Source organism: Triticum aestivum, chromosome 3D (genome assembly GCF_018294505.1).
Source record: "Triticum aestivum cultivar Chinese Spring chromosome 3D, IWGSC CS RefSeq v2.1, whole genome shotgun sequence".
Lineage (NCBI taxonomy): Eukaryota > Viridiplantae > Streptophyta > Magnoliopsida > Poales > Poaceae > Triticum > Triticum aestivum.
This window is the reverse complement of record NC_057802.1, coordinates 387,642,942-387,715,030: the sequence shown is the minus strand read 5'-3', so window position 1 is coordinate 387,715,030 and position 72,089 is coordinate 387,642,942. Positions and strand designations below refer to the sequence as shown.

Genomic DNA, 72,089 nt, shown 5'->3' with positions numbered 1-72,089 from the left:
TTGGAATCAGTTACATGAAATTTGGGTACCAGGCTAGAGTTCAGTACAGCCTTTCACCCACAGACAGACGGACAGGCCGAGAGAGTCAATCAGATTTTGGAAGATATGCTGAGAGCTTGTGCGCTAGATTATGGATCTAGTTGGGACGACAATTTGCCGTATGCAGAGTTTTCTTACAACAACAGTTATCAATCCAGTTTGAAGATGGTCCCTTTCGAAGCTTTGTACGGAAGGAGGTGTAGAACACCATTGTTATGGGACGAAGTTGGAGACCGCCAGTTGTTTGGACCAGATTTGATTAAAGAGTCTGAACGGAAGGTGAAGTTGATTCGCGATAGACTCAAGGTAGCCCAATCCAGGCAGAAGAGCTATGCGGATTCTAAACGCAAGGAGACAGTTTACAAAGTCGGAGACAGAGTTTACCTACGAGTATCACCACTTCGAGGAATTAAGCGCTTTGGAGTTAAGGGAAAGTTAGCGCCACGTTTTGTAGGACCATACAAAGTTTTGGAGCGTATGGGAGAAGTTGCTTACAAGCTGGAATTGCCTGAAGGATTGTCAGGAGTTCATGATGTATTTCACGTTTCCCAGTTGAAGAAGTGCCACGCAGAGATGGCTGAGATACCACTGAGAGATACGGTGCCATTGGAAGCGATTCAGCTGGATAGTGACTTGACCTATGAGGAGAAACCAGTTAAGATTCTTGAGTATGCCAGCCGAGTCACCCGCAGCAAGGTTATCAAGTTTTGCAAAGTTCAGTGGAGTCACCATACCGAGGACGAAGCCACCTGGGAGCGAGAGGAAGATCTACGGAAGGACCACTCTCACCTATTTTCTAGCCAACCCGAATCTCGAGGGCGAGATTCCTCTTCAGGGGGTAGGTTTGTAACATCCCAAATTTTCAATTTGGAATGTTATACATTAGATCATCATTGCATAGCATATTTTATTGCATTTTGGCAAATCCTCGAAATCCTAAGCAACTCAAGGGCCCTCGGAGAGAGTTGGGGATTTTCCCGGTTTTCATATTTGATTTTTATCAAATAATGAAACGAGGATTTTTGGTTTTAATTATTTTTCACTCCGAAAAATATTTCATATTAAAATATATGAGAGGAGAAAATATGACTTCTCCAAAAAAATAATTGAAATATTGGAGGAAAAATATTAAAATCAAATATTTGATTTTATCGGATTTTTATTTGCAATTTTATTTGCATTAGAAAAATTTCACGTTTTCAAAACTGCATTTTTAGGGCCAAGAAAATGTTCATCTCGTTCTAATTATTTTAATTAGACAGTGAAAATTTATTCTGGAATTTTTAGATTTTTATTTATTTTTCTAGGATTTTTTTTAGTTTCGGCGGAATTATTAAAAAAAATATCCCGCGCCCCGACTGGGCCGAGGCCCAGCAGAGCCAGGCCGGCCCATGCCCGCGTCGTCGTCTCCCACCTGGAGACCGAAGCCGCGCCGCCGCCCGAGTCCGGGAGGACCACGCCGCCCCGCCGCCTTACCCCTCCCCCAAGCCGAAGCCCCCCACCTATATATACCGCCGCCGCCGCCCCGTTCCCCGCCACCCCGACCGGAGCCGCCGCCGCCCGAAGCCCCGACCGAGCCGCCGGAGAAGCTCGACGCCGCCGCTGCGGGAAGCCGCCGCCCCGACGCCGAACCCCGCCGCCCGACGCCCCGTCAACCCCGCAGCCCCGCCGCCCCTCGCCGCCCTCTCCCGAAGCCCGCCAGAGCCCCGCCCGACCCCGCCGGAATCCCGCCGGACCGAGGTAGCCGCCGCGCAGGTTTTCGCCAGAAAACCGATTCGGTTTATTTTGAAACCCTAGGTTTATTTTTTTTATAGATCGTTTTTTTTTCGGTTTAGTTAGTTAGTGAACGTTCGCCGGTCCGTTCGTTTTAACGAACGTGTTCACTGTTTAGTTGCTGTTAACGAACGTCCGTTCGATTAACTGTTCGTCAGTTTTCTTTTTCGTCGGATTTTCAACGATTTTTCCCGATCGCGATTTCCGATCTGTTTTTTGTTTTAGTTTAACTTTTCGCTCGTTTATCAGAATCAGGCGATTCAACTGCCTAGAGTTTCGTTTCGAAATTCTCTTTCCGTTTAACCAACTCAAACAAGTTTTTTCTACTGTAAAATTTGACCTAGATCCAGATTAGTAAACGAAGCTTGTTTCTTTCGCCGTTTGACTTTCGTTGCTTCGTTTGATTTGATTCTTTTGCAAACTGGAGTTCTTAAGTTGAACTTTCTGGTTAGATCTTTTATTTGAGTTTCACTTGTGCATTAGTTGAGTGCTTACTGTATGCTTGTTTGTTTGCGATAGAGTACCCGGAGTGCGCCGCTTGCTACTTCGAATCTCTAGGTTTCACGGATCATCAGCAAGGCAAGTAACACTTTGATCATACTTCTTTTACTACCCAGTTTTATTGCATTAGATCAACCCTCAAACATTGCATGATTAGGATCTAATTAAATTGTGGGTTCTGGGAAGTAGATGAGGTAGTACCTATTGCCCTGTTTATTATCAAACCCTTGGGAGTTACTTCTACGTTTGCTTATATCGTTATGCTATGCTAGTAGACGTGGATTGGGTTTGAGTGTTACCATGACAGATGTGAGATTGTTAATTAATGGTTAAACTTAAGGTGGCAACTAAAACACACATCTGGGTGGATTGAGGTACCTGGGTATTCCAGGATTGCCTGTTTTTCTTTGGACCGCCACCTAGGCTCAAAGGGATCATGAGATTATTCATGCTAGAAACTTCCGTGTGCAGCCACAAGCTATTATGGGCTCTAGCATAGTTGATTAGGTCGTGTGAACTCTTACAGTGGTAGACTAGCAGATGTAGGGGATGTAGGTGGTACTGTCTACCCATCGTAAGGTGCTAACGCTTCTGAAAGACTGTGTCTCGGTCATCCGTTTCTCAAACACCATGTAGTGCGAGAAATCTAACGAAGGAGATCGAGTCTTGTGGGGAAAGTGCACAAACCTCTGCAAAGTGTATAAACTAATCATGGTTAGCCGTGTCCCCGGTTATGGACACCTTGAGTATCTAGTATCCGGATTATCATGTGAATCTCATCATGTTACTTTAATTAATTTTGTTGGGTTTTGATGATGATACTTAATTGGGATTGAGAATGATGTCAACCATTCTCAATGTTTAACAACCACCATGATAGTTAAATAAAATTTATTCCTTCGCAGTAGGGAAAAATTGGCTTTTCGCAAAACTGTAACCATAGAGCCTTCTACCAGCCATATATGCATGTAGTATAGAATTATTATGTTCATTACTCTCTATGTGTTACATTGCCAGCATATTCCATGTGCTGACCCGTTTTCGGGCTGCAATGTTTCATGTTGCAGACTTTTCAGACAACGAGTAAGGTGCCTTAGGTCGTGGTCTTATACTCAGTGATGCCGTTGGAGTTGATGGACTCACTTATCTTCCAAGTCTTCCGTTGTTATCGTTTTAAATGGCCTTAAGCCATATTTGTCATACTTATTTCTCTCTTGAGATACTCGATGTAATAAGTGTGTGATTGCTACTCTGTTGTAAATCCTCCAAGTACTGTGCGTGTCAGCATTACTGATCCAGGGATGACACTTGTGCACGGTAGATCAGACTGTTTGAGGTCTGGTCGCTACACAACATCCATGGGTGAAAGGAGCTTTAGCCGTCACGGGTAAGCTCCGTAAGGAAATAATGGACCTCAAGCAGCAAGTCAATAAGCTCGAGGAGGAGAATCATATCCTGAGGGGCATCATCGCCAAGAATATCACATCACCACCTCCGAAGAAAGAGACATAATCACATGGGTATGGGCACTCTCCTTGGCAACTGCCTAGCTTGGGGGAGGTGCCCCGGTATCGTATCACCATCACACTCCTATCTTTACCATTTTTCTTAGTTCGATCCTTTTGGTAATATCTTGATCTAGTAGAATAAAGTTTTAGTATGATTTAGTTTTGACTTTTGCTTTATGATCCCTCTATGTAATCGAGTCTGTGAGCTATATATATAATAAAGATTAGTTTTGAGTAAAGGGCTTGATTATCTTGCTATGATCTTGAGGGAATAAAATAAAAAGAAAGAATAAAAAGAAATAAAGAGATCATATTGATCTTATGGAGAGTAATGACTTCACATATAAATATGAGAGTTGAGAGTTGACAAACATAGTTTTGGTCATCATTGCAATTAATAGGAAGTAATAAAGAAAGAGAGGTTTTCACATATAAATATACTATCTTGGACATCTTTTATGATTGTGAGCACTCATAAAAAATATGACATGCTAAAAAGTTGAGAGTTGACAAACATAGTTTTACTCTCCATGCTAAAAAGAGTATGATGAATAAAAGTTGTTGAGAGTTGACAAACATAGTTTTGGTCATCGTTTCAATTAATAGGAAGTAATAAAGAAAGAGAGGTTTTCACATATAAATATACTATCTTGGACATCTTTTATGATTGTGAGCACTCATAAAAATATGACATGCTAAAAAGTTGATGTTGGACAAGCAAGACAACATAATGGGTTATGTTTTCTTATATCCGAAATAAAGTATATTGTCATGGATCATCCACATATTGAGCTTGCCATTCCCCCTCATGCTAGCCAAATTCTTTGCACCAAGTAGAGATACTACTTGTGCTTCCGAATATCCTTAAACCCAGTTTTGTCATGAGAGTCCACCATACCTACCTATGGATTGAGTAAGATCCTTCAAGTAAGTTGTCCTTGTTGCATGCAATAAAAATTGCCCTCTAAATATGTATGATTTATTAGTGTGGGGAAAATAAGCTTTATACGATCTTGTGATGTGGAAGAAATAAAAGCGACGGACTACATAATAAAGGTCCATATCACAAGTGGCAATATAAAGTGACGTTCTTTCGCATTAAGATTTTGTGCATCCAACCATAAAAGCACATGACAACCTCTGCTTCCCTCTGCGAAGGGCCTATCTTTTATTCTTGTCTTATACCTTATACAAGAGTCATCGTGATCTTCACCTTTCCTTTTTACATTTTATCCTTTGGCAAGCACATTGTGTTGGAAAGATCCTGATATATATATATCCAATTGGATGTAAGTTATCATGAACTATTATTGTTGACATTACCCTTGAGGTAAAAGGTTGGGAGGCAACACTATAAGCCCCTATCTTTCTCTGTGTCCGATTAAAACTCCATACCCATAAGTATTGCGTGAGTGTTAGTAATTGTGAAAGACTAAATGATAGTTGAGTATGTGGACTTGCTGAAAAGCTCTTATATTGACTCTTTCCGATCTTATGATAAATTGCAATTGCTTCAATGACCGAGATCATAGTTTGTTAGTTTTCAATGAAGTTTCTGATTCATACTTGACATTGTGAATAGATTGTTACTTTAGCATAAGAAATTAGATGACAATATATATATATATATATATATATATATATATATATATGTTGCTGTTATAAGAATGATCATGATGCCCTCATGTCCATATTTTATTTTATCGACACCTCTATCTCTAAACATGTGAACATATTTTTCGTTATCGGCTTCCGCTTGAGGACAAGTGAGGTCTAAGCTTGGTGGAGTTGATACATCCATTTTGCATCATGCTTTTATATCAATATTTATTGCATTATGGGCTGTTATTACACATTATGTCACAATACTTATGCCTTTTCTCTCTTATTTTACAAGGTTTACACGAAGAGGGAGAATGCCGACAGCTGGAATTCTGGGCTGAAAAAGGAGCAAATATTAGAGACCTATTCTGCACAATTCCAAAAGTCCTGAAACTGCCGGAGGCACTTTTTGGAATTAATAAAAAATACTAGCGAAAGAATCAACCAGAGGGGGCCCACACCCTGGCCACGAGGGTGGGGGCGCGCCCTACCCCCTGGGCGCGCCCCCTGTCTTGTGGGGCCCCTGGCAGGCCTCCGGTGCCCATCTTTTGCTATATGAAGTATTTCACCCTGGAAAAAATCAGGAGGAAGCTTTCGGGACGAAGCACCGCCGTCTCGAGGCGAAACCTGGGCAGAACCAATCTAGGGCTCCGGCGGAGCTGTTCTGCCGGGAAAACATCCCTCCGGGAGGGGGAAATCATCACCATCGTCATCACCATCGATCCTCTCATCGGGAGGGGGTCAACCTCCATCAACATCTTCACCAGCACCATCTCCTCTCAAACCCTAGTTCATCTCTTGTATCCGATCTTTGTCTCAAAACCTCAGATTGGTACCTGTGGGTTGCTAGTAGTGTTGATTACTCCTTGTAGTTGATGCTAGTTGGTTTATTTGGTGGAAGATCATATCTTCAGATCCTTTATGCATATTAATACCCCTCTGATTATGAACATGAATATGATTTGTGAGAAGTTACGTTTGTTCTTGAGGACATGGGAGAAGTCTTGCTATAAGTAGTCATGTGAATTTGGTATTCGTTCGATATTTTGATAAGATGTATGTTGTCTTTCCTCTAGTGGTGTTATGTGAACGTCGACTACATGAGACTTCACCATTATTTAGGCCTAGGGGAAGGCATTGGGAAGTAATAAGTAGATGATGGGTTGCTAGAGTGACAGAAGCTTAAACCCTAGTTTATGCGTTGCTTCGTAAGGGGCTGATTTGGATCCATATGTTTCATGCTATGGTTAGGTTTACCTTAATACTTCTTTTGTAGTTGCGGATGCTTACAAGAGGGGTTAATCAGAAGTGGGATGCTTGTCCAAGGAAGGGCAGTACCCAAGCACTGGTCCACCCACATATCAAATTATCAAAGTAACGAACGCGAATCATATGAGCGTGATGAAAACTAGCTTGACGATAATTCCCATGTGTCCTCGGGAGCGTTTTCCTTTATATAAGAGTTTGTCCAGGCTTGTCCTTTGCTACAAAAAGGATTGGGCCACCTTGCTGCACCTTGTTTACTTTTGTTACTTGCTACTTGTTACGAATTACCTTATCACAAAACTATCTGTTACCGATAATTTCAGTGCTTGCAGAGAATACCTTACTGAAAACCGCTTGTCATTTCCTTTTGCTCCTCATTGGTTTCGACACTCTTACTTATCAAAAGGACTACGATAGATCCCCTATACTTGTGGGTCATCACACACCTCGGTCATATTGTCGTACTGCTTACGTGAAGCCCTACGCCGGTAACTTCATCATCACCGTCACCACGCTGTCATGCTGACGAAACTCTCCCTCGGCCTCAACTGGATCAAGAGTTCGAGGTACATCACCGAGATGAACATGTGTAGATCGCGGAGGTGCCGTGCGTTCGGTACTTGGATCGGTTGGATCGCGAAGACGTTCGACTACATCAACCGCGTTACTAAATGCTTCCGCTTTCGGTCTATGTGGGTAGGTGGACACACTCTCCCCGCTCGTTGCTATGCTTCTCCTAGATACATCTTGCATGATCATAGGAATTTTTTGAAATACTATGTTCCCCAACAGAAGGGTCCGATCAAATTCACTTAGCAGAAAAAACAACTTGAAGAAATAGCAATAAGTGAATGCTGTAGAGGACTTAAACTCAAATATATATATATATATATATATATATATATATATATATATAGTCAATGAAGAACAACGACTGAAAGAGTGAAGACATTGTAAAGTTGAAGAAATTGAACAACTGAGGAATTTCAAAAACTGAAAAAAAAACTCAAATTGAAGATTTTCTACTTTTGTTGGTGGCGTGACCCACCGTATAAGAATGATGATTTTAGACGCCACATACAATTGTTGTAGGGCTCTGAGAATCAAATTCTTCATTAATTTCTTCACACTTAGAGGGTTAGTCTTCATTGATTGAAGAAAAATGTTACTTCGTGTGTTGCACATCTAAGTCATCAATTTTGCATAAGGGTTAGGATGTGTGTCCTTTTCAAAGGACATTCGAAGATTCTAAGATATTTAGCTCACACCGCAACTTGCTAAATCTCTTCTCATCCAAGGGCTTTGTGAAGATATCGGCTAGCTATTCTTCAGTCTTCACGTGCTCGATAGAGATGTCGCCCTTCAACACATGATCACGAAGAAAATGATGACGAATCTGAATGTGCTTTGTCTTCGAGTGCTGAACTGGGTTATGAGCAATCTTGATGGCACTCTCATTGTCACAGTAGAGAGGCACATTCTTCACATTGACGCCATAGTCCTTGAGGGTTTGCTTCATCCATAGCAATTGAGCACAGCACGAACCAGCAGCAATGTACTCAGCTTCAGCAGTAGAGAGTGATACGCAGTTCTGTTTCTTCGAGGACCAACAGACCAAGGATCGTCCAAGGAAATGGCATGTGCCTGATGTTGACTTGCGGTCCACACGATCACCAGCATAGTCAGAGTCTGAATATCCAATGAGATCAAAAGCCGAGCCCTTGGGATACCATAATCCAAGTGTTGGAGTGTGAGATAGATATCGAAGAATATGCTTCACAGCCTTATGGTGTGATTCCATCGGTGTAGCTTGAAAACGGGCACACATGCAAACGCTAAGCATAATATCTGGCCTAGATGCACATAGATACAATAAAGAGCCAATCATGGAGCGGTATACCTTTTGATCAAAGTCAATACCATTTTCATCAGTGCATAGATGGCCATTTGTGGGCATAGGGATTTTGACGCCTTTGCAATCTTGCATGCCGAATTTCCTCAATACATCCTTGAGGTATTTCTCCTGAGATATGAAGATGCCATTGCACTGTTGACGAATTTGAAGACCTAAGAAGAATTTCAATTCTCCCATCATAGACATTTGATATTCTTCACTCATCATATAGGCAAATTCATCGCTGTAACGTTGGTCAGTACAGCCAAAGATGATATCATCAACATATATTTGGCACACGAATAATTCATCATCATAGGTTTTGGTAAAAAGAGTTGGGTCAAGTGAACCGGGTTTGAAGCCTTTCTTCATGAGGAATTCCTTCAAAGTATCATACCACGCCCGAGGGGCCTGCTTGAGGCCATAGAGGGCCTTGTTGAGTCTGAAGACTTTGTCAGGATGCTTTGGGTCTTCAAAACCTGGGGGTTGAGAAACATATACTTCTTCCTCAAGCTTACCATTGAGTAATGCACTTTACACATCCATTTGATATAAGATGATATTATGATGGTTAGCATAAGCAAGCAATATGCGAATAGCCTCAAGTCTAGCAACAGGTACAAAAGTTTCATCGAAATCAATTCCTTTAACCTATGTGTAGCCTTGAGCTACAAGACGTGCCTTATTCCTTACCAGAAGGCCATTTTCATCTTGCTTGTTGCGGTAGATCCACTTGGTGCTGATGATATTATTCTTGCGAGGGTCTGGTCGCTTGACAAGTTCCCAGACATTGTTGAGCTCGGACTGATGTAATTCCTCTTGCATAGCTTGAATCCACTCAGGCTCCAGAAATGCCTCATCTACCTTAGTGGGCTCTGTGATAGAGACGAAAACAAAGTGCCCACAAAAGTTAGACAAATGTGAAGCTTTTGAGCGTGTGAGAGGACCTGGTGCGTTGATGTGACTGATGATTTTCTCAATCTGCACTTCATTTGCGACGCGAGGATGAGCGGGTTGACGACGAGTAATTTGCTCAGCATTTTCTTCAGAGCCATTTTCTTCAGGTGCACCAGCATGATGTTCTTCACGATCTGGAATGACTTCTTCAGCAGATTCTTCGGTAGGAATGACATCCTCAATAGCCTTGAACTTGATAGTTACCTCAGGTGACTTTTCATCTAGCACAGGAGGTAGGTGCTCTCTTTGCGAGCCATTAGTTTCATCGAACCGCACATCTACAGTTTCAACAACCTTGTGGTGAATGGTGTTGAAGACTTTGTAGGTGTGCGAGTCCTTTCCGTAACTAAGCATAAAACCTTCATGTGCTTTTGGTGCAAATTTAGAATTGTGATGAGGATCTCTAATCCAACATTTAGCACTGAAGACTTTGAAATAACTCACATTGGGTTTCTTGTCAGTGAGGAGTTCATATGCGGCCTTTTTGAAGAATTTGTGAAGATATATCCTGTTGATGATGTGGCATGCAGTATCAATTGCCTCAATCCAGAAGTGACAAGGTGTCTTGTATTCATCAAGCATAGTGCGAGCCATCTCAACAAGAGTCTTGTTCTTGCGCTCCATGACGCCATTCTGCTGAGGAGTATAGGGAGCAGATAACTCATGAGTAATACCAAGTTCATCAAGATAGTCATCAAGACCAGTATTCTTGAACTCAGTTCCATTGTCACTTCTGATGTGCTTGATCTTCACACCAAAGTTGGTTGAAGCCCTTGAGGAAAATCATTTGAAGACTTCCTGCACTTGCTTTTGCCTTTGTCAGCGTAGGTGATATGCTTCAGATGTGATGGGGATAGTGGAGCATCCATCAGTAAGCTCTTGTCACCAGTCATGTGATTTGTACATCCACTGTCGAGGACCCACTCAGTGGCTTTGGGTTGATCATCCTGCAGATGAATTAGTGCAACTTACGAACTCATATACTTCATCAGTGAAGAATATGACATCAAATTCATTAGATCAATTTCATCCAGCAATAGAACGGATAAAGCTGCATGAGGACGTGAGAAATGAGAATTCATTTCTTCATGATTAGCTTGTGTCCTTTCAAGCATATTCAGGTCTCCAGCAAATTCTTCAGACGTTTAAGCTCGTCTGGAGACCTGACCCTGCAGAAGAGATTAGTTCTTTTCTTACCACCCACATCTGGAGGGGTGGCAAAGAGTTCATCATTCTGCGAGCTCCATAAGAGAAGGGTGGCATAGAAGTCAGTCCACTCCGTTTCACATAAGAGGAGTTAGGGTAAGCATATGAATAAGCAGAGAAATTCTTCGAGGACTTATGAACATAATGGTTTGAAGAATAGTGCACATATTCATAGCCCTTAGATCTTCCCTGCGAAACAGAAGTGTTATCATGATGATGTTCATATGAGGACTTTGATCCATTTGAGGAATTTGATCCACGTGAGGAATTTGGTCCATATGAGGACTTGGATCCATATGAAGAATTTGGTCCATATGAAGAATTTGATCTGGGGTTCCTATTCTTCACAGGTGGTGTCATGATGACATTCACCTGAAGACTTTCAAGGCACCTTTTGGGAACCCAGATTTTCTTCATAGGGGAACCGTTCATGCAGTTAGTGCCAACATATCTAGAAAATACTTCACCATTCTGATTTTTGAATAGCTTATAGTTGGAGTCAAATGACTCATCATAAGAATGAGGAGATTCACATGTAAAGCCAGATAAGGTAGATGGATCTACTGGAGGTCCCTTTGCAGCAACCCATGAGGTTTTGGGATACTGCTCAGGCTTCCAGTATGTCCCATCAGCATTGAGTTTCCTATCAAATGCAATACCCTCTTTCCTAGGGTTCCTGTTGAGGATCTGCTTTTTAAGCACATCACAAAGAGCCTGATGCCCTTTGAGGCTTTTGTACATGCCTGTCATATACAATTCCTTCAGCCCTGCATCGTCATTGATACTAGCAGAATCCTCAGATGAGGAATTAGTGATAGCAGAGACAGTTGAAGAATTTGCAGCAATAGAAGCATTTGAACTTTCAGGTGAAGAATTAGCAGATTCACGTTCAATGCACTTCATACATGGTGGAATGAATTCTTCCTGAGCAGCGTTGATCTGCCGAGCAAGCTATGAATCACGTTCCTTTTGAAGGTCTTCATAACTCTCCCTTAGCTTTTCAAGATCTTGCTTTCTTTGAAGGAATTCATAAGAAAGCTACTCATGATCAGATAAGAGAGTGTTATGATGACTCTGAAGGTTATCAAACTTCGACTGAAGTCTCTGAAGATTATCAGTCAAGGTTTGAGTGCGATCCATTTCTTCACCCAACAGGTCATCGCTTCTGTCTAGCATATTTTGAACCTTTTCAAAGGCCTTTTGTTGTTTCACAACAATCTTAGCAAGTTTAGAGTAGCTTGGCTTGAGGTTTTCATCAGATTCATCCTCACTTGATTTAGAGGAGGGATATTCGAGTACCTTGGCACCCTTTGCCATGAAGCAATAGGTGGGAGCATAGTCATCATCGCCGTCGTCAGCCTTGTTGGGGAAGCCATTCTCCTCAGAGTTGAAGATGGACTTGCTGACGAACGCAGTAGCGAGGGCTAGGCTCGCCACACCAAATTCCGACTCCTCAGATGCCTCCTCTTCCTCATTTTCCTCAGATTCAGCTTCAGAGTCCATTTCCTTGCCAATGAATGCCCGAGCCTTTTTGGAGATGTTCTTCTTGTGAGATGAAGACTTCGAGGATTCTGATGATGAGGACTTTGAAGATTTCTTCTTCTTCTTTGAGTCATCAGAACTGTAATCCTTGTATTTCTTCTTCTTAGATTCCTTTTCCCACAAAGGACAATCTTGAATGTAGTGACCAGGTTTCTTGCATTTGTGGCAAGTTCTCTTCTTGTAGTCATGGGATGAGGGATCTGATCTTACGTCATCACTTCTTGAGGATTTGCCAAAGCGACCACGCCTTGAGAACTTCTGGAATTTCCTCATGAGCATTGCAAGCTCCTGGCTTAGTTCTTCAGGATCACCAAGGCTGCTACCAGAATCCTCACCTTCAGATTCAGAAACTGCCTTGGCTTTCAGGGCGCGTGATCTGCCATAGCTTGGTCCATAGAGATCTCTCTTCTCAGCAAGCTGGAACTCATGAGTTTTCAGCCTCTCGAGGATATCAGCGGGATCAAGTGACTTGTAATCCCCATGTTCTTGTATCATCAATGCAAGGGTGTCGAATGAGGAATCAAGCGATCTCAGCAATTTCTTCACCACTTCATGGTAGGTGATGTCAGTGGCACCAAGTGCTTGAAGCTCATTTGAAATGTCAGTGAGGCGATCTAAGGTTTGCTGAACATTTTCATTGTCGAGTCTTTTGAAGCGGTTGAAGAGATTGCGAAGAACGTCAACTCAAGAGCCACACTGTGTTGAGACTCCTTCATTGACCTTGGACAGCCTATCCCAGATGAGCTTAGCTGTCTCCAAAGCACTCACTCTGCCATACTGCCCTTTGCTCAGATGGCCACATATGATGTTCTTCACTTGAGAGTCGAGTTGCTTGAATCTCTTCACATCAGCAGCATTCAAGGAAGGTGAGACAGTGGGAACGCCATTCTCCACAATGTACCAGAGATCGTTGTCAATTGCCTCAAGATGCATCCGCATCTTATTCTTCCAGTAGGGGTAGTCCGTCCCGTCGAAGGTAGGATGATACGTCTCCAACGTATCTATAATTTTTGATTGCTCCATGCTATATTATCTTCTGTTTTGGACATTATTGGGCTTTATTATTCACTTTTATATTATTTTTGGGACTAACCTATTAACCGGAGGCCCAGCCCAGAATTGCTATTTTTTTTGCCTATTCCAGAGTTTCGCAGAAAAAGAATATCAAACGGAGTCCAAACGGAATGAAACCTTCGGGAACGTGATTTTCGGAACGAACATGATCCAGGAGAGTTGGACCCTACGTAAGAGAAGCTTCCAGGAGGCCACGAGGTAGGGGGCGCGCCTACCCTCTCAGGGCGCGCCCTCCACCCTCGTGGGCCCCCTGTTGCTCCACCGACGTACTTCTTCCTCCTATATATACCTACGTACCCCCAAACGATCAGATACGGAGCCAAAAACCTAATTCCACCGCCGCAACCTTCTGTACCCACGAGATCCCATCTTGGGGCCTGTTCCGGAGCTCCGCTGGAGGGGGCATCCATCACGGAGGGCTTCTACATCAACACCATAGCCTCTCCGATGAAGTGTGAGTAGTTTACCTCAGACCTTCGGGTCCATAGTTATTAGCTAGATGGCTTCTTCTCTCTTTTTGGATCTCAATACAATGTTCTCCCCCTCTCTCGTGGCGATCTATTCGATGTAATCTTCTTTTTGTGGTGTGTTTGTTGAGACCGATGAATTGTGGGTTTATGATCAAGTTTATCTATGAACAATATTTGAGTCTTCTCTGAATTCTTTTATGTATGATTGGTTATCTTTGCAAGTCTCTTCGAATTATCAGTTTGGTTTGGCCTACTAGATTGATCTTTCTTGCAATGGGAGAAGTGCTTAGCTTTGGGTTCAATCTTGCGGTGTCCTTTCCCAGTGACAGTAGGGGCAACAAGGCACGTATTGTATTGTTGCCATCGAGGATAACAAGATGGGGTTTTTATCATATTGCATGAATTTATCCCTCTACATCATGTCATCTTGCTTAAGGCGTTACTCTGTTCTTATGAACTTAATACTCTAGATGCATGCTGGATAGCGGTCGATGTGTGGAGTAATAGTAGTAGATGCAGGCAGGAGTCGGTCTACTTGTCTCGGACGTGATGCCTATATACATGATCATACCTAGATATTCTCATAACTATGCTCAATTCTGTCAATTGCTCAACAGTAATTTGTTCACCCACCGTAGAATACTTATGCTCATGAGAGAAGCCACTAGTGAAACCTATGGCCCCCGGGTCTATCTTCATCATATCAATCTTCCAACACTTAGTTATTTCCTTTGCTTTTTATTTTGCTTTTATTTTACTTTGCATCTTTATCACAAAAATACCAAAAATATTATCCTATCATATCTCACTCTCGTAAGTGACCGTGTAGGGATTGACAACCCCTTATCGCGTTGTTGCGAGGATTTATTTGTTTTGTGTAGGTGCGAGGGACTCGCGCGTAGCCTCCTACTGCATTGATACCTTGGTTCTCAAAAACTGAGGGAAATACTTACGCTACTTTGCTGCATCACCCTTTCCTCTTCAAGGGAAAACCAACGCAGTGCTCAAGAGGTAGCATATGACACCCAGTAGAGACCTTGATCATACGTGCAGTCGACATAACTAAAACTCCAGGTGGTTAAACCAAAATCACATAGAACAAGGGAGTACCTCGCTCTGATACCAATTGAAAGTGCGTTAAGTTGACTAGAGGGGGGTGAATAGGTGATTTTTATGAATTCTTTACTAAGAAATTTCAGGGTGAGGAAATTCCTAGGCAAAGAACTACTAGTAGCGGAATAAGTACTCAGATGCATACATAACAGAACAGACGCATAGACATCATGATGAAATGGAAGCGAATACAGAGTACAGAAAGCATAACACAGGATAAGCAAGCTAAAGACAAACAGACTGAAGAAATTGAACTAAGGAAATTGAGAAAGTCTTCAGTCAAAGTCTTCAAACAGTAACAATCAGGTTGACAACACAATAATGAGGAAATGGAAGGGTTGAGGAAATAGAACCAGATAGCTCGGTGAAGACAGTGATTTGGTAGACCAGTTCCAACTGTTGTGACAGTTGTACGACTGGTTGGAGCGGCTAGGTATTTAAACCTGAGGACACACAGTCCTCACCGTAATCTCCTTGAGCTAAGGTCACACAGACCAAGCCCAATCACTGGTGGTAAGTCTTCAGGTGACTTCCAAACCTTCACAAACTCGGTCACTCGGCGATCCACAATTTCCTCTTGGATGCTCTAGACCATGACGCCTAACCGTCTGGAAGATGCACAGTCTTCAAAGGTAACAAGCGTCGGATCCACACAGGAACAATCTCTTCAGTGATGCTCAATCACTTTGGGTTTGTAGGTGTTTGGGTTTGGGTTTTCCTCACTTTGATTCTCGCTCAAAGTCCTCGGAGGATGGGATGCTCACAATTGACAAGTGTCAGTTTCTCTCAGAGCAGCCAACCAGCTAGTGGTTGTAGGGGGCGGCTATTTATAGCCTAGGGAGCAGCCCGACATGATAAGACATAGATGCCCTTCAATGATATGACCGTTAGGTGGGTAGATATTTTGGGACAGCTGGCGTATAGCACAGCAACGGTCGGAAAGTTGACTATCAAATTCCTCAGGGCTATCATGTTCCTCACTTGTAGGCAATCCGCACTGGTGAATTCCTAACTCCTCAGTCAGAACAAATTCCTCAGAGACCAGAAGATCTTCGTCTCTGTCACTGAAGAAATTGACTGAACTGTATGAGATTTCCAATGGCTTCACTCGAAAGGATTGGGTAGGTGTAGGATTTTGAGATGAGCATCACTTGGAAACTTTTCCTTAGTTTTTCCTCGACCCCCTTTAACAGTACGATGTTTCCTATGACTCAACAAAGAGGAAATGAAACTATGAAAACAAAAGTCTTCGCGCTTCATATTCCTCACATGAATATTAAGTCTTCACGGTCACACCAATTTCTTCACTTTCAAACTCTTTAGAAAGCCAAAGTCTTCAGTTGAAGACATTCATTTTTAGGGGTCGACTTTCTCTGTAAATACCAAACTCCTCATAGACTTATAGACCTGTTTACACTCACAAACACATTAGTCCCTTAACCTATAAGTCTTCAATACACCAAAATCACTAAGGGGCACTAGATGCACTTACAAATAAGGAGAAGGGCTTTCGGGACGGAGCACCGCCGTCCCGAGGCGGAACTTGGGCAGGAGCACTTTCGCCCTCCGGCGGAGCGATTCCGCCGGGGGAACTTCCCTCCCAAAGGGGGAAATCATCGTCATCACCAACAACTCTCCCATCTTGGGGAGGGCAATCTCCATCAACATCTTCAACAGCACCATCTCATCTCAAATCCTAGTTCATCTCTTGTATTCAATCTTGTTACCGGAACTATAGATTGGTGCTTGTGGGTAACTAGTAGTGTTGATTACATCTTGTAGTTGATTACTATATGGTTTATTTGGTGGAAGATTATATGTTCAGATCCATTATGCTATTTAATACTCCTCTGATCATGAACATGTTTATCATTTGTGAGTAGTTACTTTTGTTCTTGAGGTCACGGGACAAATCATGTTGCAAGTAATCATGTGAATTTGATATGTGTTCGATATTTTGATAGTATGTATGTTGTGATTCCCTTAGTGGTGTCATGTGAATGTCGACTACATGACACTTCACCATATTTTGGCCCTAAGGGAATGCATTGTGGAGTAGCAATTAGATGATGGGTTGCGAGAGTGACAGAAACTTAAACCCCAGTTTATGCACTATTCCGTAAGGGACCGATTGGATCCTAGAGTTTAATGCTATGGTTAGAATTTATTCTTAATACTTTTCTCGTAGTTGCGGATGCTTGCGGGAGGGTTAATCATAAGTAGGAGGTTTGTTCAAGTAAGAACAACACCTAAGCACCGGTCCACCCACATATCAAATTATCAAAGTAGCGAACACAAATCAAACCAACATGATGAAAGTGACTAGATGAAATTCCCGTGTACCCTCAAGAACGCTTTGCTTATCATAAGAGACCGTTTTGGCCTGTCCTTTGCCTCAAAAGAATTGGGCTACCTTGCTGCATACTTATTGCTCTATCGCTACTTGCTCGTTACAAATTATCTTGCTATCAAACTACCCGTTACTTAAAATTTCAGCACTTGCAGACATTACCTTACTAAAAACTACTTGTCATTTCCTTCTGCTCCTCGTTGGGTTCGACACTCTTACTTATCGAAAAGAGCTACAATTGATCCCCTATACTTGTGGGTCATCAAGGCTATTTTCTGGCGCCGTTGCTGGGGAGTGAAGCGCCTTTGGTAAGTGGAATTCGGTAAGGAAACATTTATATAGTGTGCTGAAATTTAGTGTCACTTGTTACTATGGAAAACAATACTTTGAGGGGTTTGTTCGGGGTATCTTCACCTCGTCCGGAACCACAATTAGCTACCCCTCAACCTACTGCACCTACTTAAAATATTGAATATGAAATTCCTTCGGGTATGATAGAACAACTGCTAGCTAATCCTTATGCAGGAGATGGAACAGAACATCCTGATATGCACTTGATTTATGTGGAACAAATTTGTGGATTGTTTAAGCTTGCAGGTCTACCCCGAGATGAGGTGATGAAAAAGGTTTTCCCTTTATCTTTGAAGGGAAAAGCATTGGCATGGTATATGCTATGCGATGATATTGGATCATGGAATTGGAATCGATTGAAATTGGAGTTCCACCAAAAAAATTATCCTATGCATCTAGTTCATCGTGATCGAAATTATATATATAATTTTTGGCCTCGTGAAGGAGAAAGTACCGCTCTAGCTTGGGGGAGGCTTAAGTCAATGTTATATTCCTGCCCGAATCATGAGCTCTCAAGAGAAATTATTATCCAGAACTTTTATGCTCAAACCATGCTTGATACTTCGTGTGCTAGTTCTTTTATGAAGAAGACTATTGAATTCCGGTGGGATCTTTTGGAAAGAATTAAACGCAACTCTGAAGATTGGGAACTCGACGAAGGTAAAGAGTCGGGTATTAAACTTAAGTATGATTCTGTTAAATCATTTATGGATACCGATGCTTTTCAAAAGTTTAGCACTAAATACGGGCTTGACTCTGAGATAGTAGCATCCTTTTGTGAATCATTTGCTACTCATGTTGAACTCCCTAAAGAGAAGTGGTTTAAATATCACCCACCTATGAAATAAGAAATTAAAAACCCAGTACCAATTAAGGAAGAAACCATACTTTATAATGTTGATCCAGTTGTCCCTTCTGCTTATATTGAGAAACCACCTTTCCCTGTTAGGAAAAGGAACATGCTAAAGTTTCAACTATGGTTAACAAAAGCTTTGTTAGAACACCTCAACCCGATGAACAAATTAAAGTAGAACCTAGCATAGCTATGGTTAAAGATCTCTTGGAAGAAGACATGGATGGGCATGTTATTTATTTCTATGAAGAAGCTGCTAGAATTGCTAAACCTGATAAAAGAGATAATCATAGACCTATTGTTGGCATGCCTGTCATCTCAGTTAAAATAGGAGATCACTGTTATCATGGTTTATGTGACATGGGTGCTAGTGTGAGTGCTATTCCTTACACTTTATATCGAGAAATTATGGAAGACATAGCACCTGCTGAGATAGAAGAAATAGATGTTACTATTAAACTTGCTAATAGTGACACCATATCACCAATTGGGATTGTTAGAGATGTTGAAGTCTTGTGTGGGAAAATAAAATACCCTACTGATTTCCTTATTCTTGGTTCCCCACAAGATGACTTATGTCCCATTATTTTTGGTAGACCTTTCTTGAACACAGTTAATGCTAAGATAGATTGTAAGAAACAAACTGTCGGTGTTAGTTTTGGTGATGAGTCTCACGAGTTTAATTTTTCCAAGTTTAGTAGAAAACTTCATGAAAAAGAATTGCCTAGTAAGGATGAATTAATTGGTCTTGCTTCTATTGCTGTGCCACCTACTGATCCTTTAGAACAATATTTGCTAGACCATGAAAATGATTTACATATGCATGAAAGAAATGAAATAGATAAGATTTTCTTTGAACAACATCCTCTACTTAAACACAATTTTCCTATTGAAACTCTAGGAGGTCCTCCTCCACCTAAAGGTGATCCTGTGTTTGAATTAAAACAATTGCCCGACATTTTGAAATATGCTTACCTTGATGAAAAGAAGATATATCCTGTTATTATCAGTGATAACCTTTCAGAACATGAAGAAGAAAGATTATTGAAAGTTCTAAGGAAGCACCGAGCTGCTATTAGATATACTCTTGATGATTTAAAGGGCATTAGTCCCACTCTATGTCAGCACAAAATTAATATGGAACCCGATGCTAAACCAGTTGTTGATCACCAACGTCGGTTAAATCCGAAGATGGAAGAGGTGGTAAGAACGGAAATATTAAAACTTCTGGAAGCAGGTATAATTTATCCTATAGCTGATAGTAGATGGGTAAGTCATGTTCATTGTGTCCCTAAGAAAGGAGGTATTACTATTGTTCCTAATGATAAGAATGAACTTATTCCACAAAGAATTGTTACAGGCTATAGAATGGTAATTGATTATAGATAATTAAACAAAGCAACTAGAAAAGATCATTACCCTTTGCCTTTTATTGATCACATGCTTGAAAGATTATCTAAGCACACACACTTTTGCTTCCTTGATGGATACTCTGGCTTTTCACAAATACCTGTTTCTCAACCTGATCAAGAAAAGACCACTTTTACTTGTCCCTTTGGAACCTATGCTTATAGACGTATGCCTTTTGGTTTATGTAATGCACCTGCTACCTTTCAAAGATGTATGACTGCTATATTCTCTGATTTTTGTGAAAAGATTGTTGAGGTTTTCATGGATGACATTTCTGTTTATGGGAAGTCTTTTGATGATTGTTTAAGAAATCTGGATCGAGTTTTGCAGAGCTGTGAACAAACAAATCTTGTCTTGAATTGGGAGAAGTGCCACTTTATGGTTAATGAATGCATTGTCTTGGGTCATAAAATTTCTGAAAGAGGTATTGAAGTGGACGAAGCTAAGGTTGATGCAATTGAGAAAATGCCATGTCCCAAGGACATCAAAGGTATTCGTAGTTTCCTAGGTCATGCTGGTTTCTATAGGAGATTTATCAAAGACTTCTCTAAAATTTCTAGGCCTCTTACTAGTCTTTTGCAAAAGGATATTCCCTTTGTGTTTGATGATGATTGTTTAGAAGCCTTTGAAACACTCAAGAAAGCCTTAATTTCTGCACCTATTGCTCAACCACCTGATTGGAACTTGCCTTTTGAAATTATGTGTGATGCTAGTGATTATGCTGTTGGTGTTGTTCTAGGACAAAGAGTTGATAAGAAATTGAATGTTATTCATTATGCTAGTAAAACTCTAGACAGTGCTCAAAGAAATTATGCTACTACTGAAAAAGAATTCTTAGCAGTGGTGTTTGCTTGTGATAAATTTAGATCCTATATTGTTGATTCCAAAGTAACTGTTCACACAGACCATGCTGCTATTAAATATCTTATGGAAAAGAAAGATGCTAAACCTAGACTTATTTGTTGGATTCTCTTGTTACAAGAATTTGATTTACATATCATTGATATAAAAGGAGTTGAGAACCCCGTAGCTGATAACTTGTCTAGGCTTGGAAATGTGCTTGATGACCCACTACCTATTGATGATAGTTTTCCTGATGAGTAGTTAGCTGCAATAAATGTTGCTAATAGTACTCCTTGGTATGCTGACTATGCTAATTACATTGTTGCTAAATATTTAGCACCTAGCTTTACATACCAACAAAAGAAAAAATTCTTCTATGATTTAAGACATTACTTTTGGGATGACCCACATCTTTATAAAGAAGGAGTAGATGGTATTATTAGATGTAGTGTACCTGAGCATGAACAGGGATAAATCCTACGGAAATGTCACTCTGAAGCTTATGGAGGGCATCATGCTGGAGATAGAACTGCTCATAAGGTATTGCAGTCTGATTTTATTGGCCTACTCTCATCAAGGATGCCTGTAAGTATGACTCTTCTTGTGATGAATGCCAAAGAATAGGTAATAACGGTAAGCGTCAAGAAATTCCTATGAATTATTCACTTGATGTTGAACCATTTGATGTATGGGGATTTTATGACATGGGACCTTTTCCTTCCTCTAATGGGTATACACATATTTTGGTTGTTGTTGATTATGTTACTAAATGGGTAGAAGCTATTCCAACCAGTAGTGCTGATCACAACACCTCTATTAAAATGCTTAAGGAAGTTATTTTCCCAAGGTTTGGAGTCCCTAGATATTTAAGGACTGATGGTGGTTCACACTTTATTCATGGTACTTTCCGTAAAATGCTTGCCAAGTATGATGTTGATCATAGAATTGCATCACCCTATCAACCTCAGTCTAGTGGTCAAGTTGAACTTAGCAATAGAGAAATAAAATTAATTTTGCGAAAGACTGTCAATAAGTCCAGGAAGAATTGGTCTAAGAAATTAGATCAGCACTTTGGGCTTATAGAACAACATATAAAAATCATATGGGCATGTATCCTTATAAAATGGTTTATGTAAAATCTTGTCATTTGCCTCTTGAGTTAGAACATAAAGCATATTGGGCAGTTAAAGAACTCAACTATGATTTCAAACTTGCTGGTGAAAAGAGGTTATTTGATATAAGCTCATTAGATGAATGGAGAACCCAAGCTTATGAAAATGCAAAATTATTCAAAGAAAAAGTTAAAAGATGGCATGAAAAGAGAATTCAAAAGCGTGAGTTTAAAGTCAGAGAATATGTTCTTTTGTACAACTCTCGTTTTAGATTCTTTGCAGGAAAGGTCCTCTCAAAATGGGAAGGCCCATATGTTATCGAGGAGGTTTACCGGTCTGGAGCCATCAAAATAAATAATTCCGAAGGTACTAACCCGAAGGTTGTCAATGGGCAATGAGTAAAGCATTATATCTTAGGTATGCCTATTAATGTTGAAAGTAATATTATCCAAACTTTGACACCGGAAGAACACATAAAAGAGTCCTTCCGGAACACTCCAGAATCGTGAAAATAAGGAGGTACGTGATACGGTAAGTAAACGGACTCCGAAAAATCCGCAAAAATAATTTTTATCAGTTTTGGAATATTTTAGAATTTTGGAAATAAAGAAACTTCCAGGAAGCGTCCCCTGGTGGGAACATGTGGGTTGTGCCCACCTGGGACACCTCCCGTACTCCGTTTTTCTTCTGTATGCTTGTCCTCCAAGATAAAAAAATCTATATATACTTCTCGAACCTGTTAACCACCATATCGCGAAGAAATCCTCTGTTCTCTTTTCTTGCTATTTCCGGTCAGATTTATCAAGCCAGGCATCATGTCTTCCTGCTCCTCCAACAACATGGAAGAAGATGCTTGGCTGATGAAGATCGAGGCGAAGAGGGAGGAGCCTACGGACGCCGTCAAGGGAAACAAGGGCAAGGAAGCTACCGTAGATCCATCCCCGGTGGCAGCGCAAGCACTGCTGGCCGAAAAGGAGGAAGAAGATATCCTTAAGCCCTACCTTACTCACCTTACTCACCTTACTCCTGCTGAGATTGAAGCTTTTCGCGTCATTGAAATAGTTCGCATACAAAATAAGTATCTCACTCGCGAAAATATTTTGCATCAAGAGCATATCACCTATCTCCGGAGCGTCATCCGTCGGTTGGAGAATCTCTTGATCCTTAAGGATGGGATCGCTTCTTCACCACCACCATCTTCTTCACCACCAAAGGAGAACTGAGTATCGGGTATGGGCACTCCCCTTGGCTTCCGCCAAGCTTGGGGGAGGTGCCCAGGTATCGTATCATCCCACTATCTTTTTGCTTTTACTTATCTTAATTCGATCTGTTTGCTTTAGATGAAATGAAGTTAGTTTGATCCATTCTTATTTGAGAGTTTTCTTAGTGATCTATCATTGTAATCGTGTGCAAGTTATATAATAAAGTTTACTTTGAGTTTTTGCTTTCTTTACTTTCATGTTGCAAATAAAGAAAAGAAAAGAAACAAAAGAAAAAGAGAAAAGAAATAAATAAAGAAAGGAAACAAATCAATAGATCATATACTAATCCTATGGTAGGTGATGGCACCACATAAGGTAAAGTATAAGTAGAAAATTTTATTAGAGATTGACAAACATAGCATTAGTCAATGATGCAACTCATGAAATAATTAATAAGGGAAGAGAAGATTCACATATAAATATACTATCCTAGAAATCTTTTGTGATTGTGAGCCCTCATCAAAATATTATATGCCAAAATTGTTGACCTTGGACAAGGAAGACAACTTAATGGTTTATGTTTGTTTATATTCACATAGAAGTCATATTGTCATAGATCCTTCAACATGTGGTGCTTGCCCCTATCTTTGCTAGCCAAAAATTCCACACCAAGTAGAGATACTACTTGTGCTTCCAAAAACCCTTAAACCCAAATCTTTTTCAAGTGTCCACCATACCTACCTAGGGATTGAGCAAGATCCCTCAAGTAAGTTTTCATCGGTGCAAAAATGCAATAAAAATTGCTTCTAAATATGTGATATCATTTAGGGTAAGAGAAAATTGAGCATTGTACGAACTTGGATGACAAAGAATAAAAGCGATAGACTGCATAATAAAGGTTGTCATCTTAAGGGGCAATACAACATGACGTTCTCTTGCACTAAGGGATTGAGCATGCAAACAAATAAGCGCATGGCAACCTCTGCTTCCCTCTGTGAAGGGCATATCTTTTACTTTCATGTATTTACTTTTATGCAAAGAGTCAAAGTTTACGTTCTATTCCCTTTTATTTTTCTCTTTTGGCAAGCATCATGTGGTGAGGAAAGATCTAGGCACATATGTCCAGTTGAATATAGAGAGCATGAGTTATTATTGTTGACATCACCCTTGAGGTGAGTATGTTGGGAGGCGAAACTATAAGCCCCTATCTTTCTATGTGTCCGGTTGAAACGTTTAGATCATGTGTACAAGGTGAGTGTTAGCAATCATAGAAGACTATATGATGGTTGAGTATGTGGACTTGCCTAAAGGCTCTGACACGTGGCTCTTCCTGAAAAGATGATGAATTGTAGTTGCAAAGTTGATTGAGAGAGTTTTTGCTTCATACTTCGATTATGTGATGAACTGTTACTTATTCATGAGAGGTGTATGATAAAAGTTCTATGATAAGAGTCTTATGTTTAAATTTGTTGCTGTTATAATAATCAACATGATGCCTCTATGTCCGTATTTTGTTTTTATCGACACCTCTCTCTCAAAGCACGTGGACATGTTTTTCGATCTCGGTTTTCGCTTGAGGACAAGCGAGGTCTAAGCTTGCGGGAGTTGATACGTCCATTTTGCATCATGTTTTCTTACTGTTATTTATAATTTTTTATCCATAATAATGCTTTTTGGGGTAATTCTAATGTCTTTCCTCTCATAATTTGTAAGGTACACACCAAGAGGGAGAATTCCGGCAGCTGGAAATCTGGACCTGAAAAAGCTACGTTAGGCTAATCCTGCACAACTCCAAACAAGCTGAAACTTCACGGAGATATTTTATGGAATATTTAAGAATTATTGGAGCAAATAACTACCAGAGGGGTGATACGTCTCCAACGTATCTATAATTTATGAAGTATTCATGCTATTATATTATCCATCTTGGATGTTTAATGGGCTTTACTATGCACTTTTATATTATTTTTGGGACTAACCTATTAACCCAGAGCCCAGTGCCAGTTTTTGTTTTTTCTCTCCTTGTTTTAGTGTTTCGCAAAAAAGGAATATCAAACGGAGTCCAAACGGAATGAAACCTTCGGGAGCGTGATTTTTGGAACGAACGTGATCCAGGAGACTTGGAGCTGAAGTCAGAGAAGCTTCGAGGTGGCCACGAGGCAGGGAGGCGCGCCTGCCCCCCTGGGCGCGCCCCCCACCCTCGTGGGCCCCTCGTGGCTCCCCTTACCGACTTCTTTCGCCTATATATATCCATATACCCTAAAAACATCGAGGAGCAGAATAGATCGGGAGTTCTGCCGCCGCAAGCCTCTGTAGCCACCAAAAACCAATCGGGACCCTGTTCCGGCACCCTGCCGGAGGGGGGGTCCCTCACCGGTGGCCATCTTCATCATCCCAGCGCTCTCCATGACGAGGAGGGAGTAGTTCACCCTCGGGGCTGAGGGTATGTACCAGTAGCTATGTGTTTGATCTCTCTCTCTCTCTCTCTCTCTCGTGTTCTTGATTCGGCACGATCTTGATGTATCGCGAGCTTTGCTATTATAGTTGGATCTTATGATGTTTCTCCCCCACTACTCTCTTGTAATGGATTGAGTTTTCCCTTTGAAGTTATCTTATCGGATTGAATCTTTAAGGATTTGAGAACACTTGATGTATGTCTTGCATGTGCTTATCTGTGGTGACAATGGGATATCGCGTGATCTACTTGATGTATGTTTTGGTGATCAACTTGCGGGTTCAGTGACCATGTGAACTTATGCATAGGGGTTGGCACACGTTTTCGTCTTGACTCTCCGGTAGAAACTTTGGGGCACTCTTTGAAGTTCTTTGTGTTGGTTTGAATAGATGAATCTGAGATTGTGTGATGCATATCGTATAATCATGCCCGCGGATACTTGAGGTGACATTGGAGTATCTAGGTGACATTAGGGTTTTGGTTGATTTGTATCTTAAGGTGTTATTCTAGTATGAACTCTGTGATAGATTGAACGGAAATAATAGCTTCATGTTATTTTACTACGGACTCTTGAATAGATCGATTAGAAAGGATAACTTTGAGGTGGTTTCGTAAACTACAATAATCTCTTCGTTTGTTCTCCGCTATTAGTGACTTTGGAGTGACTCTTTGTTGCATGTTGAGGGATAGTTATATGATCCAATTATGTTATTATTGTTGAGATAACTTGCACTAGTAAAAGTATGAACCCTAGGCCTTGTTTCAACGCATTGCAATACCGTTTGTGCTCACTTTTATCATTAGTTACCTTGCTGTTTTTATATTTTCAGATTACAAAAACCTATATCTACCATCCATAATGCACTTGTATCACCATCTCTTCGCCGAACTAGTGCACCTATACAATTTACCATTGTATCGGGTGTGTTGGGGACCCAAGAGACTCTTTGTTATTTGGTTGCAGGGTTGCTTGAGAGAGACCATCTTCATCCTACACCTCCCACGGATTGATAAACCTTAGGTCATCCACTTGAGGGAAATTTGCTACTGTCCTACAAACCTCTGCACTTGGAGGCCCAACAACGTCTACAAGAAGAAGGTTGTGTAGTAGACATCAAGGGGGCCCACCAGGTGGGCACAACCCACCTGGGCGCGCTAGGGAGCCCAGGCGCGCCCTGGTGGGTTGTGCCCTCCTCGGCCCACCTCCGGTGCCCATCTTATGGTATATAAGTCATTTTTACCTAGAAAAAAAGGAGAAGGGATTTCAGGACGGAGCACCGCCGTCTCGAGGCGGAACTTGGGCAGGCGCACTTTTGCCCTCCGGCGGAGCGATTCCGCCAGGGGAACTTCCCTCCCGGAGGGGGAAATCATCGTCATCACCAACAACTCTCCCATCTTGGGGAGGGCAATCTCCATCAACATCTTCAACAGCACCATCTCATCTCAAACCCTAGTTCATCTCTTGTATTCAATCTTGTTACCGGAACTATAGATTGTTGCTTGTGGGTAACTAGTAGTGTTGATTACATCTTGTAGTTGATTACTATATGGTTTATTTGGTGGAAGATTATATGTTCAGATCCATTATGCTATTTAATACTCCTCTGATCATGAACATGTTTATCATTTGTGAGTAGTTACTTTTGTTCTTGAGGTCACGGGAGAAATCATGTTGCAAGTAATCATGTGAATTTGATATGTGTTCAATATTTTGATAGTATGTATGTTGTGATTCCCTTAGTGGTGTCATGTGAGCGTCGACTACATGACACTTCACCATATTATGGGCCTAAGGGAATGCGTTGTGGAGTAGCAATTAGATGATGGGTTGCGAGAGTGACAGAAACTTAAACCCCCGTTTATGCGCTATTCCGTAAGGGACCGATTGGATCCTAGAGTTTAATGCTATGGTTAGAATTTATTCTTAATACTTTTCTCATAGTTGTGGATGCTTGCGGGAGGGTTAATCATAAGTAGGAGGTTTTTTCAAGTAAGAACAGCACCTAAGCACCGGTCCACCCACATATCAAATTATCAATGTAGCGAACACAAATCAAACCAACATGATGAAAGTGACTAGATGAAATTCCCGTGTACCCTCAAGAACGCTTTGCTTATCATAAGAGACCGTTTTGGCCTGCCATTTGCCTCAAAAGGATTGGGCTACCTTGCTGCATACTTATTGCTACTATCGCTACTTGCTCATTACAAATTATCTTGCTATCAAACTACCCGTTAATTACAATTTCAGCACTTGCAGACATTACCTTACTAAAAACTACTTGTCATTTCTTTCTGCTCCTCGTTGGGTTCGACACTGTTACTTATTGGAAAGAGTTACAATTGATCCCCTATACTTGTGGGTCATCAATCGAACTTTGTAGTCACGTGGTTAGAGAAGATCCAGTTTTTATTCCTCAGTTCGGGCTAAATCACCCAATTAGTATTTAGATGTAGCGACCAGACCTCAGAATGTCAAGTCTCTGTGCATCAGTGTCATCCCTGGATCAGTAATGCTGACACGCACAGTACTCGAAGGATTTATAACAGAGTAGCAATCACACACTTATTACATCGAATGTCTCAAAAGAGAACTTAATACAATAAATATGGCTTAAGGCCATCTAAAAACGATAACAGAAGAAGACTTGGAAGATAAGTGAGTCCATCAACTCCAACGGCATCATTGAGTATAGAACCATGACCTAAGGCACCTTACTCGTCGTTGAAAAGTCTGCAACATGAAACGTTGCAGCCCGAAAACGGGTCAGCACATGGAATATGCTGGCAATGTAACACATAGAGGGTAATGAACAGAATAATGCTATACTACATGCATATTTGGCTGGTGGAAAGCTCTATGGTTACAGTTTTGCGAAAAAGCCAATTTTTCCCTACTGCAAAGGAATAAATTTTATTTAACTATCATGGTGGTTGTTAAATATTGAGAATGGGTGACACCATCTCAATCCCAATTAAGTTTCAACATTAATCCCAACAAAATTAATTAAAGTAACTTGATGAGATTCACATGATAATCCAAGTACTAGATACTCAAGTTGTCCATAACCGGGGACACGGCTAACCATGATTAGTTTATACACTCTGCAGAGGTTTGCGCACTTTTCCCCACAAGACTCGATCTCCTCCATTGGGATTCTCGCACTACATGATGTTTGAGAAACGGATGACCGAGACATAGTCTTTCAGAAGCGTTTGCACCTTACGATAGGGTAGACAGTACCACCTATAACCCCTACATCTGCTAGTCTACCACTTTAAGAGTTCACACAACTTAATCAACTATGCTAGAGCCCATAATAGCTTGTGGCTGCACACGGAAGTTTCTAGCATGAATAATCTCATGATCCCTTTGAGCCTGGGTGGCGGTCCATCAAAAACAGGCAATCGCTGGAATACACAGGTGCCTCAATCCACCCAGATGTGTGTTTACGTAGCCACCTTAAATTGAACCATTAATTAACAATCTCACATCTGTCATGGATACACTCACCCAATCCACGTCTACTAGCATAGCATAGCAATATAAGCAAACGTAGAAGTAACTCCCAAGGGTTTGGTAATAAACAGGGCAATAGGTTCTACCTCATCAGCTACTTCCCAACCCACAATTTAATCCGATCCTAATCATGCAATTGTTTGAGGATTGATCTAATGCAATAAAACTGGGTATGAAAAGAGGTATGATCAAAGTGTTACTTGCCTTGCTGATGATCCGTGAAACCTAGGGATTCGAAGGAGCAAGCGGCGCACTCCGGGTACTCTATCACAAACAAACAAGGATACAATAAGTACTCGTCTAATGCACAGGTAAAACTCAAATAAGAGATCTAACCAGAAAGTTCAACTTAAGAACTCCGGTTTGCAAAAAGAATCAAATCAAACGAAGCAACGAAAGTCAAACGGCGAAAGAAACAAGCTTCATTTACTAATCTAGACCTAAGTCAAATTTTACAGTAGCAAAAACTTGTTTGAGTTCATTAAACAGAAAGAGGGTTTCGAGACGAAACTCTAGGCACTTGAATCGTCTGATTCCGACAAACGAGCGAAAAGTTAAACCAAAACGAAAAACAGATCGGAAATCGCGATCAGAAATAATCGCGGAAAATCCGAGAAAAAGAAAAACCGATGAACAGTTTAACGAACGGACGTTCGTTAACTGTAACTAAACGATGAACGCGTTCGTTAAAACGAACGAACGAGCGAACGCTCGCTAAATAAGAAAACCGGAAAAAACGATCTAAAAAACCTAGGGTTTTCTAAAAAACCGAATCGGTTTTCTTTAGAAAACCAGGCAGCGGGCGACTACCTCGGCTCGGGGCTCCGGCGAAGTCCGGCGGCTCCGACGGGGCGACGGGAGGCGGCGTGGCTGCGGGTTCGGTGGCGGGGTGAGGGGCGGCGGCGGCGGCAATTTAAGGAGGGGGCGCGGCTTGGGGAAGGGGGCGCCTCGGGAGGCGTGCTCCTCCCGGACTCGGGCGGCGGCGGCGGCCTCCGATCCGGAGACGGTGGCGGGAGGCGGTGGCGCGGGCGGGCCGGCGTGGTTCAGTTGGGCTTCGGCCCAGTCGGGCGCGCGGGAGTTTAAAAAAAAACAATTCCGCCGAGACTAAGAAAAATTCTAGAAAATAAAATAAAATTCTAAAAATGCCAAAATAAAATTTTTCACCGTCTAAATAAAATATTTAGAACAAGATGAACAATTTCTTGGCCCTAAAATGCAATTTTGAAAAACGTGCAATTTTCCTAAATTCAAATAAAATAGCAAAACTCCAAATAAAATAAGATTTGATTTTTTTTATTAAATCCTCAATATTTCTTATTTTTGGGAAAGTCATTTTATTCCCTCTCTCTTATTTTTATAAATGAAATAATTTAAGATAGAATAAATAAAATCAAATGATCCTATTTTCAAAATTTGAGAAAACCCAAATATGAAAATAATGAAATCCCCAACTCTCTCGGTGGGTCCTTGAGTTGCGTAGAATTTCTAGGATCAAACCAAAAATGCAATAAAATATGATATGCAATGATGATCTAATGTATAACATTCCAAATTGAAAATTTGGGATGTTACAAACCTACCCTCCTTAAGATGAATCTCGCCCTCGAGATTCGGTTGGCTAGAAAATAGGTGAGGGTGGTCCTTCCGTAGATCTTCCTCTCGCTCCCAGGTGGCTTCATCCTCGGTATGGTGGCTCCATTGAACTTTGTATGGTCCTACAAAATGTGGCGCTAACTTTCCCTTAACTCCAAAGCGCTTAACTCCCCGAAGTGGAGATACACGAAGATAAACTCTGTCTCCGATTTCGTAAACTGTCTCCTTACGTTTTGAATCCGCATAGCTCTTCTGTCTGGATTGGGCTACCTTGAGCCTATCGCGAATCAACTTCACCTTCTGTTCAGACTCCTTAATCAAATCTGGTCCAAACAACTGGCGGTCTCCAACTTCGTCCCATAACAATGGTGTTCTACACCTCCTTCCGTACAAAGCTTCGAAAGGGTCCATCTTCAAAGTGGATTGATAACTGTTGTTGTAAGAGAACTCTGCATATGGCAAGTTATCGTCCCAACTAGATCCATAATCTAGCGCACAAGCTCTCAGCAGGTCCTCCAGAATCTGATTGACTCTCTCGGTCTGTCCATCTGTCTGTGGATGAAAGGCTGTACTGAATTCTAGCCTGGTACCCAAAGTTTCATGTAACTGATGCCAGAACTTTGAGGTAAACTGGGTTCCTCTATCTGATACAATGCTCCTCGGAAATCCATGCAGACATACGATTCTAGTCATGTATATCTTTGCCAACTTAGCACTGGTATAAGTGGTCTTCACTGGGATGAAATGAGCTACCTTCGTCAAACGATCGACTACAACCCATATTGAGTCATAGCCTGAACGAGTCCTGGGCAATCCCGTGATAAAATCCATGCCTAGTTTATCCCACTTCCATTCGGGTATCGGCAATGGCTGTAGCAATCCTGCTGGCTTCTGATGCTCTGCCTTCACTCTCTGACATACATCACAAACTGCTACATACTCCGCAATATCCTTCTTCATTCCGGTCCACTAGAAAGTATCCTTCAAATCCAAATACATCTTGGTATTTCCTGGGTGAATCGAATACGGCGAGTCATGAGCCTCCTGCAGAATCAACTTCCTGATCTCCGGGTCATTAGGCACATAAACGCGGTCCTCAAACCATAAGGTATCGTGCTCGTCCTCACGAAATCCCTTGGCTTTTTATTTGCTCATCCTTTACTTTATTCCGGCAATCTCCTTGTCCGTCTTCTGAGCTTCTCTGATCTTATCCATCAGAGTAGATTGTATCTCCAATGCTGCAACATAGCCTCTCGGAACTATTTCCAAACATAGCTCGCGAAGATCCTCGGCTAATTCCTTCGGTAACTCTCCGGTCATGAGTGTGTTGACATGGCTCTTGCGGCTCAACGCATCTGCTACTACGTTAGCCTTTCCGGGGTGATAATGCAATCTCATATCATAATCCTTTATGAGCTCCAACCATCTCCTTTGCCTGAGATTCAACTCCTTCTGCGTGAAGATGTATTTCAAACTCTTGTGATCCGTGTACACCTCACAGTGGTTTCCGATGAGAAAATGACTCCATGTCTTCAACGCATGTACTACGGCTGCTAACTCCAAATCATGCGTAGCGTAATTCATCTCATGGGGTTTAAGCTGTCATGAAGCATATGAAACAACTCTTCCTTCCTGCATAAGCACTGCTCCAAGTCCTCGACGAGAAGCGTCGCAGTATACTTCATAATCCTTGCGCTGATCTGGCAGAATCAACACTGGTGATGTAACCAAACGTTTCTTCAACTCTTGGAAACTAGCTTCACATTCCTCGGTCCAGTTGAACTTGGTGTCCTTCTTCAACAGCTCCGTCATGGGCTTAGCAATCCTCGAGAAATTCTCAATGAATCTCCGGTAGTATCCTACAAGTCCAAGAAAACTCCGGATCTCTCCAACTGATGTGGGTGATTCCCAGTTTGTCACAGTGTCGACTTTGGTGGGGTCTACTGCTATTCCTTCTCCGGATATAACATGTCCGAGGAATCCAACTTCCTTCAACCAAAACTCACATTTGCTGAACTTGGCGTATAATTGATGTTCTCTGAGCTTCTCAAGTACCAAACGCAAATGTTCCTTATGCTCCTCTTCATTCTTGGAGTAGACCAAAATATCATCAATGAACACCACGACGAACTTATCCAAAAACTCCATAAACACCTTGTTCATCAGGTTCATGAAATAGGCAGGTGCGTTAGTCAGACCAAATGACATAACAGTATACTCGTACAGCCCATACCTAGTGGTAAAAGCCGTCTTAGGTATATCCTGCTCTCGAATCTTCAACTGATGGTATCCTGACCGCAGATCGATCTTGGAAAATACCTTAGCTCCTTGTAAGCGGTCAAACAGATCATTGATCATCGGTAGTGGGTACTTGTTTTTTATGGTCACTTCATGCAGTCCTCAATAATCAACAACCATCCTTGACGATCCATCCTTCTTCTCCACTAGAAGCACTGGCGATCCCCAAGGTGAAGGACTTGGGCGAATATAGCCTTTATCCAGCAACTCCTTAATCTGCTTCTTAATCTCCTCCAAATCCTTTGCGGGCATCCTGTACGGTCTCTTAGATATTGGCCCCGTGCCTGGCAAAAGCTCAATCAAAAACTCAATGTCTCTATCCGGTGGCATGCTTGGCAACTCCTCTGGAAATACGTCAGGGAAATCCTTCACCACTGGTACTTCCTCCCATACAACTCCTGATAAAGAATTCACCTGAGTCCTCTTCGGCACATGCCGGGATACATACTTGATCCTTCTTCCTTCTGGGGTGGTAAGCAAAATCGACTTACTAGCGCATTCAATGTTCCCTTCATACTTCGATAACCAATCCATGCCTAATATCATATCCAATCCTTGCGATTCCAATACTATTAGGTCCGAGGGAAACACGTAGTTACCAATCCTTAATGGTAACCGATCACACCATAGACTAGCCATATACTCTGCTCCTGGCGAGGTTGCTAACATGGGTGACCTAAGGGCTTGGGTTGGCAATTCATACTTATCCACAAATCCTCTTGATATGTATGAATGCGATGCACTAGTATCAAAAAGAACGAGTGAAGTAAATGACTTAACCAAAAACTTACCTATTACTGCATATGGTTGGGCTTCAACCTCCTCCACGCTAACGTGGTTCCCATGTCCTTTGTTGAAAGGGTTGGGCTTCTTCCCAGAGCTTCCATTGCCATTTCCATTCTTAGCTTCAGGACACTCATTAGCATAATGTCCAGTCTTCTGGCACTTGTAGCAAGTGACTTGGCTCAGATCTCTCTTAGCTGGGGTCGATGGGTTGGTACGGTTCTGTCTGTTGCTTCCTCCATTCCCATTACCATTCTTGGGTCCACTATGGTTGTGCGAACCTCCTGCTCCATGGGTATGCTGAAAAGGTCCTCCCGAATTCGGGGTAAAACGTGGCTTCTGATGAGCTCCAGAATTGTACTTCTCTTGTCCATACTTCCTCTTGCGGCTTTCAATCTACTGCTGCTTCCCTTCAATCATGAGAGCTCTATCTACCAACTCCTGGTAGTTGTTGAAGGTTGCTACCATCAACTGAATGCTCAACTCATCATTCAGCCCTTCCAGAAACTTCTCCTGCTTGGCTGCATCTGTAGCAACGTCATCTGGGGCATAACGTGCTAACTTACTAAAGTCCTCCACATGCTGGCCTACGGTGCGTCCTCCTTGGCGTAATTTGCAACACTCACGCTTCTTCATGGCCATAGCTCCTGCTGAAACATGGGCAGTATGGAAAGCTTGCTGAAACTGGTCCCATGTGACAGTGTCGATGGGGTGAGTGGCTGTGTAATTCTCCCACGATGATGTTGCGGGTCCATCAAGCTGATGTGCGGCAAAACGCACTCTCTCCGCATCTGTGCATCCTGCAGTGGTCAACTCCCTTCCAACTTTGCGGAGCCAATCATCTGCAACAATTGGCTCGGTGCTACTGGAATACACCGGCGGATTTAGCCTCAAGAAACGGGTCAAATGATCAACAGGTGGTGGTGGTGGTGGGTTGTTGTTTTTGTTGTTGCCTTGGTTCTGTACTAGTGCTTGCACCAAGACCTTCTGCTGCTGAATCAACTGAGTGATCTCTGGTGGGAAAACAAATCCGGTGTCGCGTCTCGGAGGCATCTGATGGGTTTAGAAAAGATGAGAATTTAGAATAGAATGAGGTCTAGAGAGAAAACACTACCCATATGCACATGAGACAAACACAATCAATATCACTCAAATCAATTCAAACAAGGCATACAATCGATCTAACTATTGTCACAAAGTGCTCGGACTATACTATATACATGGGGGAATACTACTACTGATTATGGTGGTCTACTAGAAATTTTGATCGGTCGAAGACTCCATGATATCTGCTCCAGCTTCATCAACAAAGTCATCTTCACCGGGGTCCGAGTCGGTGTCGTCGATGATGATGTAGTTACCCGGCAAGCGCAATCATCGTCTTCTCCTCCTGGTGCTGGGTCTCCCATGAATACACCGATCTTCTTTTCCAGGTCATCATTCTTCTCCAACAGTGCGACGATTTCCTCCATATAATCCTCGCGTGTAGCCTTGAGTTCTTCCTCCAGCTCCGTGATCTTGGTCAATGCCTTCTTCAGATCTATCATGCCTGTGCACATTTGGTTCTCCTGGCGACGAATGTGTTGGTTCAACTCCTGGATGAAAGCTGCAATTGATCTATCCTTCTTGGTGCTGATCATCTCCCATTGCTCATCTCGGCGCCCACAAATCTGGTAAATGGTATCCTTAAGCTCCTTGTGGTAAACTTCTCCAATGCGTCCCATGGTGATGTGGGCTGCCATGCTCTTTCCTAGACTCCAGGTTGGTGCATCAAAGGAAAACTCTATGGGCTCGGTGACGGGCATGAACGTCCTTCCTGGAACTTGAACTTGAATCATCCAACGCTCCTCTTCTGGTAGTGTGGCGTTGTAGGTTCCGGTGAAGCTTGGTATTCCGATGTTCAGGTATCTAGTGACTTCCTTCAAGTGGCGTCCAAAGGGTGTATCTTCATCTGGTTGCATGAACTTGTTCCTGGCATCCGCCATCCTAAAAGAGTGGAAAATGGAGAGGAGTCACAAATGAGAAGAGAATAGTGATCTAGGGTTTAAGATTAGTGGTCGTGTCCTACAGTCAGCGTGTGCTCTGATACCATCTTGTAGCGACCAGACCTCAGACAGTCAAGTCTCTGTGCACCAGTGTCATCCCTGGATCAGTAATGCTGACACGCACAGTACTCGAAGGATTTATAACAGAGTAGCAATCACACACTTATTACATCGAATGTCTCAAAAGAGAACTTAATACAATAAATATGGCTTAAGGCCATCTAAAAACGATAATAGCGGAAGACTTGGAAGATAAGCGAGTCCATCAACTCCAACGGCATCACTGAGAATAGAACCACGACCTAAGGCACCTTACTCGTCGTCTGAAAAGTCTGCAACATGAAACGTTGCAGCCCGAAAACGGGTCAGCACATGGAATATGCTGGCAATGTAACACATAGAGAGTAATGAACAGAATAATGCTATACTACATGCATATTTGGCTGGTGGAAAGCTCTATGGTTACAGTTTTGCGAAAAGCCAATTTTTCCCTACTGCAAAGGAATAAATTTTATTTAACTATCATGGTGGTTGTTAAACATTGAGATTGGGTGACACCATCTCAATCCCAATTAAGTTTCAACATTAATCCCAACAAAATTTATTAAAGTAACATGATGAGATTCACATGATAATCCAAGTACTAGATACTCAAGTTGTCCATAACCGGGGACACGGCTAACCCTGATTAGTTTATACACTCTGTGGAGGTTTGCGCACTTTTCCCCACAAGACTCGATCTCCTCCGTTGGGATTCTCGCACTACATGATGTTTGAGAAACGGATGACCAAGACATAGTCTTTCAGAAGCGTTTGCACCTTACGATCGGGTAGACAGTACCACCTACAACCCCTACATCTGCTAGTCTACCACTGTAAGAGTTCACACAACTTAATCAACTATGCTAGAGTCCATAATAGCTTGTGGCTGCACACGAAAGTTTCTAGCATGAATAATCTCATGATCCCTTTGAGCCTGGGTGGCGGTCCATAAAAAAACAGGCAATCGCTGGAATACCCAGGTGCCTCAATCCACCCAGATGTGTGTTTAGGTAGCCACCTTAAATTGAACCATTAATTAACAATCTCACATCTGTCATGGATACACTCACCCAATCCACGTCTACTAGCATAGCATAGCAATATAAGCAAACGTAGAAGTAACTCCCAAGGGTTTGGTAATAAACAGGGCAATAGGTTCTACCTCATCAGCTACTTCCCAACCCACAATTTGATCTGATCCTAATCATGCAATTGTTTGAGGATTGATCTAATGCAATAAAACTGGGTATGAAAAGAGGTATGATCAAAGTGTTACTTGCCTTGCTGATGATCCGTGAAACCTAGGGATTCGAAGGAGCAAGCGGCGCACCCCGGGTACTCTATCGCAAACAAACAAGTATACAATAAGTACTCGTCTAATGCACAGGTAAAACTCAAATAAGAGATCTAACCAGAAAGTTCAACTTAAGAACTCCGGTTTGCAAAAAAAACAAATCAAACGAAGCAACGAAAGTCAAACGGCGAAAGAAACAAGCTTCGTTTACTAATCTGGACGTAAGTCAAATTTTACAGTAGAAAAAACTTGTTTGAGTTGGTTAAACAGAAAGAGGGTTTCGAGACGAAACTCTAGGCGCTTGAATTGCCTGATTCCGACAAACGAGCGAAAAGTTAAACCAAAACGAAAAACAGATCGGAAATCGCGATCAGAAATAATCGCGGAAAATCCGAGAAAAAGAAAAACTGACGAACAGTTTAACGAACGGACGTTCGTTAACTGTAACTAAACGATGAATGCGTTCGTTAAAACGAACGAACGAGCGAACGCTCGCTAAATAAGAAAACCGAAAAAAACAAAACAAAACCGATCTAAAAAAACCTAGGGTTTTCTAAAAAAACCGAATCGGTTTTCTTCAGAAAACCGGGCGACGGGCGGCTACCTCGGCTCGGGGCTCCGGCGGGGCGACGGGAGGCGGCGTGGCTGCGGGTTCGGTGGCGGGGTGAGGGGCGGCGGCGGCGGCTATTTAAGGAGGGGGGAGCGGCTTGGGGAAGGGGCGCCTCGGGAGGCGTGCTCCTCCCGGACTCGGGCGGCGGCGGCGGTCTCCGATCCGGAGACGGTGGCGGGAGGCGGTGGCGCGGGCGGGCCGGCCTGGTTCGGCTGGGCTTCGGCCTAGTCGGGCGCGCGGGAGTTTTTAAAAAAAAACAATTCCGCCGAGACTAAGAAAAATTCTAGAAAATAAAATGAAATTCTAAAAATGCCAAAATAAATTTTTCACCGTCTAAATAAAATATTTAGAACAAGATGAACAATTTCTTGGCCCTAAAATGCAATTTTGAAAAACGTGCAATTTTCCTAAATTCAAATAAAATAAGATTTTATTTTTTTATTAAATCCTCAATATTTCTTATTTTTGGGAAAGTCATTTTATTCCCTCTCTCTTATTTTTATAAAAGAAATAATTGAAGATAAAATAAATCAAATCAAATGATCCTATTTTCAAAATTTGAGAAAACTCAAATATGAAAATAACGAAATCCCCAACTCTCTCCGTGGGTCCTTGAGTTGCGTAGAATTTCTAGGATCAAACCAAAAATGTAATAAAATATGATATGCAATGATGATCTAATGTATAACATTCCAAATTGAAAATTTGGGATGTTACATTAGATTAATCTAACAGGTTGCAATTTGGCAAAGAAGTCCTTAAAAGATTTGTGGAGCAAGGATCCTATGACTTGACAGAGAAGTTCAACTGTTTAAAACAACAATCTACTACTGTGTCCGAGTATACAAAACAGTTTGAGGACCTGATGGCTGAAATCCTAGAGGAAAACCCTGCATTGGAAGAAGCATGGTTTGTCAGATGTTATGTTGATGGGTTAAGAGATGGAATTAAATATCAAATCAGGCCATTAAGACCAGAAACTCTGACAAATGCATATTGTTAGCAAAGGATGTAGAACCCTGCCATCCTCCTTCTATCACACACAAGAAAGCTTTTCTTCCTTACAAAAACTACTATCAGAAAAATGCTACAAACACTGCTCCAAAACCTTATATACCATTGGCAGCCCCAATGGCACAAGTTCCTATTAAACCAACTGAAATTATCAACACAAATGTTTAGAGGATTAGAAAGGCAGGAGAGTGTTGGAGATGTGGTGACAAGTGGATACCAGGTCATAAGTGTAGATTAATTCCAAATGTGCACATGTTACAACAAGAAATGGAGGAATCTAGACTTCAGGGACAAGAAGCAGAAGAACAAGATGTTCTCGAAAATGCAGGAGTGCCACAGGAACAATCAATGTTCATATCTGCTTATGCCTTGGGCCACCAGTTCACCGTACAAACTCCTACAGTAATTGTATATGTCAATGGGAAGAGAGCAGTAGCTTTATTGGACTCTGGGAGTACATCCTCTTTCATTAATGAAGATTTTGGTATTAAGTCCCAATGTCACTTACTGCCAATGAAGCCTATGATAGTTTCTGTAGCTGGTGGGGGTACACTAATCTCCAAAGCATTAGTACCCAACTGCTCCTTCCAAATTTCAAAGTTGAAACTAGAACATTCTTTCAGAATTTTAAATCTGCCAAGTCATGATCTGATATTGGGATATGACTGGTTTAGTGTTGTCAGTCCTGTAGCTTTCGATATACCTCATAATCAATTTAGTTTAACAATGGAAGCTGTGAAAGAAGTACAAGCTGAGCAATTGACAAAACTATTAGATAAAGGAGTAGAAGGATTTTTGGTCCAATTAAACAGTATTGTGGTAGCAGCTCCCAATAATCACAGCATTCCTGCTGCAGTGCAAGCTTTGCTGGAAGAATATAAAGATGTTTTTGCAGAACCAACTAAGTTGCCATCCCATAGAGCTTTGGATCATAAAATAGAGTGCAACATCATCAGAAAGAACAAATGGAAAAGGAGATTAAACATTTGCTGGAAAATCAAATGATAAGGCACAGCCAAAGCCCTTACACTACTCCAGTTTTATTGGTTAAGAAAAAGGATTCCAATATGAGACTGTGCACCGATTGTAGGAAATTGAACACCATCACAGTAAAGAACAAGTTTCCTATTCAAGTGATTGAATATTTGCTGGATGAACTTCATGGAGCAAAGGTGTTCACTAAGTTGGACCTAAGGTCAGGTTACCATCAAATCAGAATGCACCCTAAGGACATCCACACGACTGCTTTTAGAACATTTTGAGGCCACTTTGAATATTTAGTGATGCCATATGGATTATGTAATGCACCAAGAACTTTCCAGGCCTTGATGAACTTCTTGTTTGCTCACTATAACAAAAAAATTGTCTTGGTTTTCTTTGATGACTGATACGTCTCCAACGTATCTATAATTTTTTATTGTTCCATGCTATTATATTATCCATCTTGGATGTTTTATATGCATTATTATGCTATTTATATCTTTTTTGGGGACTAACCTATTAACCTAGTGCCCAGTGCCAGTTACTGTTTTTTCCTTGTTTTTGTCTTCTACAGAAAATCAATACCAAACAGAACGAAACTTTTTGACGATTTTTCTTGGACAACAAGACACCTAGGAAGCTTCTGGACGAGGCCAGAAGGGCCACGAGAGAGCCACAAGCTCGGGAGACGTGCCCTAGGGGGGCGCCCCCAAGCTTGTGGGCCCCTCAAGGCTCCCCTAACCCTAATCCTTGCTCCATAAATACCCAAATAATCCCCGTGTACCAAAGGGCACACCAAAAATACTTTTCCGCCGCTGCAAGTTTCTGTCCTCGTGAGATCCTATCTGGAGACCTATTCTGGTACTCTGCCGGAGGGGGATTCAATCACGGAGAGCCTCTACACCAACCTTGCTGCCCTTCCGATGATGTGTGAGTAGTTTACCACAGACCTACGGGTCCATAGCTAGTAGCTAGATGACTTCTTCTCTCTCTTTGATCTTCAATATAGTGTTCTCCTCGATGTTCTTGGATTTCTATTTGACGTAATCTTCTTTGCGGTGCGTTTGTTGAGATCCAATGAATTGTGAATTTATGATCAGATTATCTATGAATAGTATTTGAGTATTCTCTGAACTCTTTTATGCATGATTAATATAGCTTTGTATTTCTCTCCGATCTATTGATTTGGTTTGGCCAACTAGATTGATCTATCTTGCAATGGGAGAGGTGCTTTGTTTTGGGTTCAATCTTGCGGTGTCCTCACCTAGTGACAGAAGGGGTAGCGAGGCACGTATTTGTATTGTTGCCATTATGGATAAAAAGATGTGGGTTTTACAATATTGATTGGATCTATCCCTCTACATCATGTCATCTTGCTTAAGGCGTTACTCCGTTCTTGTTAACTTAATACACTAGATGCATGCTGGATAGCGGTCGATGTGTGGAGTAATAGTAGTAGATGCAGGCAGGAGTCGGTCTACTTGTCACGGGTGTGATGCCTATATTCATGATCATTGCCTTAGATATCGTCATAACTATGCACTTTTCTATCAATTGCTCAACAGTAATTTGTTCACCCACCGTATGTGTTCTTTCAAGAGAGAAGCCTCTAGTGAAAACTATGGCCCCCGAGTCTATTTTTATCATATTATTTTCATATCTATATAACCAAAAAACCCAAAATACCTTGCTGCAATTTATTTATCTTTACTTTATTTTGCACTTTTATTTATCTTTTAGACCTATCTCTATCAGATCTCATCCTTGCAAGTAACAGTGAAGGGATTGACAACCCCTTTATCGCGTTGGGTGCAAGTATTTGTTTGTTGGTTTATGTGCTATCATTGGAGACTTGTGTGTTCCTCCTACTGGATTGATACCTTGGTTCTTAACCGAGGGAAATACTGATGTCTACTACACAACTTGTTCTTGTAGACTCGTGTTGGGCCTCAAAGTGCAGAGTTTTGTAGGACAGTAGCAAATTTCCCTCAAGTGGATGACCTAAGGTTTATCAATCCGTGGGAGGCGTAGGATGAAGATGGTCTCTCTCAAACAACCCTGCAACCAAATAATAAAAAAGTCTCTTGTGTCCCCAACACACCAAATACAATGGTACTTTGTATAGGTGCACTAGTTCGGCGAAGAGATGGTGATACAAGTGTAGTAATGATAGTAGATATTGATTTTTGTAATAGGAACAATAAAAAACAGCAAGGTAACAAGTAACAAAAGTGACCACAAATGGTATTGCAATGCTTGAAAATGAGGCCTAGGGTCCGTACTTTTGCTAGTGCAATCTCTCAACAATGCTAATCTAATTGGATCATATAACCATCCCTCAACGTGTGATGAAGAATCACTCCAAAGTTCTTATCTAACATAGAACATAAGAAGAATTTGTTTGTAGGGTACGAAACCACCTTAAAGTTATTCTTTCCATTCGATCTATTCAAGAGTTCGTACTAAAATAACACAAAGTTATTCTTTCCGTTCAATCTATCCAAGAGTTCATACTAAAATAACACCATATGATACGCATCAACCAACTCTAATGTCACCTAGATACTCCAATGTCACCACAAGTATCCATGAGTTAATTATACGATACGCATCAAACAATTTCAGATTCATAATACTCGATCCAACACAAAGAACCTCAAAGAGTGCCCCAAGATTTCTATCAGAGAAACAAAGACGAGAACATGCATCAACCCATATGCATAGATTACCCCAATGTCACCTCGGGAATCCGCGAGTTGAGTGCCAAAACATATATCAAGTGAATATAAAACCCCAATGTTACCACGGGTATTCATATTCAAGAAATATATGAAGTGCTCTCAAATCCATAAAAGTATTCAATCCGATAAAACAAAATCTCAAAGGGAAAACTCAATTTATCACAACAAGATAGGAGGGAGAAACACCATATAATCCAACTATATTAGCAAAGCCCACGATACATCAAGATCATGCCATCAAGAACACGAGAGAGAGAGAGAGAGATTAAACACATGGCTACTGGTACAAACCCTCAGCCCCAAGGGTGGACTATTCCCTCCTCATCATGGTGGCCGTCGTGATGATGAAGATGGCCACCGATGATGATTTCCCCCTCCGGCAGGGTACCGAAACGGGTCTAGATTGGGTTTTCGTGGCCACAGAGGCTTGCGGCGATGAAACTTCTGATCTAGGGTTATTTCTGATGGTTTCTCTATTTATAGGATTTTTTGGTGTTGGTTTCACACGAAGATGGGCCTCGAGGTGAGCACAACCCACTGGGGCAAGCCAGGCCCCTCTGGCGCCGTGGTGGGTTGTCCCTGCCTCGTGGCTCTTCTAGCACTCCCACGAAGCTTCGGGGTCTCTTTCATTCCAAAAAAACCGTCAAAAAGTTTCAGCTCATTTGGAGAACTTTGATTTCTGCACAAAAAACAACACCATGGTAGTTCTGCTGAAAACAATGTCAGTCCGGGTTAGTTCCATGCAAATCATACCAAAACCATATAAAACTATTGTAAACATGGCATGAATACTTCATAAATTATAGATACGTTGGAGACGTATCAAATACTTATCTCTACTTTGCTGCATCACCCTTTCCTCTTCAAGGGAAAAACAAATGCAAGCTCAAGAAGTAGCAATGACATCCTAGTATTTAGCACAAGCTTGGAGGAACATCGGAATATCTTAAGCAAGTACGACAAGTTCTAAGAGAAAATGAACTATATGCAAAACTTTCCAAATGTGTCTTTGTTGTTCACCAAGTACAGTACTTGAGACATGTTGTTTCTGGAGAGGGATTGGCTACGGAGCCCTCCAAAATTGAGGCCATTGCAAAGTGGCCCGTTGATGTCTACTACGCAACTTTATTCTTGTAGACTCGTGTTAGGCCTCCAAGCGCAGAGTTTTGTAGGACAGTAGCAATTTTTCCTCAAGTGGATGACCTAAGGTTTATCAATCCGTGGGAGGCGTAGGATGAAGATGGTCTCTATCAAACAACCCTACAACCAAATAACGAAGAGTCTCTTGTGTCCCCACCGCACCAAATACAATGGTAATTTGTATAGATGCACTAGTTCGGCGAAGAGATGGTGATACAAAAGTAGTAATGATAGTAGATATTGATTTTTGTAATAGGAACAATAAAAAAACAACAAGGTAGCAAGTAACAAAAGTGAGCCAAACGGTATTGCAATGCTTGAAAATGAGGCCTAGGGTCCATATTTTCGCTAGTGCAATCTCTCAAAAATGCTAATATAATTGGATCATATAACCCTCCCTCAATGTGCGATGAAGAATCACTCCAAAGTTCCTATCTAGCGGAGAATATAAGAAGAAATTGTTTGTAGGGTACGAAACTACCTCAAAGCTATTCTTCCCGATCAATCTATCCTAGAGTTCGTACTAAAATAACACCAAGCTATTTTTTGATCGATCTAACCAAGAGTTCTTACTAAAATAACACCATATGATACATATCAACCAACTCTAATGTCACCTAGATACTCCAATGTCACCGCGAGTATCCGTGAGTTGATTATACGATATGCATCAAACAATTTTAGATTCATAACAATCCAACACAAAGAAGCTCAAAGAGTGCCCCAAGATTTCTATCGGAGAAACAAAGACGAGAACGTGCATCAACCCGTATGCAGAGATTAGCCCAATGTCACCTTGGGAATCCGCGAGTTGACTGCCAAAACATATATCAAGTGAATCAATACAATACCCCATTTTCACCACGGGTATTCATATGCAAGACATATATCCAGTGCTCTCAAATCCATAAAAATATTCAATCCGACAAGAACGAAATCTCAAAGGGAAAACTCAATTCATCACAACCACATAGAGAAGGAGAAACACCATATGGTCCAACTATATTAACAAAGCCCGCGATACATAAAGATCGTGGCATCTCAAGAACATGAGAGAGAGAGAGACTAAACACATAGCTACTGGTACAAACTCTCAACCCCGAGGGTGGACTACTCCCTCCTCATCATGGTGGCCGCCGGGATGATGAAGATGGCCACCGGTGATGATTTCCCCCTCCGGCAGGGTGCCGGAACGGGGTCTATATTGGTTTTTCATGGCAACAGAGGCTTGCGGCGGCAGAACTTCTGATCTAGGATTATTTCTATTTTTTCTATTTATAGGATTTTTTTGGCGTTGGTTTCACGCGAAGATGGGCCTCGAGGTGAGCACAACCCACCGGGGCAAGCCAGGCCCCTCTGGCGCGCCCTGGTGGGTTGTGTCCTCCTCGTGGCTTTTCTGGCCTCCCACGAAGCTTCGGGGGTCTCTTTTGTTCCAAAAAAATCGTCAAAAAGTTTCAGCTCATTTGGAGAACTTTCATTTCTGCACAAAAAACAACAGCACGGTAGTTCTGCTAAAAACAACGTCAGTCCGGGTTAGTTCCATGCAAATCATACCAAAACCATATGAAATTGTTGTAAACATGGCATGAATACTTCATAAATTATAGATATGTTGGAGACGTATCAGCATCCCCAAGCTTAATTCCTACTCGTCCTCTAGTAGGTAAATGATAAAAGAAAAAACTTATGAAGTGTGAATGCTAGCATAGTGCATAAGTTTGATCAATGATAATTTCATTCACTTTTCCTAGCATCATAATTGCAACTCTTTATTATAAAACTAATCATGATAAAATAGCAAATGAAAACGGAATTTTTGTTGTCGAATGCTACCTATCATATTCATCATATACTCTTTCTTTTGTAGCATGGACATTTGGACTTGAATGATTCAAAGCAATAGTCTATATTTGACATGAAGAGTTCAATACTCAAGCATATCAACAAGCAACCATGTCTTTCAAAATATCAACACTAAAGAAAGTTATCCCTAGCCCATCATGCTCAATCATTGATCCATTTGCAAAACACACTCGAATATTAGCTACATCTAATGCACAAGTATGATCATAGTGCTCCCTAGTTGGTGCTTTATGAAACAAGATGGAGACTCAAAATAAAAATAAAAATTTGCATAAAAGTAAATAGATAGGCCCTTCGCAGAGGGAAGCAGAGATTTGTAGAGGTGCCAGAGCTCAAAGCTTAAATTGAGAGATAAAAATATTTTGAGAGACATACTTTTCCCGTCAACAAAAACGACCAAGTAATTCCCAACACTTTCCATGCTAGATATATCATAGGCGGTTCCCAAACATAAAATAAAGTTTATTCCTTTTTTCACCACACTTTCATACTCCAGACTAGTCGCATCCACGGGTGCCGTCCATACCAACACTTTCCAAGGAATTTATTTTTTGACAACATAAAGTAAATTTCTTTTTCATTTCGGGAATGGGCATCCCTATTACCGCCGTACTCTCGTGAAATGACAAGTGAATAAACACTCATCTTGGGAATAACACATCTAGCATGGAAAATATTAGCCACCCCCTGCCGCTTCATGAGCGGTACGAGCACACAAAAAGGAAATTCATTTTGAAAATTCGAGATGGCACATACAAATTTACTTACAACGGCACAGAAATAACGCATATAGGTAGGTATGGTGGACTCATGTGGCAAAATACTTAGTACAAATGGAGGCTAGCAAATAGATTGAGAAGCAACCAACAAATAAACAAAAATTCTGAGCATTGAGCATAACTAACACCGAATAATGCACGACACGTAGGATGTAATTTAATTGCATAACTATTGACTTTCGTGCTTGCATAGGGAATCACAAACCTTAACACCAATATTCTTACTAAAGCACAATTACTCACCAATATGACTCATATTACTATCTCCATATCTCAAAACTATTGCAAGGAATCAAACATATCATATCCAATGATCTACATGAGAGTTTTTATTATATCGTTCTTGAATATCCATCACTTTGGGACCAATTTCATATCTTGTGCAAATTTTCATCACTATTATCAACTCTCAAAATAATATAAGTGAAGCATGAGAGTGTTCGATGAACTACTCCAAAAAGATATAAGTGAAGATCAAACGAGTAGTTAAGTAAAGGGGTAGCTAATTGAGGACTCTCTCTTATTTAAAACTTTCAAATCTAAGTGTTCTATGAAAACAGCAAGCAAAATGAAAATAAAATGGCATTCCAAGGATAGCACACATCATGTGAAGAAGCAAAAACTTACGCTCAACCGAGACTAACCGATAATTGTTGATGAAGAAAGGTGGGATGCCTACCGGGGCATCCCTAAGCTTAGATGCTTGAGACTTCTTGGAATATTAACTTGGGATGCCTTGGGCATCCCCAAGCTTGAGCTTTTTTGTCTCCTTAATTCCTTTTATATCACGGTTTCCCTAAATCTTAAAAACTTCATCCACACAAAACTCAACAAGAACTCGTGAGATAAGTTAGTATAAACCAATGCAAAAACCTTATCATTCTCTACTGTAGGAAATCACTAAAATTATTATTTAACATTGCATACTAAATGCCTCTGCATATTTAATACTCCTATCCTTAAATAGAATCATTAAACAAGCAAACATATGCAAACATAACAACAATCTGTCAAAACAGTACAGTCTGTAAAGAATGCAAGAATATTCATACTTCTGTAACTCCAAAATTTCTAAAAATTTACCACACTGTAGAAAATTTATCATAGCTTATTGTTAAAAAAATCAACATTTTATCACATTTCGACTTTTCTCGGGAATTTTTTGCAACAGCGATAAACTTTCTGTTTTGTAACAGCAACTCATATACTTGCAAAATAAGCATGTGAAAAGCTATCATTGACACTTTTATTGAAATAAAAGATGCAAAACATTATTATAAATAACATCAAGCAAATACAAACAAAATAAAATGACTCTCCAAGCAAAACACATATCATGTGATGAATGAAAATATAGCTCAAAGTAAGGTTACCGATAATATTGGAGACGAAAGAGGGGATGCCTTCCGGGGCATCCCCAAGATTAGTTGCTTGGATCTTCCTTCAATATTACCTTGGGTGTGCTTTGGGCATCCCCAAGCTTAGGGTCTTGTCACTCCTTATTCTCCTCATATCAATATCACACCCAAAACTTGAAAGCTTCAATCACACAAAACTTAACGGAACTTTGTGAGATAGGTTAGTATGATAAAGAGCAAACCATTCACTTTTGGTACTATCAAAGACAAGATTCATAATTGTTCTCACATAATCCCTACTGTACCATATCATTCCACAACTTATATTGAGCAATATAAGCCATAGAAACGACAAAAGAAGCAAACTATGCATTGAAAACAGAATCTGTCAAAAACAGAACAACCTGTAATGATCTGGACAACTACCATACTTCTACTACTCCAAACATTCTGAAAAATTAGGAAACGTATACAATTTGTACATTTATCACCTGTAAAAAATTCAGATCAAAAGCACGTTCCAGTGAATTTTTAAAATTCCTGGACTGAGCGCAAAAGTCTCTGTTTTTGCACAGAATCAAGTCAACTATCATCCACACTATCCCAAAGGTTTACCTGGTACTTTATTGAAACAAAAGCTATAAAACATGATTACTACAGTAGCCTAATCATGTGAACACATAAAAATAGTAGATAAAAGTGTTGGTTGTCTCCCAACAAGTGCTTTTCTTTAATGCCTTTTTAGCTAGGCGTGATGATTTCAATGATGCTCACATAAAAGTAAAGATTTGAAACATAACAAGAGCATCATGAATTATAAGTTCCTCTCTCATAATAATTTTCAGTAGCATCATTAATGGATTCATCAATATAGCTACACAAAAAGCATTCTTTTCATGATCCAAAAGCATAGAAAAGTTATTACTCTCCACATAAGCAATTTTATTCTCATTCACAATAGTGGGAGTATCATATGAAACTCGAATACTATAAATTGTTTTCACATTAAAAGATTAATGTTCAGTAAAAGGATATTCAAAATTACGACAATAATTATCACTACTTTTTATAACATAAGTATCATCACAATAATCATCATAAGTAGCAACTTTGTTCTCGTCATAGTCAATTGAAACCTCTTCCGAAATAGTGGAATCATTACCAAATAAAGTCATGAACTCTCCAAATCCACTTTTATCATTATAATAAAACTCAACACCCTCCAAAATAGTGGGAAATTTATTATCTAAAGTTGACACTCTTCCAAACTCACTTTCATAAATATTGCAATCATCATAAATAGGAGGCATGCAATCATCATAGCAAATTTGATCATTCAAAGTAGAGGGACTAAAAATATCATCTTTAATAAGCATAGAATCCCCAAGCTTGGGACAAACATTAATTGCAGCAAATAAATTCTCAAACACGTCAGTCTCATCAAACATAGCATCCCCAAGCTTGTGGCTTGGCATATCATAAGCATAAAACTCTCATCACTACTAGTATGAATAGCACCAACAGTATAACAATTGTTATGATAATTTCCCAAGTTGGTGCCAAAAGGATTTTCAAGATTTTCCAAGTCGTCATCAATAGTTCTTTCGGACATTTTGCCATAAGACAAAGAAGCAATATCATCAAGTGCATCATCTTCCACAATTATTTTTGATTCATTTTCATGAGGCACAACAATAATAGGAGCAATATTGTTTGGGAGAGATACCTTTTTACCTCTATTCTTTCTTCTTTTCTTCTTCTTCACCACATCATGTATGGCTTTAATTAATTTTTTCGAGCTTCTTATTGATGAGATTGGTTGAATAGGGAGATCATCCTCGTCACCTATTTCATCATGAGAGACAATAGGAGGGAAAGTGGAAATCTTTACCCTTTCATTAGTATTCCTTTTATATTCTATTGGTTTTCATGTCTTTCTATAGTTGGCAATATAAGCATTCTCATTGTAATTTACCATGCAAGACATATAGATATTTTTTAGATTAGTTTCAATGTCGTCCGTGAGAATGAATACTTCAAACCAACTATTTTTATGTGTCAATTTTTCACTCCCCAAAAATAGACAAAGCTCATTATAAAGTTTAAGGGTGATCAAATCATTACAATCTTTGGCCATGATTCGATCATGAAAAAGTTTGCATTGGAAATTAAGATGACCATCCTTACTGTAAAGTTCACAAGTAATAGGACAAAGAGAACATAATTTTGTAGCAAATTCATCTATCACTTTGAGCAAAAAAATTGTTCTATCATGTTTATGTTTCTTACAAAATCTATCTTCCCTATAAGGCACGTCTTCACAAACTTTATGCACTCCACAAAAATTGGCATGCTTATAAGAAACATTTTTATCACTACTAGTGCAATCATCATTAGTATTTTGGATATTCATAGAATTCATACTAACAACATTGCAATCATGCTCATCATTTATGCCAAGTATTTTATTGAATTCTTCTTCTATCAATTGAGCACAATTTTCCTTTCCATCATTTCACGAAAGACATTATGAAGATGAACAATATGATGCAACATCAATTCCATTTTTTGTAGTTTTCTTTTATAAACCAAACTAGTGATAAAACAAGAAACTAAAAGATTCAATTGCAATATCTAAAGATATATCTTCAAGCACTCACCTCCCCGGCAACGGCGCCAGAAAAGAGCTTGATGTCTACTACGCAACTTTATTCTTGTAGACTCATGTTGGGCCTCCAAGCGCAAAGTTTTGTAGGACAGTAGCAATTTTTCCTCAAGTGGATGACCTAAGGTTTATCAATCCGTGGGAGGCGTAGGATGAAGATGGTCTCTCTCAAACAACCCTGCAACCAAATAACAAAGAGTCTCTTGTGTCCCAACACACCAAATACAATGGTAATTTGTATAGGTGCACTAGTTCGGCGAAGAGATGGTGATACAAGCGTACTAATGATTGTAGATATTGATTTTTGTAATAGGAACAATAAAAAACAGCAAGGTAGAAAGTAACAAAAGTGAGCACAAACGGTATTGCAATGCTTGAAAATGAGGCCCAGGGTCCGTACTTTCACTAGTGCAATCTCTCAAAAATGCTAATACAATTGGATCATATAACTCCCCCTCAACGTGCAATGAAGAATTACTCCAAAGTTCCTATCTAGTGGAGAACATAAGAAGAAATTGTTTGTGGGGTAGGAAACCACCTCAAAGCTATTCTTTCCGATCAATATATCCTAGAGTTCGTACTAAAATAATACCAAGCTATTCTTTTTGATCGATCTAACCAAAAGTTCGTACTAAAATAACACCATATGATACACATCAACCAACTCTAATGTCACCTAGATACTCCAATGTCACCGCGAGTATCCGTGAGTTGATTATACGATATGCATCAAACAATTTCAGATTCATAATACTCAATCCAACACAAAGAAGCTCAAAGAGTGCCCCAAGATTTCTATCGGAGAAACAAAGACGAGAACATGCATCAACCCCTATGCATAGATTACCCCAATGTCACCTCGGGAATCCGCGAGTTGACTGCCAAAACATATATCAAGTGAATCAATATAATACCCCATTGTCACCGCGGGTATTCATATGCAAGACATATATCTAGTGCTCCCAAATCCATAAAAATATTCAATCCGATAAGAACGAAATGTCAAAGGTAAAACTCAATTCATCACAACAATATAGAGAGGGAGAAACACCATATGATCCAACTATATTAACAAAGCCCGCGATACATCAAGATCGTGGAATCTCAAGAACACAAGAGAGAGAGAGAGAGAGAGAGAATTAACACATAGCTACCGGTACAAACCCTCAGCCCCGAGGGTGGACTAGTCCCTCCTCATCATGGTGGCCGCCGGGATGATGAAGATGGCCACCGGTGATGATTTCCCCCTCCGGCAGGGTGCCAGAATGGGGTATAGATTGGTTTTTCATGGCTACAGAGGCTTGCGACGGCGGAACTTCTGATCTAGGGTTATTTCTGGGGGTTTCTCTATTATAGGATTTTTTGGCATTGGTTTCACACGAAGAAGGGCCTCGAGGTGAGCACAACCCACTGGGGCAAGCCAAGCCCCTTTGGCGCGCCATGGTGGGTTGTGCCCTCCTCGTGGCTCTTCTGGCCCTCCCATGAAGCTTCGGGGGTGTCTTTTGTTCCCAAAAAATCGTCAAAAAGTTTCAGCTCATTTGGAGAACTTTCATTTCTGCACAAAAAACAACACCACGGTAGTTCTGCTGAAAACAACGTCAGTCCGGGTTAGTTCCATGCAAATCATACCAAAACCATATAAAATTATTGTAAACATGGCATGGATACTTCATAAATTATAGATACGTTGGAGACGTATCACCCGTTCCTTCATATGTCACCAAGCTAAGGAGTTTCTTAGGGTTTATAAGAGGATATGGTCTGATTTGCAAGCCCTTGCATAATTCGCTGAAAAGGGGAAATTTCCAATGGATAGAGGAACATGATCTAGCATTTCAGCAACTACAAAAAGCTTTGGTCATAGCTCCAGTCTTAGCCCTTCCAAATTTTCATCAACCTTTTGTTCTAGAAACTGATGCTTCAGGAAGTGGCATTGGGGCAGTATTAGTGCAGCAGGGATGACCTATAGCTTACTACAGCTCTGCACTATGCCCTAGGAATGCAACTCTATCTACTTATGAGAAAGAGGCTCTAGCAATTTTGGAAGCATTAAAGAAATGGAAACACTATTTGTTGGGCAATAGTGTTATTATCAAAACTGATTAGCAGTCCTTGAAATTCATTACTGACCAAAAAATCACAGAAGGGGTGCATTATAAACTTATGATGAAGCTCTTGGAGTTTAACTTCACCATACAATACAAGAAGGGAAGTCAGAACAAGGTTGCAGATGCTCTGTCCAAAATGTTCCATAAATGCATGGCCATTTCTACTCCTATCCCTGTTTGGGTTGAAGACTTGTTGCTAAGTTACCAGACAGACCATGTTACAAAACAACTTCAAGAGAAGTTATTATGACAAACCACCACATAACACTCTAATTACACTATTCATGCAGGGATTATCAGATATACAAAGTAAAAAATACTAGTGGGTAATAACAAGGAACTCAAGGAGAAACTCATTGCCGCTTTGCATAATTTACATCAGAGAATTAAAGGGATTTTCTATTGGCCTAGGGTGAAACAAAGTGTTGAGAAGTACATCACTAGATGTCCAATTTTTCAAAGAGCAAAACATGAAAATTGCTTACAACTGGCTTGCTAGACCCACTTCTAATAGCTGACATGGATTGGCAACACATTTCCATGTATTTTATTGAAGGTCTCCCCAATTCTCAAGGCAAAGATGTGATACTTGTTGTAGTGGACAGATTTACTAAATATTCTCATTTCATTCCACTTTCTCATTCCTATTCAGTACAAAGTCTGGCCCGGGCTTTTGTGGACAACATCATCAAGTTACATGGACCACCTACATTGATCATATCCGACATAGATATAATTTTTACTAGCCAACTGTGGAGAGATATCTTTGCTGGGCTAAAAACAGAGTTGAGGTGCAGTTATGCATATCACCCACAAACTGATGGTCAGACAGAAAGGATTAATCAGTGCTTGGAAACATATTTAAATTGTATGACAACTCAGGAGCCTAAGAAGTGGTTAGCTTGGCTGCCTTTAGCTGAGTACTGGTATAACACCACCTACCACACCGCTATCAAAATGTCACCTTTTCAAGCTTTATATGGATTTCCTCCTCCCCTAACTGTTGAATTGGCTATTCCTGGCCCTGAAGATTCTGAAGCCCAGGATTTCCTATCTGCCAAACAGTCTATGTTGGAATAATTAAAGGAAAATTTGATCTTAGCTAGCAACAAAAGTTTGTTGATATGAAGAGGGTACAGAGACAGTTTCAAGTGGGAGACTTAGTATACCTCAAAATGGCCCTTTATAGATTGGCTGCATTTGGGTTTCGAGGAGCATTGAAACTTCAAAATAAGTATTATGGACCATTCTTAATTCTCCAAAAGATTGGGAACTCTGCATATATATTGCGATTTCCTACAGATGTCAATGTGCACCCTGTCTTTCATGTCAGCCAACTCAAGAAGCATTTGGGTCCAAAATCAATTCCCAGCCCTCACTTGCTAATGGTCAATGCTGATGGAACTATCAAAACAGAACCTGCTCTAGTACTGGAAGTGAGACAAGTTCCTCGAAACAACTTGGAGTGGTGCAATGGTTTTTTCAATGAGAAAACCTGTCTCCGGAGGATGCAACCTGGGAAGATGCAGAGGTAATCAAGCACACATTTCCAAAATTCTTCGGGCGATGACTGAAGCATGGAGAGCATCCAACACAACATCGTGAGGACACGTCGCTTCTTTAGGGGGAGCAATGTCAGCACCTGATACAACGGGGGCCTTTCTTCAGTTAGGTGTAGCGAATCAGGCACATACCGCTTCAGTTATTCGACAGACCAGATGAGCTGCAGCTTTCACCTCATCGCTCATCTGTCCGATCTTCTGTTAGTAGTTATTACTATTTACCGTTTACCTCTTGTCGTGCTGGCAGGTAACTCTCTTCCCTATAAGCAGAGACGGGTTGTGGCGAAGCATCTCATTCAGTATTTCCCAATTATCAACTCTGGGCTAGAACCCTAAACACTGCGCAATGGCCGAGAGGATGTGCACTGTGGAGAGCACGGAGGCGATGTCGCTGGCCACGTTCGCGTCCCTGCTGATCGAGTTCGTGGCGAGGCTGGACAGGTGCACGCAGTCGAAGAGCTCTCTAGGCTTGATCGAGTTCAAGGAAGAAGGCGAGGCGAGTTTGAGTAGCTACTAGGAGTTGGCCGTGTCTCATGAATCGGTCGTTCGATGCGTCTCAACGACACTACTTTTTTTTGAGAATCGAATCGCGACGCTACTATTCATGCCATACTATACTATGCCAATGAATTGGGCTTGGGCTTTTCCATCAAAAAAGCACGAAGTGGGCCACCTATGTAATCTGCGAAGATTCATGTAGATGCTAGCCTAGCTCACTCTGACTTTGGGGGGTTCTGCAGGGGAGCTAACAGGCGCCTTTAGCGTCGGTTACCAGTTCATGCACCCACACGCCCACAACTGGGCCAGCCCAGGCCGCCTCGTTAGCTAGTCCCGATCGCTTCGCTCACTGGATCGCCTCGTTCGCTCGATCTCAGTTGACCGGTCTGATAGTGGCCGGTGGTCTGGTCAACTGTTGAAAAAAAATTCTGAAAAAATAAAAAAATCATAAATTAAAAAATGTTCATGAAATTTGAAAGGAAGTCCACAAAGTTGAAAAAATTTCATAAAATTGAAAAAAGGTTCATCAATTTTGAAAAAAAAGTTCATCAAATTTGAAAAAAGTTCATCGATCTTAAAAAAGAGTTCACCGAATTTAGAAAAAGTTAATCGAATTTGAAAAGTTAAAAAAAGTTCACCAATTTTGGAAAAATAATCACATAATTTGGAAAAAGTTCATCAAATTTGAAAAAAAATCATCGATTTTGCAAAAAGTTCATTGATTTTGAAAAAAAGTTCATCAAATTTGAAAAAATCATCATTTAAAAAACACGATTTGAAAAAAATGTATTTTTTTCATAAAATTGACAAAACATTCAGCAATTTTGAAGAAAAACTCATTGGTTTGAAAAAAGAAAGAAAAAAAAGAGAAAAGAAAGAAGAAACGGAAAAGGGAAAAAAAGAAGGAACAAAGGATGAAGAATATGTACCTGATCAGATAATATGAAGTGGGTGAACCGCCATGGCGCAGTTTGATCCCATCTCAGGTCGCATTTTTATAGCAGTTTTTTCTTTTGGAAAAGACGAAAATGGGCTGGGCCCATCATGGACGAGGGGTGTGCGCCCTGTACGGTTAACGCTATAACGGGCGCTTAGAGCGCCGTTTAGGATTTGCCGCTCTGCAATAGGCGTATGCAGAAACACAGACGGTCAGTGGGTTCCATCGTTTCTAAGGTTCCCTTTTAAATGGTGAGGCCCTCTTTATACACCATAGCCCTTTCTTTCATAAAAAGGTATTGCGAACTTGTATAGTTCACATTCTTTGGCTCTACCAATCCATTATAGAGTAAACAACTCTTTTCACAATAAGAGTTATTTATACAGTGACGGTATTTAATTATGAAAGTTGGCTAAGTAGCTGACCTGTTAGTCCGTTCTTTTCAGATAAAGGAGCATAAACCTTTTTCTTTTTATTACTATTTTCTCCGCTTAATGGATAACCATGATCATCCATGGAGTCAAGGAGATTGCAGTGCTAGAAGCGATCGCTTGTCGCGAAGCTATGTATCTTGTTGAGGACTTGCTACTTCAAAATTTTATTGTCGCCTTCGACTCGAAACAAGTGATAAGCGACATTGAGAAGGGAACGAACATTACCTATGGACACATTATCAAGGAGGTCAAGCACTGAGCATCAAACTTCAATTGCAAATTCATTTTCAAAGGCCGAGCAACGAACACAGATGCAAATAGACTAGCTAAATTTTCGAATTCTCTCGATGAGGGGCGTCATGTTTGGTTTCAACTCCACGATATTTTTTGTATCCCACTTCATGTGACTTTTGATCAATAAAGTTTAGCCATTATATATCCTAAAAAGAACAGACGCATCGTCGTTTTTGTTGCCTCAAAAAGGAAAAGAAAAACTTTCCCTCAAAAAAAAAGAAAAAAAAAACTCCCCTGAAGAAAAGGAAAAGAAAAACAGACGCACCGTCGTACCGCTACAATATATACGGCCGAGACCCAGTAAGACAAATCTACTCTGGATTTCTGATCTAGTCTATCTATACCAAACAGTAGTTCGAAACCTCGGGAGGACGATCGAGATGGCGACTTCCATGGTGACGGACTTCGGCGACGGCCACTGCATCGTGGCGTTCGACCAGGACCACGTCCACACCACCCTGACCTCCTCCGGCGGCGTCGTCGACGAGTGGCTGGACCTCATCTACCGCATCCACCGCCGCCGCCTCGACCGCCTCGTCGTCGGCCTCGACGTCGAGTGGCGCCCCTCGTTCCGCGGCCTCCCGCCGGGCCCCGTGGCGCTGCTGCAGCTGTGCGTCGGCCGCCGCTGCCTCGTCTTCCAGATCCTCCGCGCCGACTACGTCCCGGACTCCCTCTTCGACTTCCTCGCCGACGGCCGCTTCACCTTCGTCGGCGTCGGGGTCTACGGCGACGCGCAGAAGCTCAGCGCTCACTACGGGCTGGCGGTGACGAACACGGTGGACCTGCGCTACCTCGCCGCGAACACGCTGGGGAAGCCGGCGCTGCGGCACACCGGGCTGCAGGGTCTCGTGTGGCAGGTGATGGGCGTATGGCCCGAGAAACCGCACCACGTGCGGGTCAGCGCCTGGGACGCGCCGCGGCTGACGCGGGATCAACTGCAGTATGCTTGCGCCGACGCCTTTGCATCGTTCGAGGTTGGCCGGAGGCTGTACGACGGCGACTATTAGGTTAAGGGTGCCAATGCCATCTGCTTAGTTTTCTAGGGTTATTAGGTGAATAGTGTTACCTTTTGCTTTGCATCCCAAGCATGTCGTATGGAGTTTGCCCTGGTGTTGGAACTTGAAACTTTACAGAACTTGAAACTTTACAAGATACTTCCTCCGTTTTTAAATATAAGTTCTTTAGAGATTTCAATATGAACTACATACGGATAGACACATTTTAGAGTGTAGATTTACTCATTTTGCTAGTAAGTATGTAGGTCATATTGAAATCTCTAAAAGTTCTTATATTTAGGAACGGAGGAGGTAGAAAGTATATCTGGTGAAACGAATTGAAAATCATGTTTCAAATATTCCAAAATTTTGACAAAAAAGCTAGTGTTACATGAACCATAGTAGGTATATAAAATCAAATCAATTTTGCTTGGGAGGTGTGAAAAAAAATCAGCATCACTTTCCGTAACTCATATTTTCATGTCTCGCTTTTGGTTGCCAAATTCATGTCCTTTATCATAGCTCCCATAATACCGCCTCTCTCATTTTTCAGTCTTTTTCGTAACATTTGGTTTCCACTTCCTATGAAAACTTTGTTTCCACATAGTAGTATTCTCTTGAAATAGACTTTCGCCTCACTTTATATAGAAAGTAACATGATATAAGATAGTCTTACAAAATATATCAAAGAGAAGACCGTACAACAAAAATTGCACCGCAAAAAACACACACAAATCCCCTTAACAGCGCAATTCATCACCGCCTTCAAGTCCATCAAGCGCACCCCAAGGGTAAGGCCCGCTGCGAGCCAGGATCACTCACCACCACACCGGTTGCCGGCCACACGACCAAGAAGTGCAGCCACCACCGTCACCATGAGACTCGACCGGCCCCTGCACCCGGCTCACGCCCGCCTACGCCTTGGACGGTTTCAAAGTTCTGGGTTGATTCTTGACTATTCAGAGTTGAAATATGGACTTCTCTCTTTGAGAATGGCACAGAACATCTAAAAATAGATATGACACATAATAAACTAAACAGATCCACAAGCCTTAGAATTTAACATTGTACGGAACAGGCCACGAAACATATATATTTGCATTGCCACTTTGTGAGTATATCCAGTCGCACGAGGCATATGGCACATAGCTTTCCTATCCAACGTTGCATTTGAAGATTAAGATGCCGAGCACGAGTTAGGAAGAGAATGTCTCGGCATCAGTCAGCAATGCTATCAATAACATCCCCGAGACATGTGACCAAAGAGCTCAGCCTCTCACCATGCACTCATAGTGAATCAGTCATACACGGTGCAAGGAGCTTAATTCAATTATTCAAATGACTGCTAGTATACAACAAACGGACACGTCGCAGAAATATCCCCAGTACTTCAAGCCATGCAATATCACAGATCGTCCTAGCTATCTGAGACTGTAAAGGTGTACATTTGATCACTCACTCGAAAAGAACTCATAGGCCTCCTCGTATTTCTCTAGCACAACGTTGTAGAGCGGATGAATTTGCTCTAGCAAGTTCGAGTATGGGCCAAGCATGTGCTGCGGCAAGGGGCATGAAACGGAACCTGTCATTGCGCTGTACTGGCTAACAGAGAGGCCACTCAGGCAGTAGCATGAGTGATAGTGGTCTCTGTTCTTTCCAGGTTTATCCCTCAATCCCCCCTCCGGCACCTGTGTGTTTCAGCAGTAGACGTAGTTTCAGTTACAACATGAACTTTCAAAGCTGAAGAATTATATCCCGTCATGAAATGCATGCTCAAAAATTTGAAATTCCAAAAATAGAAACTCTAGATACTTATCTATGCAAGAAGTAAGATGTTCTTCTTTTACCTGTGCGCAAAGCAGGATGTATTGTTGCAGAGCAATGTTGTGGAACAGCGGACCTATTTGGTTGCTCTGCTTCATAAAATCAAATCCAATCTTCGCATAATCCACTATCAGAACAAAAACACACAAAACGGTGACATAAATCAAGATCAGACCCAACACCTTGTAAATCAAAGCACTAGACACTAGCATGTAACGCAGGTTATTAAGCATTAGAAATTTGTATTCAAGTTACAAATATGTGTCGAAGGTACCAAGGCAACAAGGTGACCAAATGACACTAGTGCAGTAATGCACGTACTTACGAATATACTCCTGATGAACTAACAAAAACTTGAAAACACCAATAATCACACCATATTGAATTGCCAAACCCCAACTCATCACAATTTCTTCAATGTGTTACAGTTTATAAACTCAGCAAAGAAGATATATAAGCATGATATTTAATGTAAGTATAACAGGGAATCTCAGTCAATTATTTATTTCACCAGATATTTGAAGCAGAAACATGTTTTTAATAAAGAAAAGCACACTGGTACCACAAGATAATTTTCCATAAGAAAGTATTGAGCACAAAATACTTACCAATAGAAGACTTTTCTGAAGCCAATCCAGATGAGCTGGTCCCACAAGAATCATCTACCGAGGATAATTTGCTGGGCTGTGATTGTTTAGATTGTTCATCAGACCCTGCCATTAGCTTTTGAGCTAAAGCAATAGCAGCTCCCTGGACATACACAAGACATCTGTCATATCTGGAGCAGAACATGTGGCTTAAGAAATTCAAATACGATAGCGGTATTTTACCTGCCAAAAGGAGTAGCAACCATCAACCAATTTATTTGTCCGTCCTTGGAATCCGCATTCCACTCCTTGACGAAATGCCACCCAGCCCTAAATGATGAGGCCCTAGTTAGTGTTGCAACAAACAATGATGTGACAACACATTACATATGCGGCCTCATATATTTCCTAGAAAAGGTTCACTTTTCAACCTGGAACTTCCGCAAGAGTCCACTTCCAACTCTGAACTATTGCAAAAGTGAACTTTCCAACTTTGGACTCTAAAATCGTCTAAGTTGCAACCATGAAATAACAAAACCGTCCGCTTTACAACCTTGGTTAGTTTCACAACTGGCTTCGGCTGACATGGATATCATGCCACTGACATATCATCAAACAAAACAGTCCCGTGCCAGATCTTTTTCTCCGTCTTCTCTTTCTTCTCTCTTTACAGTTTCGCAGAAATTAAGAGATTTTTGATATTTGCAAAACACCAAAGATTGTAAAGTAGACAGCTCCGGTCGTTAGAGGTTGCAACTCAGACATATGTTTCGGTTGTTAGATTTGTCTGATGACATGGTAGTAACATGGTGAACACATGGCATCCATGCCAGTCAAAAATACTCACAAAACTACCCGAGGTTGTGAAGTGCACAGTTTCAGTTGTTACAGGTTGCAACTCGGACAATTTTTTAGTCAATTTAGAGTTGACAAGTTACCTTTTTCTATTTCATAACAATACAGCAATAGATTTTTAAATAATATCCGATACATTTCTCCTTTACATAATTGAAAACCAAAGGGCCAAGTTCAACTAATTGCAACCAAAATTAGCACAACACACATACACACTGTAATAGAAGGAAAACTGAATAAAGTAGTAGGAGGGGTTGTCTTACAATCAAGCTAGGCAAATCGAGTTTCTCCACTTCATTAAGCAGGACCATTGCAGCCAGCCCACAAAAAGTGTACCTTATCAAAGCAATTTTTATTTAAACTTTTTAACAGATACATAAAAATCATCAGAGATCCCCCGCAAAAAAAAACATCAGAGACAATCCTTAGAAACGTACCCACCATGAGCTTCAGCAGAAGGTTCCCCCGCAATCCCACCTTCATAAGTTTGACAACTGGGGGGGATATAGTGTATGAATTAACCAATCATTCTATAGAAAAAGGTTATCTGAACAAATCAACCACATATTTTAAAATTGCAAAATTGAAAAAACACATTAACCAAACCAAACCTTGCTATGTAGTTTCCAACACCTTTTGCCAGCTCATCATCAAGAATGTTCACGAGGCTGGCAACCTAAATCTCAACAAGCGTAATATTAGAGAATGGCAACAGAAACATTAACTACAAGAAACTCACCGATATTGCAGTATAGCAAGCGCGGACATCAATTTCACCACCATCATGCATTCTGGTTGAAGGATTTTCAATGGAGTAACAGACATTAGTCAGTGGAACTTGGTATGGAAATAGTATTTTTCCTTGCCCTATGCACTATCGAGAAAACACACCTGAAAGCACCTGATTTGTCCTTCATTAGAAGCATAAACTTGTACAGATTGTCCCTGATTGACAACTTAGAACGGTTAAGAAAACAACACAGATATAAATGACATCTTTCTCCAAGAGCAGACATAGAGTTACCTTTTTATTGATGATAGTGCTCTTTCACTCCCTATGGTTACAAGTGTATTTACAGCAGCGTACGATGTAGCGAGATGAGGTAACTACCAAAGAAAAGGTGAGCAAAAGGATGAAATTAAAAACTGGTCAGTGGACATTATCATCTTGAATGAGTAGATAAACATGAAACGGTAGATCAATTAACAAAAAAAAAGATTAATGCTATCTCTGAACTTCCAAAAGATGGAGAAACAAAACCACTACAAAAGCTAGCTTTGCCAACTACAGCAGGCTTCTTGAGTTATATGAACACATTAGGTCATCAAATAGACAAATACCAAACACACAGATACATATTTCATATAGAACATATCTCTGAAGTTCTTATAACCCTAAAATGGTTTGTCGAAGTTATTTTGTATATTCATGTGAACATGCCAAGTAGCCTAGAACGGTCTAAGCACTCATTTTGAAGCAAACATTTGAAAGTAATGTCAGATCCAGTATCTCTACAGCCCAGCATTCACATGGCCTGTTCCAAATTCCATGGTTGCCTAAAATTGCATTTCAAGAACTAATGCAAAAGATTAACCAACCTAAATGTGGGGAATTAAAAAGTGTTTGAGGTTAGAGCAAACCTGCCCAGGTCCACCACCATATCCACCATGTTTGTCCTGAAACAATTATAATTAAGCCACCATAAGAGAAAGAAAATGGTAATAAACTTACTGTATCTGCAAATGGGTATCTCCAGTGCTTTAATTATGTATGACCAATACTAATTGCATTTTTCCGTAAAAAAATCATATAAGATTTACTGTGTTGTGCAACCAGAGCATATTGTTCTCAGCAACTTTATTAGTTTCTATAATCTATAGTATGTATATATGCAAAACTACACGTGGATTGAGAGGTTTATTCATGTAGCCCCACCACCTTAAGCAGTTTGGTAAAGCGGTTCCATTCAATCTTGTTTTTCATATCAGCAAAGAAGAGCGGAAGTTTGAAACAAAGCCTTAAACAGTCTGCTTGTAAAGTTTTCAGCATATATATCCTTAAGCGTAAGTGTTATCAAAATTTAACTGCCAACTGCAGCAAGATATCCATACAATTATATTGTAACAGATCAACAAACCTGGCATCGAGACAAGAAGTCCACAATATCGTTCTCGAGGTCATCGTCAAGCGTTTCATCCAGCACCGCAAGCCCATGAACCATCCAATAGCATAACCAAGGTCGACTGGAATAACCAGAAGAAAATTGTCAGCAAAATATAAACCAGGGACGGCATATGATTTAATTTAACACTGGAGAAGCAATACTTGGCATCGAGCACATGGAAGCTAGGTGCAAGATGCCTCAGCCCTTTCGTCAAATACTCGACATGCTGATCGCGCCACAGCTCTAGCCTGCAGCAGAAGAAAAACCACGATCAAAGCTCGGTATAAGCAAGTGGAGAACATCATAGTCTCAAGCCAGTGCTTGCCAAAAGTAAAGGGCACACTGATATACGACACCTAATTGGCAGCACCAAGCTTCTACGAGCAAACATTTTGGTACCACAATCAAGCAATTACTCCACCCATCTGCTACATAGGTGAATTTATCAGTGAGCTTCCAATTCCGGGCAGAAGCCAAGCAAACCTATCTGATCTCCGCACCGACCAAGCCCTGAAGCCCATCTCTCGCACCCAAACCCGCTACTCCCAAACACCGCGAACAGCAGGCTAGTAGCTAAAGAGAAGTACTAATATGGAGCGTGCTTGAGGGTCCCTTACATGACGGACTTGGCGTTGGGCGCGGCGTCGAAGAGGACGCGGTAGATGTCGGCTACCCGCGCCTCCACCTTCATCTGCTCCACCTGCGTCACGGTGAGCCGGGGCAGCTCCGCGGCCGCGCCGTCCTCCGACGGGTCGCCCCCGGCGGGAGGCGACTGCGACGAGGAATCCATAGGCGCGGCGGAGGCAGGCGGACCGCCGCTCGGCTGTGTGCCGCGGCTGCGAGCTCTGTCTCCGTGCGGCCGCGAGGATCTCAGGGAAAGGCGGACCATGTGCGAGCTTGGTCCTTGGACTGGGGTAGTAGAAATTCGATGCCGATAAAGGAAGAAAGGAAGGAAGGCCTGAAAGTGAAAAGCCCAGCCCAGTAGGCAGTGAGGCCCAGTGGACCGGGCCAGCTTCGGGGCGAGGCCGTGTGCTATACCCACCCGTCCGGCTCGAGCGGGCGGATCATTCCCACCACCACACACGGCCGCGCCGCCGCCGCCCGCTAACCACCGTAGGGCAGCCTCCTCTTTCCGCTTGGCGGCTGGGGCTCTTCGCCTCCGCGAGGGTTTCCGCGGCGCACGGAACAGCAGGAGCAGGCCGCGCTGAGAGGTGAAGGGAGATGGCTGCCATGGTTGGAGCGCGCAGGGCTCTCTTCGCCGCCCGCTACTCCCCTCGCGGCAAGCTCGCGGCCGCGCTCCTCTCCCCCACCCGTCGAGTCGGTTCTCCTCGCAGGTACCGCACGCCTGCGCCAAGTCCTTGGACCAGTCTTCCCCTGCCTACTAATCATGATTTCATCGTCCAGTGGTTTAGTCCTCTCTGTGAGCTTGTGCTCATTTGCGATAGAAACGAAGCCACATGAGTTAGATATAGAAGATCTTTTTTTTTCAAAAAGTATGTAGAAGAAATCAAGTTCGGCCGGAGCTTGAGATGGCAGATATACTAAACACATACGCCCACTCATGGCACCTTATGATTTCAGTGTGCTGAAAATAGCCCGCCACCTCAATCCCTTATAATTTCAGTGTTCACATGGCCAAGAAGATTGCTTTGACGCCTCCAACTGGCCACTATGATTTCTTTGACGCATGTTTCTTGCCTGGACATTAACGTGACATGTTTGCTATTCTGTTTCAGTCTTCCAGCTGAAAGAGGATGCCCGCGTTCTTTGGTTCCAAATCGAGGCGCTGGCAGTGTGGCATCCGAACAAATTGATGGAGACTATCACCGTGATTGGGGGGTGCAAAACGCAGGGAACTACGGAGAGTCCCGCTCAAAACACTCACCTGATCATTTCAGCCGCCCCTTGCAGAGGGACCCCCCTTCAGCTAATTCTTCAGAAGGCATTGATAGAAATAAAGGTGTGCATGCTGATGGCGGTGTCAATGCACATTATGGATGCAATTCTGAACAGCCTTACCAGAGCGGACCTTACCAGAGGGGTGGATCGTATGGCTTACCAGATAGTCGCCAGCCATATACTGGTGCAAGAATGAATAACGAGCCACCTGGATATACTGCCAGGCAATCGTATGGGGGCAATAGTGCATATGGCCACCAAAACCCCAAGGGCGATATACCAAGTGCTCATCAGCAGCAGACTGTCACACCTGCTATTAATGGCCTTTCTGCAGATGGTAATGTGCGAAGAGGTCGTGACGTTACTGGATATGATTGCGGCTCTGGATACAATTCCCGAAGTAACCAGGAGAGCTATACTAGTGGGCAGTACGGATATGGCCCGTCAGCACAGTCACATCAAAGCTCAACTGGAAGTGACCAGCAAGTCTTTCAGCAACAGAAGGTTGATCGAATATCTAATGGTAATTACTTCAACAAGCCTGGCAATTCTGCGTCACAGTATCCAACTCCAAGCAGTTCCCATAAGGAGCATGTTGCAGGATCTCAACAAGGCCACAATGGTGATTTTGGATACAATACCAGGCAGCCTGATCAGGGAAGTGGTGCATACAATCACCCAAGTCCTAATGGAGGTCCACCAAGTACTCAGCAGCAGCACAATGGCACTGGATATGCCACACACAACTTTGGTTACAACACCCAAAGTAACCAGCAGAACTATAATGGTAGGCAGAATGGATACGGTCCTTCAGGACAGTCATATCAAAACTTAACTGGAAACGTTCAGCAGCAGAATGATTATCAAAGTCATGATCCTGCAAATAGGCCTGTGAATTCTGCCTCACAGTATCCGAATACTAGCCATTTCCATAAGGAGCATGTTCCAGTATTCCAGCAAGGCCACAAAGGTGATTTTGGATACAATGCTTCACAAGCATATCAGAGTCATTATACCACTAACAAAATTGACACGCAGAGAAATCATCGAGAGCATTTCATGAATGTAAACACAGATGTACAGCACAGCCATAACAGAACTTATCCAGAATCTCATTCAGATATTCAACCTATTACGTCAGCTGGGAACAACTTGAGCAGTAAGCCCTATCAAGATAATATGTATTTCCAGCATTCACTGCCTGGCAGCCTGCCAAATAATGGATCACCTTCTGAAGTATCTGATGAAGCCAGCGGCATATCCAAAGGTACTATTGAGGAACTGGATAAGTTATGTGAAGATGGGAACATAAAAGAAGCTTTGAAAGCTCTACCGGTGCTGCAAGGAAAAGGCATTGTACTGCATGCTCCTCAATACTTTAAACTGATGCAAGCATGCGCTGATGCATGTGCTCTTGCAGAAGCAAGACAAATACATGATCAAATATCTCAATCAGAACTAGCTGTTGACATAGATGTTAACAACAAAATTTTGGACATGTATGCTAAATGTGCCTCGATGGAAGATGCAAAGAAACTTTTCAGTACTATGGCGCAGCATGATTTGACATCTTGGAGCACTATAATCTCAGGGTTTGTGCATAATGGTCTTGGTGAAGAAGCAACTGACTTTTTTGATCGTTTTAAGCAGACGGGAGATAAGCCAGATTCTGGCATGTTCACACATGTATTTTTGGCCTGTGGAATTTTGGGATCAGTTGACGAGGGCATGTTGCATTTTGAATCAATGCAGAAGGATTTTGATATAATTCCTTCCCTGGATCATTATGCGAGCATTGTTAATATGCTTGGCCAGTCGGGCTATGTTGATGAAGCTCGTGAATTTGTTGAACGGATGCCTATGGAACCGAGCGCCGATATCTGGGAAAGTTTGATGAATATGTGCCGACTTAATGGATACTTAGAGCTTGGGGATCGTTGTGCTCAGATTATAGAACGCCTGGATCCTTCTAGGCTGAATGAGCAGTCTAAAACGGGTCTTTTCCCTGTAAATGCTTCAGACCTTGCAAAGGAGAAAGAAAGGAAAAAGGCTAATACTGCTGAAGCTAGGAGCAAAGTTCATGAATACAGAGCAGGGGATCGATCCCATCCAGAAACCCTTAAGATCTATGAAGAGCTGAGGTACTTGGCGGCTCATATGAAGGAGGCTGGCTATATTGCGGATACTCGATTTGTGCTTCACGACGTTGATCCAGAAACTAAAGAGGATGCCTTGCTAGCTCACAGTGAGAGACTAGCTGTTAGTTACGGTCTTATTACTAGTGCTGTCCGTTCGCCAATTCGGGTTATCAAGAATCTTCGCTCCTGTGGAGATTGCCACACAGCTTTGAAGATAATCTCTAAGCTTGTTGGCCGTCAGATCATTGCGAGGGATGCAAAGAGGTTCCACCATTTTGAAAATGGTGTGTGCTCTTGCAAAGATTATTGGTAAACGTAATGCGACATGTCTATGCTGTTATCAAATTTAATAGGTAGAGATCCAAAATTAGTTGTGTAAATCCTGAAGGTTGTTGCCTATGAAACATTTGGTTTAACCACAGGTTTCATGTCAGGGACACGGTGTATCCTCCCTTCTATGTAACATCCTATTAGTGTTCTACCCTGGAATTTATTAGCTTGAAGCATTCTTTATCTGATGATGCTCCCTCACAAGTCATTATGCATCGGAAACTAAAGATATACACTTGGTTTGCAGGTATTCTGTAGTTCGTACTTGTTGGTAACTTTTTTGTGCTAGAAGACTTGTACGAAACTTCCTGGTTACCCCTTCTTTTGTACTCCTTGATTTACTGAACCTTCAACTCACAGCATAGACAATTAGGCACGGTCCTTCACTGGTAGCCTTTATATGCTCTAGCGTTCCAATAAGAGGATTTTTAGTTATTCTGTGTATCAGGAAAGAGCCTCACTGAAGAAGTCTGCAACTTGGAGCTTTGATGGTAAAAGCAGTGACTTGGGTGCACTTACTTCTGTAGCTGGAATTGTGCCAAATGGTGAAATGGAAGTCCAACACGTCATACAAATTTTCAAAAAATCTACTGTACAGCATTGACCCAGGTTGCATACAATATCTTGTAGAATCTTACGTCAAAATTCGATTTACATGTGGCACCACTGGAGCATCCTACGAGTGAGGTCGAAGTGGCATGGTTAGCATCCGGCTCCGAATTCCGTGCGCGCCTGAGCTCTGCTGATCTAAAATTTGGGATATAAAGCTATGCTAGTTTAATTTTCTGGAGCGGGGAAAGACATGATCTCGCATTCCCAAGCGCGGAGTTGGAGAAATCATAGGGCAAATGCCTTCGATAACAAAAAGGGGATTGCTAGTTCGCACCAATCCAAAATTAAAACGATCTGAAAACGGTTCGTTGGCTTGCATGATCTTTCAAATGATCTAGTTTTGGATATGGGTTGAGCCACAACCCATGTAGTAGTAGTTCTTTTTTACTTACAAGCGGATTATGGGTTTGTAGAACTTTAAATCAGAAAGAACTGGATTTTATTTTAGAGAAAAGCCATGAGCCTGACTTTATAGATAAAGTCACGCAGAGTCAATATCACAGCAACACACAGAGTAGTAGCAACGCCCACATAGATAGTTTAGAAAAGCAAACGTACCTGGCTCCGAGCTAGCACACGGCACACAGGCCGGAAACTCGGAGAGAGACGACAAAAGGGACCACCAAGCTCCTAGCCGCCAGACTGATGCTGCAGAAGAGAAGTGGTAGTAGCTCGAATCTTGGTAGACATCAAATCAAAAGCATCACGGTTCGCCTCCTTAGTCAATAATCCCCACTGCTGCAAGAATATGTATGATTTGAATAAGCAATCAGATGGTTTAGCAGGGAAGATATGCTCGATAGTAAACTTGTTCCTAGTACTCCACAGAGTGCAGCACATAGCCGAGAATCCCACCCAGAACAGTCTCCTCTCGGCCCCAACCAGGTTAGAAGCCAAAATTCGAAGTTCTGAGAAGGAAACTGGGCTCCAAGAGACATGAAGCCAGGACCTGATGCAGCACCAAAATAGTTTGGCCAGAACGCAACTAAAGAATATATGGTCTGTATCCTCCATTTCACCACACAAAGCGCATCTATCGGATCCCGGTCTGTTTCGCTTATGGATCTGGTCAGCCGCCGGTAACCGCCCTCTGAAGGCTTGCCACATAAAGACCTTAATCTTGGGGGGGATACGTGTCCGCCAGATCACCTTGAACTTGGAAGTAGTAGTACCAGAGGTAAGCTTGGCGTATAACGACTTAACAGAAAGACGCCCGGACGCACTATGGGGCCAAGTTACCGAGTCCTCCTCCTCCGAGAGCACAGGAAAGAGGGCAACGAGACGCTGCCAGTCCTCCAACTCTACAGGAGAAAGGGAGCGGCGAAGAGCCGGGTTCGGGCAGTAAGAGAAAAGAACCGGAAAGGAAACCGCAAGTGGAGCCAGATTGCACCACCAATCAAGCCAAAGCCGTGTAGACCTGCCATTGCGAACTACAAATTTAACGAGAGATTTGAACATCTGCCGTACTTTAACCAGATCTTTCCAGAATTGAGAGGCGCCCAAAGTCGAAGCAAACATAGGACTGGAGTTAGGAAAGTACTTCGCTTTAAGAATGGTAAGCAAAGTGGGTTCTCAGTGTTAGTCATGATCTTCCACCACCACTTGATAAGAGATTTGTTCATAATCAAGGTACTAATAATGCCCAACCCCCCAAGGTTCCTGGGCCTACAGATATGTTCCCATTTCACCAATCTGTACTTGCGTTTATTATCCGCAGCATTCCAGTAGAAAGCACCCCTGTGCTTATCAAACCCCGCATGAGTACCAATGGAGAGAAGGTAAAAACCCATCAAGAACATGGGTAAGGATGACAAGCAAGCATTAATTAGGGCAATCTTGCTGGCCTGAGTATTATATCTGCCCCTCCATGGCATAACATGATTGCCCACTTTGGCAACCGCGGGAGCAAAATCTTTTGCCAAAAGCTTATCATTAGAAATAGGGAGCCCAAGGTATTTAAGAGGGAAGGAGCCTAGAGAGCAATTCAGCAGTTGAGGGACACGCAGGGCCTCAGCTTCCGAAACCCTAGTTACAATCACTTCGCTCTTAGCGAAGTTGATCTTGAGCCCCGACAAGGCTTCAAAACAAAGCAGCAAGAACTTAAGGTGGGTAATGCATACGTCGTTCAGCTCGACCATAATAATCGTATCATCAGCATATTGGAGGTGAGAGCTAACAGGGGAGATGTGCCCGGCCACAGTTGCCCTCGAGAGGATATTGGAAAGAGTGTCCGCTACAAAATTGAACAAGAGAGGGGAGGCCGGATCTCCTTGCCTGAGGCCCCTAGAGTTGCGGAAGAAATTACTCACCCTACCATTCACAGACACCGCTGTGTGGCCACCCGACACCAATTGCATGACCCTGTGAACAAAAGCTCCATCAAAGCCTTTTGCCAGCAGAACCTGCCGTAGAAACTTCCAACTGACCGAGTCATAAGCTTTCTCAAAGTCCAGCTTAAGGATCGCCGCCTTGGTGCCTCTCTTACGAATGTCATGAACAATTTCATGATGACAAAGGACCCCGTCCAGAATGAATCGCCCTTTAACAAAGGCGGATTGATAAGGGGAGAGAACTCTATAAGCAACGGGGGAGAGACGAGAGGCAAAGCCTTTGGCGGAGAACTTCGCAAAGTTATTAATAAGGGCGATAGGTCTGAATGGAGAGATCATGTCCGCGCCCTTGACTTTAGGGATGACGGTGATGACATCGTAATTAAGCCTAGAAATATCGACCGTACCCAAAGAAAACCCTTGAATCACCATGCAAACAAGGGTGCGCAACTAGGGCTAGAATTTCCTGAAGAAGGGGATAGAAAAGCCATCCGGGCCCGAAGCCGAATTAACGTTAGCCTTGCTAATGGTATCAAAAATCTCCTCCTCGGAAAGGGGAGTCATTAAGGCTTCATTTTCCTCAGCAGAAATCTTATCATGGTCATTCCAAAAAGAAGGGGCAATCTTAAACCCAGAGTCCAGTTTGGCCGAGAGGAAAGAGGAGAAGAACTCCACAACATGTGACATAATGAGGTTCTGGTACGAGATTCTAACACCATTGATAAGAAGACTATCGATCGTACATCGTCTACGCCTCCCATTGGCTATAGAGAAGAAGTAGGCCGTAGGGGAGTCACCCTTTAACAACCAGTTCACAGTGCCCCTTTGTCGCTAATAAATCTCATCCTAGCAGTGCGACTGCACCAAGGCATCTTCAAGGGAGTACCGCAACACCGATTCTTGGTCCAAAAGGCCCGGGCCGTCGGTCGCCGCATCCAGGGAGCAAATTTGCCCTGTCAGGAGCGCCTTGTCCCTGCGCTCCTCAGCCGCACGGTTGCGGGCCCAACCACGAAGAAATTTGCGGAGGGAGTAAGAGCAGTGGTGCCAATCGTCCATTGGCCCAAAGGAGCGCCTATCGCGGATAGAAGGGGCGAGATCCTGGAAGACAACAGGTCACAAAAGCCATCTACCAGGAGCCAAGATGCATCAAATTGGAAGCGGGGAGGGGCTATGAGAGTTTCGAGCCCAGCGTCAAGGATGAGTGGTGTATGATCCGAGCTCACGATGGGTTTAGCTTTGAGAAAAGCGCGGGGAAACATAGCATCCCAATTCGGGCAGACGAAGACACGATCAAGGGCCGGCCGGATAGGAGAGGTTTGGTGGTTCGTCCAGGTGAACCGAGAGCCCACCCTAGGGATCTCACGAAGAGCGCAATTACTAATGAAGTCGTTAAAAGCATGTGCAAGGGGCCACGAGAAGTTGGTAGTGTTCTTATCCGATGACAAGCGTAGCAAGTTAAAATCCCCGCCAACCGGGAGGGAAATGGAGCACGACACTATTTTGGAAGTGATTTCATCAAGGAACAGAGTAGAAAGAGGATGGTCTGCCGGGCCGTAAACAACCATGACCTCCCAAAGGACATTCAAATGGCGATGGTACAAAACAATACTAGCCCAAAAGATACCATGGTCAAAAGCCACAAATCAAAAACGTCCCCTTTAGTGCCAATAAGGATACCACCAGAATGGCCAGAGGAGGGAAGGAAATTCCAATCAAATCTGTCAGCGCCCGCAACTGCGGAAAACTCATTGGGGGGAGGGGGGCTTTTAAAAGTTTCAACTAAGCCTACCAAGTCAATATTGTCACCTCTAATCACATCTCTCAATTGATCTCTGCGCCCCTAGCGCCAAAAACCCTAATATTTTCCAAAAAAGGGCTCTCATTTGGACGACAGGTTTTTGATGCGGAGACTAGACCTGCACGGGGCCACACAGGATTTAGAACGCTTAGCGGCACCCCGTTTGACAGGAAACGGAGGGACCTGGCCCCTACCAGCCTCATCCAGCGCTCCTTCGGCCACTACCGAAGGAGGGATGTGTGATGCCGCTAACTCTTTAGCTTTAGCAATGGCGGCCTGGGCCACCTCATTGGCCCTAACCAGAGCAAGAATGCCGGAAGGAGAATCAGCTCCCAACTCAAAGGAAATGCCCACATCCGAAACCACATTAATCAAATGATCATCCGAGCACGAAGGAAGCACCAGCCGAACAGGGGACTTAGGAGATTCAACAGGAACAGGAGGGGTTGGGGGAAAGTACCTGAGGGAGGGACATG

At 41.9% G+C, this 72,089-nt stretch overlaps 3 protein-coding genes across 3 annotated transcripts; 2 read left to right on the top strand and 1 right to left on the bottom strand.

Annotated features, from left to right (window-relative positions):
• The first annotated feature begins 56,410 nt into the window (after window positions 1-56,410).
• LOC123074713 (Werner Syndrome-like exonuclease) lies at window positions 56,411-57,356 on the top strand. Its single transcript, XM_044497481.1, has one exon. It carries the CDS (start codon window positions 56,461-56,463, stop codon window positions 57,085-57,087), a length of 627 nt encoding a protein of 208 aa, XP_044353416.1. The 5' UTR covers window positions 56,411-56,460; the 3' UTR covers window positions 57,088-57,356.
• A 1,023-nt stretch (window positions 57,357-58,379) lies between these two features.
• On the bottom strand, window positions 58,380-63,430 carry LOC123079088 (protein farnesyltransferase subunit beta). The gene is made up of 14 exons (XM_044501763.1): window positions 63,124-63,430; window positions 62,668-62,754; window positions 62,480-62,585; window positions 61,983-62,018; window positions 61,366-61,448; window positions 61,233-61,286; window positions 61,081-61,132; window positions 60,953-61,017; window positions 60,779-60,835; window positions 60,605-60,677; window positions 59,730-59,816; window positions 59,508-59,649; window positions 58,923-59,026; window positions 58,380-58,763 (listed from the first exon to the last, which is right to left on the bottom strand). The coding sequence occupies exons 1-14, from the start codon at window positions 63,393-63,395 to the stop codon at window positions 58,527-58,529; spliced, it is 1,455 nt and encodes a 484-aa protein (XP_044357698.1). The 5' UTR covers window positions 63,396-63,430; the 3' UTR covers window positions 58,380-58,526.
• A 128-nt stretch (window positions 63,431-63,558) lies between these two features.
• On the top strand, window positions 63,559-67,123 carry LOC123079087 (pentatricopeptide repeat-containing protein At4g32450, mitochondrial). The gene is made up of 2 exons (XM_044501762.1): window positions 63,559-63,840; window positions 64,243-67,123. Exons 1-2 carry the CDS (start codon window positions 63,728-63,730, stop codon window positions 66,854-66,856), a joined length of 2,727 nt encoding a protein of 908 aa, XP_044357697.1. The 5' UTR covers window positions 63,559-63,727; the 3' UTR covers window positions 66,857-67,123.
• The last annotated feature ends 4,966 nt before the right edge of the window (window positions 67,124-72,089 follow it).

What these genes read in the sequence shown, in the direction of transcription:
- LOC123074713 (XM_044497481.1), top strand. Translation starts at nt 56,461, where the DNA reads ATGGCGACTTCCATGGTGACGGACTTCGGCGACGGCCACTGCATCGTG.
- LOC123079088 (XM_044501763.1), bottom strand. Translation starts at nt 63,395, where the DNA reads ATGGTCCGCCTTTCCCTGAGATCCTCGCGGCCGCACGGAGACAGAGCT. An exon ending in CTTGCTATACTGCAATATCG is followed by an intron (nt 61,018 to 61,080) that starts GTGAGTTTCTTG and finishes GTTGAGATTTAG; the next exon opens with GTTGCCAGCCTCGTGAACAT. An exon ending in TCGATTTGCCTAGCTTGATT is followed by an intron (nt 59,817 to 60,604) that starts GTAAGACAACCC and finishes CTCATCATTTAG; the next exon opens with GGCTGGGTGGCATTTCGTCA.
- LOC123079087 (XM_044501762.1), top strand. Translation starts at nt 63,728, where the DNA reads ATGGCTGCCATGGTTGGAGCGCGCAGGGCTCTCTTCGCCGCCCGCTAC. An exon ending in CGAGTCGGTTCTCCTCGCAG is followed by an intron (nt 63,841 to 64,242) that starts GTACCGCACGCC and finishes ATTCTGTTTCAG; the next exon opens with TCTTCCAGCTGAAAGAGGAT.